The 70982-nt window shown below is 50.2% G+C and overlaps 1 protein-coding gene, 1 long non-coding RNA gene and 1 pseudogene across 2 annotated transcripts; all 3 read right to left on the minus strand.

Moving 5' to 3' along the window:
* Positions 1 to 6175: 6175 nt before the first annotated feature.
* LOC140904834 (phospholipase A2 inhibitor and Ly6/PLAUR domain-containing protein-like) lies at positions 6176 to 12705 on the minus strand (annotated as a pseudogene).
* Positions 12706 to 20987: 8282 nt separating this feature from the next.
* LOC140904826 (phospholipase A2 inhibitor and Ly6/PLAUR domain-containing protein-like) lies at positions 20988 to 44502 on the minus strand. Its single transcript, XM_073327153.2, has 6 exons — positions 44423 to 44502; positions 41952 to 42049; positions 40317 to 40433; positions 39805 to 39957; positions 39466 to 39612; positions 20988 to 21270 (listed from the first exon to the last, which is right to left on the minus strand). Exons 1-6 carry the CDS (start codon positions 44500 to 44502, stop codon positions 21110 to 21112), a joined length of 756 nt encoding a protein of 251 aa, XP_073183254.1. The 3' UTR covers positions 20988 to 21109.
* Positions 44503 to 45612: 1110 nt separating this feature from the next.
* LOC144930098 (uncharacterized) lies at positions 45613 to 48134 on the minus strand. Its single transcript, XR_013635178.1, has 2 exons — positions 48048 to 48134; positions 45613 to 45914 (listed from the first exon to the last, which is right to left on the minus strand). It is a non-coding gene; the product is annotated as an uncharacterized LOC144930098 (long non-coding RNA).
* Positions 48135 to 70982: the final 22848 nt, after the last annotated feature.

The following is a 70982-nucleotide window of genomic DNA, read 5'->3' on the forward strand; positions in this document are numbered from 1 at the left end:
CAAACCCCGGCTCCCCACCCCTCCCCAGGCAGTGCCCGTGGGCGAAATACCACCAAGAACCAAGAGGTGGCGCTGTGGGAGTTGTTACCACCAATGCCTCCTCACTGAACGTGTGGGCAGGCAGATCTTGGAGAAATGCCACCTGCTTTTTCAGCAGTTCTGCCCAGTTCCATTTAACGCTCCGGATGGGGAAAGGCATCTTGCTAGCTGGTCATTTGTATCTTACTCAACACTGCAGACAAGTCTGTTTGCTGCCTGAGTGTCTGTGGCTAGAATTCATTTTCATCTTCTGACGTGGCTATCTGGGGTGCAGCTTGTGCCTGCGAACAAACCCCACACGTCTGTGTAGGCAGAAAAACAAGAATTCAGCTGCTCTGAGGAGGGGTTTCTGCCTGGCTTTGCGGTGGACTTTTCACACACACACACACACACCCCGCCGTCACTCTCTGCTCCAGGCCTCTGCCTCTCAGAGTTACGTCAGCTCAGCCACACTCGACTTCAGCCCACTTTTCATCGCTAATCCTGCCAATTCTCTTCTTCAGAATATGATTGACGCTTGTTAAGACTCTGGATAGATGGCTGTGTGCCTCCAGCAAGTGATCCCAGGAGCATCAACTCTTTCCTCTCCAGAGAGTGGGGGCCTTAGAATTCATAATGTGAGCATAAGGCTTTTTAAGAAAGAAAGAAAGAAAGAAAGAAAGAAAGAAAGAAAGAAAGAAAGAAAGAAAGAAAGAAAGAAAGAAAGAAAGAAAGAAAGAAAGAAAGAAAGAGAAAAATTTTCCCACTTTGGTTTTTTTCGAGTTTTCATGTGGAAGCATCAATTAAACCTCAGAACGCCTTCCCCTGCCCCTTCTATGTCCCTAGATGGTAGCAAAGTGATCTTATCCCCATCTAAGAAATAGGGAAACTCAGGTAGAAAAAAGATGTGTTCAATTCAGGGTTAGAAGAAAGATAACAGCCGAGAAGTCCTCACTCCTGACACCCAGCCCACTCTAACCCACGAGACCCCACTCCTCTTTCCGAGCCACGGACAGAACCTGGGAGTCCTGATTTGCAGCCATCTCTGCTCAAACTCACTACACCCCAGCCCTCTTCCACAGCTGGGGAATGAACCCAGGAGTCCTGGCAGGAATCTCAGTGCTGGTGGGCAGGGGAACATTTCCAAGCAGGATTACAAGTGGACGGGGGTGGTGCTCCTCATCAGGATGACCCCAAGCCTGGGCGAGAGCTGGAGGAGGAATGAGAAGAAGGAAGGACAGACGGACTCAGACCCGCTGGCCAGACCCCTAGCGTTGGCTGTGGGAGTCCCAAGCTCCAATCCCTGCTCTCCCCGAGTCAGCCGGGGGACGTGGCCCCGGGTTTTCCTCTCACTGCTTTTACCCACAAATTCCATCCTGACCCCAGAATCCGCTATCGACAGCGGTACGTTCCCCAAGTAAATTCCCGACCCCCCCACCCGGCTCCCTGTGCCCGGGGACGGACGGGACTCACCTGTGGCCAGGAGAGCGGACAGCAGGCAGAGGGGCAGAGCCACCCACATGGTGCCCGGGTGTTTGCTGCAGTGAGCAGAACAGCGAAGAAGGATCTGGCTGTGGTTTTATCCGGCAGGATGGCAAATACCTGCCCCTTGGGGGATCGGCTGGGGCTGCCCCATGACATCCTGGTGGACCCGGAGATGGGAGATTTCACAGCCTTGCATGTGACACTGGCTGATCAGGTGATGCCAATGTGTACTGATGCCAATTCCCTTGTGCATTAGTGGAGATCAGTGGTTCTCAGCCAGGGGTCCGTGTACCCCAGGGGTACACACAGGTCTTCTGGGGGGAACATCAGCTCATCTTGATGTTTGCCTCATTTTACAACAGGCCAGATATAAAGCACTAGTGAAGTCAACACGAGCTAAAATTTCCGGACACAATGACTTGTTTGTGCAGCTCTATGTACTGTCCACTGAAATGTAAGTGCAATATTTATATCCCAGTGGAGTTATCTTATAATTACACGGTGGAACTGAGAAAGGAAGCTATTTGTCAGTCACGATGTGGCCGTAACACTTATGTATTTTTATAATAACATAAGAAAGGACCTGTCATAAATATAAAGGGAAGGGGAACCACCTTTCTGTCCCCAGTGCTGTAAAATCCCTCGTGGCCAGAGGCAAAACACTTTCACCTGTAAAGGGTTAAGAAGCTAAGGCAACCTTGCTGGCACCTGACCCAAAATGACCAATGAGGAGACAAGATACTTTCAAATCGGGAGTGAGGGAAACAAAGGGACTGCTTGTCTGTGTGATCTTTTGCTGGAACAGCTCAGGAATGGAGTCTCAGAACTTCTGTTAGTTAGTAAGTAATCTAGCTAGAAATGTGTTAGATTTCCTTTTGTTTAATGGCTGGTAAAATAAGCTGTGCTGGAGGGAATGAATATTCCTGGTTTGGTGTCTTTTTGTAACTTAAGGTTTTGCCAAGAGGATTCTCTATGTTTTGAATTTGATTACCCTGGAAGGTATTTACCATCCTGATTTTACAGGGGTGATTCTTTCACCTTTTCTTTCATTCAAATTCTTCTTTTAAGAACCTGTTTGCTTTTTCATTGTTCTGAAGATCCAAGGGTTTGGGTCTGTGTTCACTTGTACAAATTGGGGAGGATTCTTATCAAGCCTTCCCCAGGACTTGGGGTGATATTTTGGGGGAAGACATATCCAAGTGGGCTCTTTCCCTGGTCTTTGTGTAAGACGCTTGGTGGTGGCAGCGTACGGTTCAAGGACAAGGCAAAGTTTGTACCTTGGGGAAGTTTTTAACCTAAGCTGGTAAGAATAAGCTGAGGGGGTCTTTCCTGCGGGTCCCCACATCTGTACCCTCGAGTTCAGAGTCGGGAAGGAACCCTGACAGGGCCACACTGGGTCAGACCAAAGGTCCATCTAACCCAGTATCCTGTCTTCCGACAGTGGCCAATGCCAGGTGCCCAGAGGGAATGAACAGAACAGGTAATCAAACATCAAGTGTTCCATCCCCTGTCATCCATTCACAGCTTCTGGCAAACAGAGGCTAAGGACACCATCCCTACCCAGCCTGGCTAATAGCCATTGATGGCCCTATCCTCCATGAATTTATCTAGCTCTTTTTTGAACCCAGTTTACTTTTGGAATTTGCACATTCCTCTGGCAAGGAGTTCCACAGGTTGATGGTGCATTATGTGAAAAAACACTTCCCTTTGTTTTTTTAAACCTACTGCCTCTTAATTTCATTTGGTGGCCCCTAGTTCTTGTGTTATGAGAAGGAGTAAATAACACTTCCTTATCTACTTTCTCCACACCACTCATGATTTTCTAGACCTCTCTCCTATCCACCCTTGTCCGTCTCTTTTCCAAGCTGAAAAGTCCCACTCTTATGAATCTCTCCTCACGGAGCTGTTCCATCCCCCTAATAATTTTATGACCCTTTTCTGAATCTTTTCTGAATACAGTGGATGTATTGTTTCTTGACTTTAGCAAAGCTTTTGACACGGTCTCCCACAGTATTCTTGTCAGCAAGTTAAGGAAGTATGGGCTGGATGAATGCACTATAAGGTGGGTAGAAAGTTGGCTAGATTGTCGGGCTCAACGGGTAGTGATCTATGGCTCCATGTCTAGTTGGCAGCCGGTATCAAGTGGAGTGCCCCAGGGGTTGGTCCTGGGGCCGGTTTTGTTCAATATCTTCATAAATGATCTGGAGGATGGTGTGGATTGCACCCTCAGCAAATTTGCGGATGATACTAAACTGGGAGGAGTGGTAGATACGCTGGAGGGGAGGGATAGGATACAGAGGGACCTAGACAAATTGGAGGATTGGGCCAAAAGAAATCTGATGAGGTTCAATAAGGATAAGTGCAGGGTCCTGCACTTAGGACGGAGGAACCCAATGCACAGCTACAGACTACGGACCGAATGGCTAGGCAGCAGTTCTGCGGAAAAGGACCTAGGGGTAACAGTGGATGAGAAGCTGGATATGAGTCAGCAGTGTGCCCTTGTTGCCAAGAAGGCCAATGGCATTTTGGGATGTATAAGTAGGGGCATAGCGAGCAGATCGAGGGACGTGATCGTTCCCCTCTATTCGACATTGGTGAGGTGTCATCTGGAGTACTGTGTCCAGTTTTGGGCCCCACACTACAAGAAGGATGTGGATAAATTGGAGAGAGTCCAGCGAAGGGCAACAAAAATTATTTGGGGTCTGGAACACATGACTTATGAGGAGAGGCTGAGGGAGCTGGGATTGTTTAGCCTGCAGAAGAGAAGAATGAGGGGGAATTTGACAGCTGCTTTCAACTACCTGAAAGGGGGTTCCAAAGAGGATGGCTCTAGACTGTTCTCAATGGTAGCAGATGACAGAACGAGGAGTAATGGTCTCAAGTTGCAGTGGGGGAGGTTTAGATTGGATATTAGGAAAAACTTTTTCACTAAGAGGGTGGTGAAACACTGGAATGCGTTACCTAGGGAGGTGGTAGAATCTCCTTCCTTAGAGGTTTTTAAGGTCAGGCTTGACAAAGCCCTGGCTGGGATGATTTAACTGGGAATTGGTCCTGCTTCAAGAAGGGGGTTGGACTAGATGACCTTCTGGGGTCCCTTCCAATCCTGATATTCTATGATTCTATGATTCTATGATTTTCCAATTCCGATATCTCTTTTATACGCTGAGGTGACCACATCTCCACACAGTTTTCAAGAATGGGAGTAGCATGGATTTATATAGGGGCAATATGACATTTACTGTCTCATTATCTCTCCCTTTCTTAATGATTCCCAACATTCTGTTCTCTTTTTTGACATGCACTGCGTACTGTGAACTATCCACTGTGACTCCAAGATCTCTTTCTTGACTGGGAACAGCTAATTTAGACTCCATGTCTGGTTTTGGAAGCAAGTAGCTTTAAGTGAGGGGAAACTTGGGCTATGCAAGACACATCAGACTGCCACAATGGGTACAGCGGTCTGGAAAGGTCGAGAGCCCCTGGCCGAGATCAAAGGCATGGCGAAGGTAGAACAGTGTGTTTGGAGTTTCAATTTCATGAAAACCAATGGGCCGTGGTATGGTTTTCCCTTCCCCGTCTGCTGTTTTCGCGGAGTAACAACCATTCACCCTGAGCACAGCCCTGGGACTCACTGACCCAGCAGAGACGGTGGAGGGATGCTAAGGAGGAACTTTCGCACCAGGAAAGTGCTGAGTCCAAAGGCAGGGGCCATCGTGTGTGCTGACTGCCGCGTTCCTCCCTCCCTCATCGAAGGCAAAGCCCACGTGGGTGGGGGCCCTGCCAGCTTGTTCTCTGGGAGAAGAAGCTGTAAGGATGGATTCAGGGAAGGATCCTGCCTCGCTGGGCTGGCTGGACTCTTACAGGGACCAGAACCAGATGCAAAGCAGGGATCCCCGGAGACCGTCTGGGGGCACCTGAAAAGACTTGGGAGAATGGCAGGTTCTTCCATCACCGCCACCGTTTGGAATTACAGAATGCGACTCATCTGGGCATGAATTTTACCGCCTTTAACCCCTTGTGACCCTCATTTCCTTTCCTTAGCTCACGAACCTTTAGCGAGTTTCCTACAGACCTGGCTGCCAGGGTTGCCTTTAGTGGAGGATCTGGGGTCCCGTGGCTCTGGGGTAAGTGACCGGTCTCCTGGGGCTGGGAACAACCTGGGTGGGCTGGTTTGGGGTGTACGTGACCTTTCCTCACAAAGTCCGGCTTGTCTGAGAGTATCTGAGGGGACTGGCTGTGACTCCGGGGTCAGACGGGGGCAGCGATCCAGGAGTTCACGCTGGGTGAAATCTGCTCACAGAGCACCACCGGTTGGGGGGATCTGCCCTGTTTCCTGACACCTTCCCTGAGCCCGGCACTCCCAGTGGAGCCGCTCCAGAGAGCGGGACGAACTGAGCCCTGCAAAATCAACCTAGAAGGACATTTCTCCCCTCCAGGGCGTTCCCGCCCGCCAGGACAGCTGGGTGAGCCACGGCCTCTCCTTCCCACAGCCCTCCTTCCCCAGGGAAGATCAGAGATCATGGGGGGTACTTTCCCCACAACTCGCTTTATTCAACCAATGCACAAAAGGAACCCGCAATCTCCCCCAAAGAGAAGCAGCAGCCAGTGGCTGCTGAAGGGAGGTGCACTGCAGCCCGGCACGCAGCAGAAGGGAAGGATGCTAGTCCGGGACTCAGGGCTCCCCGATGCCTCCACCGGCCCTGGGAGCTGGGTAGCACTCGGCCCAGATCAACATCTCCACCATGCCCTGGGAGTATTTCTTCACCCCCACTCTCTTCACGCAGGCGCCAGGCGAGCCACATCCAGCCGCAATCTTTATCACGGTGATGTCACCTGTACGGGGGGAGACAGACATGATCAGAGGCTCCCACATCCCCCCCCCAACCCCCATGAGGTCTCTCACACACTCCCCTCCCAGCAGGACTGCACCCGGCTCTGCAGGCAGACTGGGGTCTAGTGCTCAGAGCAGGGGGCTGGAACAACGTGAGAACATAACAGAGGAACGGCCCCCCTGGGTCACCCCAAAGGTCCATCTAGCCCAGTATCCTCTGGCCAATGCCAGGTGCCCCAGAGGGAATGAACAGAACAGGGAACCATCCAGTGATCCATCCCCTGTCGCCCATTCCCAGCTCCTGGCAAACAGAGGCTAGGGCCACCATCACTGCCCATCCTGGCTATAGCCACAGATGGACCTGTCCTCCAGGAACTTCTCTAGTTCCTGTTTGAACCCTTCGCCTTCACAAGATTTCCCGGCAATGACTTCCACAGGTTGACTGTGCGTTGTGTGAAGCAGTGCTTCCTTTTGTTTTTTTAAACCTGCTGCCCGTTCATTTCATTTGGTGGCTCCTAGTTCATATGTTAGAAAGAGTAATAACACTTTCTTCACACCCTTCAACCTTTTACAGAACTCTTTCCTATCCCCCCTTAGCCATCTCTTTTCCAGGATTAAAAGTCCCACTCTTATTAATCTCTCCTCATATGGCAGCCGTTCCATCCCCCTCGTCATTTTGGTTGGGCTTTTCTGAAGCTTTTCCAATTCCAGTAGATCTTTTTGGAGACAGGGCGACCACATCCGCACTCAGTGTTCAAGCTGTGGGCGTCCCATGGATTTATATTGAGGCAACACGATTTTTTCTGTCCTATTCTCTGTCCCTTTCTTAATTATTCCCAGCATTCTGTTTGCTGTTTTCACAGCCGCTGCACATGGAGTGGATGATTTCAGAGAACTATCCATAGTGACTCCAAGATCTTTCTTGAGTGGTAAATTTGACCCATCATTGTGTATGTCTAATTGGGATTATGTTTGCCCATGTGCATTATTTAGCATTTATCAATATTGAATTTCCTCTGCCGTTTTGTTGCCCAGTCACCCTGTTTTGAGAGACCCTTTAGTACTTCTTCACAGTAAGCTTTGGACTTAACTATCTTGAGTAGGTTTGTATCTTCTGCAAATTTTGCCACCTCACTATTTACCCCTTTTTCCAGAACATTTCGGAATATGGTGAATAGCTAATGTACTCAATGCTTTTTTGACTCTGTCTTCAGGAACAAGGTCAGCTCCCAGACTGCTGCGCTGGGCATCACAGCATGGGGAATAGGTGGCCAGCCCTCTGTGGAGACAGAGGTGGTTCGGGACTATTTAGAAAAGCTGGACATGCACAAGTCCATGGGGCCGGATGCATTGCATCCGAGAGTGCTAAAGGAGTTGGTGGATGTGATTGCAGGGCCATTGGCATTATCTTTGAAAACTCGTGGCGAATGGGGGAAGTCCCGGATGACTGGAAAAAGGCTAATGTAGTGCCCATCTTTAAAAAAGGGAAGAAGGAGGATGCTGGGAACTACAGGCCAGTCAGCCTCACCTCAGTCCCTGGAAAAATCATGGAGCAGGTCCTCAAGGAATCAATCCTGAAGCACTTACATGAGAGAAAAGTGATCAGGAACAGTCATCATGGATTCGCCAAGGGAAGGTCATGCCTGACTAATCTAATCGCCTTCTATGATGAGATTACTGGTTCTGTGGATGAAGGGAAAGCAGTGGATGTATTGTTTCTTGACTTTAGCAAAGCTTTTGACACGGTCTCCCACAGTATTCTTGCCAGCAAGTTAAAGAAGTATGGGCTGGATGACTGCACTATAAGGTGGATAGAAAGTTGGCTAGATTGTCGGGCTCAACAGGTAGTGATCAATGGCTCCATGTCTAGTTGGCAGCCGGTATCAAGTGGAGTCCCTCAAGGGTCAGTCCTGGGGCCAGTTTTGTTCAATATCTTCATAAATGATCTGGAGGATGGTGTGGATTGCACTCTCAGCAAATTTGCGGAGGAGTGGTAGATAAATTAGGAGGAGTGGTAGATACGGTGGCAGGTAGGGTTAGGATACAGAGGGCCCTAGACAAATTGGAGGATTGGGCCAAAAGAAATCTGATGAGGTTCAATAAGGATAAGTGCAGGGTCCTGCACTTAGGACGGAAGAACCCAATGCACAGCTACAGACTAGGGACCGAATGGCTAGGCAGCAGTTCTGCGGGAAAGGACCTAGGGGTGACAGTGGACGAGAAGCTGGATATGAGTCAGCAGTGTGCCCTTGTTGCCAAGAAGGCCAATGGCATTTTGGGATTTATAAGTAGGGGCATAGCCAACAGATCGAGGGACGTGATCGTCCCCCTCTATTCGACATTGGTGAGGCCTCATCTGGAGTACTTTGTCCAGTTTTGGGCCCCACACTACAGGAAGGATGTGGATAAATTGGAGAGAGTCCAGCGAAGGACAACAAAAATGATTAGGGGTCTGGAGCACATGACTTATGAGGAGAGGCTGAGGGAGCTGGGATTGTTTAGTCTACAGAAGAGAAGAATGAGGAGGGATTTGATAGCTGCTTTCAACTACCTGAGAGGTGGTTCCAAAGAGGATGGTTCTAGACTATTCTCAGTGGTAAAAGATGACAGGACAAGTAGTAATGGTCTCAAGTTGCAGTGGGGGAGGTTTAGGTTGGATATTAGGAAAAACTTTTTCACTAGGAGGGTGCTGAAACACTGGAATGCGTTAACTAGGGAGGTGGTAGAATCTCCTTCCTTAGAAGGTTTTAAGGTCAGGCTTGAGAAAGCCCTGGCTGGGATGATTTAATTGGGGATTGGTCCTGCTTTGAGCAGGGGGTTGGACTATATGACCTCCTGAGGTCCCTTCCAACCCTGATATTCTATGATTCTATGAATAGGACTGGGCCCAGTGCAGATCCCTGGGGGACTCCCACTTTTTACCTCTCTCCGTTCTGAAAACTGACCATTTCTTCCTACCTGTTTTTCCCTATCTTTTAACAAGTTACTGAGCCATGAGAGGATTTTATCCCATGACAGCTCACGTTTCTGAAGAGCCTTTGGTGAGGGACCTTTTCAAAGGCTTTCTCAAAATCTAAGTACACTGTATCCACTGGATTCCCCTTGTTCACACGCTTGTTGACCCCCTCAGAGAATTCTAGTAGATTGGTGAGGCGTGATTTCCCTTTACCGAAACCATGTTGATCCTTCCACAACAAATTATGTTCATCTATGTGGCTGACAATTCTCTTCTTTCCTGTAGTTTCAATGAGCTTGCCCTGTACTGAAGTCAGACTTATTGGCCTGTAGTTGAAAGGATCACCTCTGGAGCCCTTTTTAAAAATTGGCGTGTCATTAGACGTCCTCCAGCCAGTTGGGACAGAAGCTGATTTAAATGCTAAGTTACAAACCACAATAAGTCGTTCTGTAATTTGACATTTGAGTTCCTTCCGATCTCTTGGGCGAAACCCATCTGGACCTGGTGACTTATTACTGTTTAATTTATCAATTTGTTGCAAAACCTCCTGTAATGACTCCTCAATCTGGGACAGTTCCTCAGATTTGTCATGAAAACAGAATGGTTCCGGTTTGGGAATCTCCCCCCCAGCCTCAGCCGTGAAGACCGATGCACAGAATTCATTTAGTTTCCCCGCAGTGGTTTTATCCTCCTTGAGTGCTCCTTTGGCATCTCGGCAAGTAGGACTCCTGGGTTCTCTCTGCAACTCTGCCAGGGGAGTGGAGTCTAGTGGGTCAGAGCAAGGGGGCCTGGGACTAAGCCAGGACACCTGGGCTCCACCTCGTGCTCTGTGTTTAGACCCCTCCCACATCTGGAGGACTTACCCAGTGTTAATATCCCAGATTCCTCAACACAATGGTCCTCGGCTCCGGTGCAGGCCAAGAGCTTGTTGTCCTGACAGTTTCCTCCCCACAGGTTGAAGCATGACGGGCACTGCCGGCCGTTGGGGACGGAGCTCACAGTTGGCACTGAGAACAGTCAGACACACACAGTCAGCCAGGGGTGGGGAGTCACTACACGCTGGGCTCGATCCCACCTCAGGGAAGGGAGTGGGGTCTAGTGGTTAGAGCAGGGGGGCTGGGAGCCAGGACTCCTGGGTTCTCTCCAGGCGGGTGTGGCCGGAGCAGGGCTCTAGGTTTGCAGCAGACACACACCTGGGATGGCCCCAGCGTTGCAGCCGTCAGTGTCACAGCAGGCGATGTTCGCCCACACGGTGACATTGTACGCGTAGGTCAGCGAGAAGGGGCCAGGCTCACAGTTCTTGGGCTCTAGGCACGATTTAGCCGTGTAGGACAAGGAGAATCCCTCTGTGGAAGAGAAACAGAGCATCACCTCTGAACTCCAAAATGGACCCCCAGCTGCTCCATCCTCCCCTTCTGTTCCATCCACCCCACGCCCAACTAATCTCATCTTCCCCCTCACCCGGATAAAATCCTGTCTTCTTTCTGATCCAGGCCCAACAGCCACCCACTGCAATTCCCCATCTCATCCCGTCCCCTGTCTATGACATTATCTTTCCAGACTGAGCAGTCCCTGCTCCTGGAGAAGAGCAGAGCCTATTGGTTAGAGTAGGGGGAGGGGCTGGGAGCCAGGAATCCTGGGTTCGACCCCTGGCTTCAGGAGGACAATGGTGTCTATACTTAGTAGAAATCTTCTTTCACTCACCCAGTCTGAACTCTGCCACGACGGTGATGCAGGTCCCTTCCGAGGGGGCACAGGGCTGCAGGGAGCCGGAGCACGATTGCTCTTTAGACTCACACACCTCGCATTGCAGAGCGCTCCCTGGAGGTTGGAAAAAATCCCTTCTCAGTACAAACCCCAGCTCCACACCCCTCCTCAGGCAGTGCCCGTGGGTGAAATACCACCAGCAACCAAGAGGTGGCGCTGTGGGAGTTGTTACCACCAATGCCTCCTCAGTGAACGTGTGGGCAGACAAATCTTGGAGAAATGCCACCTGCTTTTGCAGCAGTTCTGTCCAGTTCCATTTAACTCTCCGGATGGGGAAAGGCATCTTGCTAGCTGGTCATTTGTATCTGACTCAATGCTGCAGACAAGTCTGTTTGCTGCCTGAGTGTCTGTGGCTAGAATACATTTTCAGGTGCTGATGTGGCTATCTGGGGTGCAGCTTGTGCCTGCGAACAAACCCCACACGTCTGTGTAGACAGAAAAACAAGAATTCGGCTGCTCTGAAGAGGGGTTTCTGCCTGGCTTTGCGGTGAACCTTTCACACACACACACACACCCCGCCGTCACTCTCTGCTCCAGGCCTCTGCCTCTCAGCCACACTCGACTTTAGTCCACTTTTCATGGCTGATCCTGCTAATTCTCTTATTCAGAATACGATTGACGCTTGTTAAGCCTTTGGATAGATGGCTGTGCACCTCCAGCCAGCGATCCCAGGAGCATCAACTCTTTCCTCTCCAGAGCGTGGGGGCCTTTAATTTATGACGTGAGCGTAAGGTAGTTTTAAGAAAGAAAGAAAGAAAGAAAGAAAGAGATTTTCCCACTTTGGTTTTTTTAGAGCTTTCATGTGGAAACATCAATTAAACCTCAGAACGCCTTCCCCTGCCCCTTCTATGTCCCTAGATGGTAGCAAAGTGATATTCTCCCCATCTAAGAAATAGGGAAACTGAGGTAGAAAAAAGATGTGTTCAATTCAGGCTTAGAACCAAGAAGACAGCCGAGAAGTCCTCACTCCTGACTCCCAGCCCACTCTAACCCACGAGATCCCACACCTCTTTCAGAGCCACGGACAGAACCCGGGAGTCCTGATTTGCAGCCATCTCTGCTCAAACTCACTACACCCCAGCCCTCTTCCACAGCTGGGGAATGATCTGAGGAGTCCTGGCTCCCAGCCCCCACCCGTTGCACCCGCATTCCCCTTTCAAACCCGGGGAATGAAGCCAGGAGTCCTGGCAGGAATCTCAGCGCTGACAGGCAGGGGAACATTTCTAGGCAGGACGACATGTGGACGGGGGAGCTGCTCCTCATCGGGATGACCCCAAGCTTGGGCGAGAGCTGGAGGAGGAACGAGAAGAAGCAAGGACAGAGGGACTCAGACCCGCTGGCCAGGCCCCTAGCGTGGGCTGTGGGAGTCCCAGGCTCCAATCCCTGTTCTCCCCGATTCAGCCAGGGGAATGTGACTCCGGGTTTTCCTCTCGCTGGTTTTACCCATTAATTCCATCCTGACCCCAGAATCCACCATTGACAGCAGCACGTTCCCCAAGTGAATGCCCGACCCCACCACCCAGTTCCCTCTGCCCGGGGATGGATGGGACTCACCTGTGGCCAGGAGAGCGGACAGCAGGCAGAGGGGCAGAGCCACCCACATGGTGCCTGGATGTTAGCTGCGGTGAGCAGAACAGCAAGGAAGCATCTGGCTGTGGTTTTATCCGGCAGGTTGGCAAATACCTGCCCCCTGGGGGATCGGCTGGGGCTGCCCCATGACATCCTGGTGGACCCGGAGATGGGAGATTTCACAACCCTGCATGTGACATTGGCTGATCAGGTGATGCAATGTGTCTTGAGGCCAATTCCCTTGTGCGTTAGTGGAGATCAGTGGTTCTCAGCCAGGGGTCCGTGTACTCCAGGGGTACACATAGGTCTTCCATGGGGTACATCAGCTTATCTTGATGTTTGCCTCATTTTACAACAGGCCAGATATAAAGCACTAGTGAAGTCAGTACGAGCTAAAATTTCCTGACACAATGACTTGTTTGTGCAGCTCTATGTACTATCCACTGAACTGTAAGAACAATATTTATATCCCAGTGGAGTTATCTTATAATTACACGGTGGAATTGAGAAAGGAAGTTATTTGTCAGTCACAATGTGGCTGTGACACTTATGTATTTTTAGAATAACATAAGAAAGGACCTGTCATAAATATAAAGGGAAGGGGAACCACCTTTCTGTCCCCGGAGCTATAAAATCCCCATGCCCCGTGGAAAAACACTTTCACCTGTTGTCATAAATAGAAAGGGAAGGGTAAACTCCTTTATAATCCCTCCTCTCCAGAGGAAAAATCCTCTCACCTGTAAAGGGTTAAGAAGCTAAAGGTAACCTCGCTGGCACCTGACCAAAATGACCAATGAGGAGATAAGATACTTTCAAAAGCTGGGAGGAGGGAGAAAAACAAAGGGTCTTTGTCTGTCTGTGTGATGCTTTTGCCGGGGACAGAACAGAAATGGACTCTTAGAACTTAGTAAGTAATCTAGCTAGTTATGTGTTAGGTTATGATTTCTTTAAATGGCTGAGAAAATAGCTGTGCTGAATAGAATGGATATTCCTGTCTGTGTGTCTTTTTGTAACTTAAGGTTTTGCCTAGAGGGATTCTCTCTGTTTTGAATTTAATTCCCCTGTAAGGTATTTGCCATCCTGATTTTACAGAGGTGATTCTTTTCTACTTCTATTAAAAGTTTTCTTGTAAGGAAACTCAATGCTTTTTCATTGTTCTAAGATCCAAGGGTTTGGGTCTGTGGTCACCTATTCAAATTGTTGAGGATTTGTACCAAACCTTCCCCAGGAAGTGGGGTGCAAGGGTTGGGAGGATTTGGGAGGGAAAGACGTGACCAAACTACGTTTCCCAGTAAACCCAGTTAAAGTTTGGTGGTGGCAGTAGAAATCTAGGGGCAAAGGACAAAATTAATTTGTACCTTGGGGAAGTTTTAACCTAAGCTGGTGAAAGTAAGCTTAGGAGGTTTTCATGCAGGTCCCCACATCTGTACCCTAGAGTTCGGAGTGGGGAAGCAACCTTGACATGGTGGCGGGGGGGGGGGGGGGGGTTAGGATTTTGATTTTTTTTTAGAAGGAGCACAGATTTGAACACGAAATTTTTTTTCCTTTGGGGCTGCTGATAAGCAGGTTACCAAGTAGTTGGAGGTTTTTTGCTTTGATTTGGGGCCAGAGCAGAGACAAAGGGAATTGTCTTTTTCTGTAGGCTGACAATCACTATCAGAGAATAGGTATCCTATTCCAGTACAGCAAAATTTTACAGCCAAGTTTTGTTTGTTTATTTCCAAACCTCGGGTGTAAAGTTAGTTAAAAACAGAGAGGGTAGGATGACAGAATCCACGGCTCAAGAAACGCTGGAATTTCAGGCTGAGGAAAAACAAAAGGAACATGAAAGACAGATAGAACTCATGCGGCTGGAGAAGGAGGTACAGGAGGCTGCCCACAGGAGGGTAATGGAGGCAAGGAAGTATGTGGAGGAGGAGAAGGAAAAAGAGAGGAAGCATGTGGAGGAGAAGAAGGAAAAAGAGGAAGCATGAACTGGAGATGGAGAAGGTAAAGACTAGGCAGAATATACCAACAAACCCTAGCAATCCTTCTCCAGGTACCACTTCCCATCCCAGAAAGTTCCCCACCTACAAGGCAGGCGATGATACCGAGGCTTTCTTAGAAAACTTCAAAAGGGCCTGGCTTGGGTACAGCATCTCTACAGACCAATACATGGTAGAGCTGAGGCCGCAGCTCAGTGGACCCTGAGCTGAGGTGGTGGCAGAAATGCCTAAAGAACACATGAACAAGTACGAACTGTTTAAATCCAAGGCGAGAGTTAGAATGGGGATAACACCCAAGCATTCTCGTCGGAGGTTCAGAGCCCTAAGGTGGAAACCAGACATGTTATTTACCCAACATGCCTACCACATTGTGAAACACTGGGATGCCTGGATATCAGGAGCAAGTGTTGAATCTCCAGCAAATTTGCCCTTCCTAATGCAAATGGAACAATTATTAGAGGGTGTTCCTGAGGAAATAGAAAGATACATCCTAGATGGGAAGCCCAAAACTGTAATCGAGGCAGGAGAGATTGGAGACAGATGGGTGGAGATGGTAGAGAAGAAAAAAACTGGTCGCAGTTGGAGCGGAGACCAGAAGGAACAACCCCAGACCACACCCTATTTCCGGGGGCTGCCCAAGGCCCCACCTACCTCCCAAAGAACCCTCCAAACACTTTATCGTCCCACCACCCCGTTCTCCAGCAACCCACCTCACCCCAGTGACCCGTCAGCTGGACGATGTTTTAAATGTAACGATCTGGGGCATGTAAAGGCCAACTGCCCCAAGAACCCCAACAGATTACAGTTCATTGCACCGGAATCACACCAAAGATCCGCAGGCCCAGATACCTCCCAGATACCCTTGGAGTGGAGGAAAACTGTGAGTGTGGGCGGGAAGAAGGTCACCGCGTGGAGGGACACCGGAGCACAAGTGTCAGCTATCCATGCTTCCTTAGTGGACCCCAATTTAATCAACCCAGAGATCCAAGTGACGATTCAACCCTTCAAGTCCAACTCTTTCAATTTGCCTACAGCCAAGTTGCCTGTCCAGTACAAGGGCTGGTCAGGAACGTGGACTATTGCAGTCGATGATGATTATCCCATCCCCATGCTGTTGGGGGAAGACTTGGCCAATCATATGAAGCGGGCCAAGAGGGTGGGAATGGTCACCCGCAGCCAGGCTAAACAAGCCGTGAGGCCTAGCTCTGTTCAGGAAACTTCTATCAGGACCCGGTCAGAGGTGATGGACCCGGACCCCAGGCCAATGTCTGCAACAGCAGTAGTGGATCCAGTCCCAGAGACCCAGACAGAACCAGTCCCAGAACTGGAACCAGAAGAACAACCAGCACCAGACCCATTGCCAGCACTGAATCCAGTACTTGCAACCTCAACACCAGAGGGCCCCACCGAACCTGAACCGGCAGCAGCCCTTAACCCTACATAAGAGGCTCAGCAGGAGCCTGAACCTCAACATAGTGTCCCAGCGGAGAGCGGTTCACAGTCAACGGAAACAGCCCCATCCCCTACATCGCTTCCAGAGGGACCAAGCATAGGTCCACAATCTAATGAGGAACTGATGTCTCCAGCATCAAGGGAACAGTTCCAGATCGAACAGGAAGCGGATGAAAGCCTCCAGAGAGCTTGGATGGCAGAATGAAGTAACCCACCGCCTCTCAGCTCTTCTAATCGATCCAGGTTTGTTGTAGAAAGAGAACTTTTATACAAGGAAACTCTTTCTGGTGGACACCAGGAAGTCTGACATCCTCAGAGACAGTTGGTAGTTCCAACTAAATACCGGGCCAAGCTCTTGAGCTTAGCCCACGATCACCATAGTGGCCATGCTGGGGTGAACAGGACCAAAGACCGTTTTGGGGGGTCATTCCACTGGGAGGGAATGGGCAAGGATGTTTCTACCTATGTCCGGTCTTGTGAAGGATGCCAAAGAGTGGGAAAACCCCAAGACCAGGTCAAAGCCCCTCTCCAACCACTCACCATCATTGAAGTTCCATTTCAGTGAGTAGCTGTGGATATTCTGGGTCCTTTTCTGAAAAAGACACCCAGAGGGAAGCAGTACAGACTGACTTTCATGGATTTGGCCACCCGATGGCTGGAAGCAGTAGCTGTAAGCAACCCCAGGGCTAAAAGTGTGTGCCAGGCACTAGCAGACATTTTTGCCAGGGTAGGTTGGCCCTCCGACATCCTCACAGGTGCAGGGACTAATTTACTGGCAGGAACTATGGAAAACCTCTGGGAAGCTCATGGGGTAAATCACTTGGTTGCCACTCCTTACCACCATCAAACAAACAGCATGGTGGAGAAGTTTAATGGGACTTTGGGGGCCATGATCCGTAAATTCGTAAATGGGCACTCCAATGATTGGGACCTAGTGTTGCAGCAATTGCTCTTTGCCTACAGAGCTGTACCACATCCCAGTTTAGGGTTTTCCCGATTTGAACTTGTATATGGCCATGAGGTTAAGGAGCCATTACAGTTGGTGAAGCAGCAATGGGAGGGATTTACACCTTCTCCAGGAACTAACATTCTGGACCTTGTAACCAACCTACAAAACACCCTCCGAACCTCTTTAGCCCTTGCTAAAGAAAACTTACAGGATGCTCCAAAAGAGCAAAAAGCCTGGTATGATAAACATGTCAGAGAGCGTTCCTTCAAAGTAGGGGACCAGGTCATGGTCTTAAAGGCACTCCAAGCCCATAAAATGGAAGCATCGTGGAAAGGGCCATTCACGGTCCAGGAGCGCCTGGGAGCTGTTAATTTTCGCATAGCATTCTCCACCTCCAACCGGAAGCCTAAGGTGTACCATATTAATTCTCTAAAGCCCTTTTATTCCAGAGAATTAAAGCTTTGTCAGTTTACAGCCCAGGGAGGAGAGGACGCTGAGTGGCCTGAAGATGTCTACTATGAAGGGAAAAGTGCTGGTGGTGTGGAAGAGGTGAACCTCTCCATGACCCTTGGGCGTATGCAGCGACAGCAGATCCAGGAGCTGTGCACAAGCTATGCGCCGATATTCTCATCCACCCCAGGACAGACTGAACGGGCATACCACTCCATTGACACAGGTAATGCTCACCCAATTAAAGTCCAACCTTACCGGGAGTCTCCTCAAGCTAAAACTGCTATAGACCGGGAGACCCAGGATATGTTACAGAGTGCATGGGCATCTCCAGTGGTTCTAGTTCCCAAACCAGATGGGAAGATACGTTTTTGCGTGGACTACCATAAGCTAAATGCTGTAACTCGCCCAGACAACTATCCAATGCCACGCACAGATGAACTATTAGAGAAACTGGGGCGGGCCCAATTCATCTCTACCTTGGACTTAACCAAGGGATACTGGCAGGTACCGCTAGATGAATCCGCCAAGGAAAGGTCAGCCTTCATCGCACATCTCGGGCTGTATGAATTTAATGTCCTCCCTGTCGGGCTGTGGAATGCACCCGCCACCTTCCAAAGACTTGTAGATGGTCTCCCAGCGGGATTAGGAGAATATGCAGTCGCCTACCTTGACGATGAGGCAGTATTTTCAGATTCCTGGGCAGAACACCTGGAACATCTACAAAAAGTCCTTGAGCGCATAAGGGAGGCAGGACTAACTGTTAAGGTTAAGAAGTGTCAAAAAGGCCTAAACAGAGTGACTTACCTTGGACACCAGGTGGGTCAAGGAACTGTCAGCCCCCTACAGATCAAAGCGAATACTATCCAAAAGTGGCCTGTCCCAAAGACAAAGAAACAGGTTCAATCCTGCTTAGGCTTGGCCGGTTATTACAGACGATTTGTACCGCAATACAGCCAAATCACCACCCCACTGAGAGACCTAACCAAAAAGAAACAGCCAAATGCCGTTCAGTGGACCAAAAAGTGTCAGGAGGCCTTTAACCAGCTTAAAGCGACACTCATGTCTGACCCTGTACTAAGGGCCCCAGACTTTGACAAACCCTTCCTAGTAACCAGAGATGCGTCCGAGCGTGGTGTGGGAGCAGTTTTAATGCAGAAAGGACCGGATCAAGAATTCCACCCTGTAGTGTTTCTCAGCAAAAAACTGTCTGAGAGGGAAAGCAACTGGTCAGTCAGAGAAAAAGAATGTTTCGCCATTGTCTACGTCCTGGCAAAGCTACGCCCATACATTTGGGGACGGCGTTTCCACCTGCAAACCGACCATGCTGCACTACAGTGGCTTCATACCGCTACGGGAAATAACAAAACACTTCTTCGGTGGAGTTTAGCTCTCCAAGATTTTGATTTCGACATCCAACACATCTCAGGAGCTTCTCACAAAGTGGCTGATGCACTCTCCCGTGAAAGTTTCCCACAATCAACTGGTTAAAACCGTCCTTGAGATGTGGAAAAGATTGTTAGTCTTTATGTACTTGGTAGTATATTTAGAGGTGCATGTGTCTTATTAACTCTGTTTTTCCTAGAGCTCCAGGAAGAAATCCTAGCCACCATTTCACCCTAGCTGAGATTTGGGGGACGTGTCATAAATATAAAGGGAAGGGTAAACCCCTTTAAAATCCCTCCTGGCCAGAGGAAAAATCCTCTCACCTGTAAAGGGTTAAGAAGCTAACGGTAACCTCGCTGGCATCTGACCAAAACGACCAATGAGGAGACAAGATACTTTCAAAAGCTGGGAGGAGGGAGAAAAACAAAGGGTCTGTGTCTGTCTGTATGCTGCTTTTGCCGGGGATAGAAAAGGAATGGAGTCTTCGTACTTTTAGTAAGTAATCTAGCTAGGTATATGTTAGATTATGATTTCTTTAATTGGCTGACAAAAGAACTGTGATGAATAGAATGACTATTCCCGTCTGTGTGTCTTTTTTGTAACTTAAGGTTTTGCCTAGAGGGAATCTCTATGTTTTGAATGTAATTACTCTGTAAGGTATCTACCATCCTGATTTTACAGAGGTGATTCCTTTACTTCTATTAAAAGTCTTCTTGTAAGAAAACTTAAAGCTTTTTCATCTTTCTAAGATCCAAGGGTTTGGGTCTGTGGTCACCTATGCAAACTGGTGAGGATTTTTACCAAACCTTCCCCAGGAAGTGGGGTGCAAGGGTTGGGAGGCTTTTGGGGAAAGACGTGTCCAAACTACATTTCCCAGTAAACACAGATAAAGTTTGGTGGTGGCAGTAGAAATCCAAGGGAAAGGGTAAAATTAATTTGTACCTTGGGGAAGTTTTAACCTAAGCTGGTGAAGGTAAGCTTAGGAGGTTTTCATGCAGGTCCCCACATCTGTACCCTAGAGTTCAGAGTGGAGAAGGAACCTTGAGAATGGCGTAGGGATGCTAACGAAGAACTTTAGCACCAGAAAAGTGCTGACCCCAAAGGCAGGGGCCATCGCGTGTGCTGACCACCGCGTTCCTCCCTCCCCCAATCGAAGGCACAGCCCACGTGGGTGGGGGCCCTGCCACCTTGTTCTCTGGGAGAAGAAGCTGTATGGATGGATTGAGGAAACCCTGCCTCTCTGGGCTGGCTGGACCGTTACACGGACCGGAACCGAATGCAAAGCTGGGATCCCTGGGGACCGTCTGGGGACACCTGAAAAGACGGGGGCAGCGATCCAGGAGTTCACAGAGGTTTAGATTGGATATTAGGAAAAAATTTTTCACTAAGAGGGTGGTGAAACACTGGAATGCGTTACCTAGGGAGGTGGTAGAATCTCCTTCCTTAGAGGTTTTTAAGGTCAGGCTTGACAAAGCCCTGGCTGGGATGATTTAACTGGGAATTGGTCCTGCTTTGAGCAGGGGGTTGGACTAGATGACCTTCTGGGGTCCCTTCCAACCCTGATATTCTATGATTCTATGATTCTATGAGAGCACCACCGGTTGGGGGGATCTGCCCTGTTTCCTGACACCTTCCCTGAGCCCGGCACACCCAGTGGAGCCGCTCCAGAGAGAGCGGGACGAACTGAGCCCTGCAAAATCAACCTAGAAGGACATTTCTCCCCTCCAGGGCGTTCCCACCCGCCTGGACAGCTGGGTGAGCCACGGCCTCTCCTTCCCACAGCCCTCCTTCCCCAGGGGAGCTCAGCCAGCCGGTGCCCTTCCACAGGCCACGGGCCTTGCCTTTGGGGAGGGGGTCTAGGTAGGACTCCTGGGTTCCATTCCCTGGCCCTGCAAGGGGAGAGGGGTCCAGTGGTTAGAGCAGGGGGCTTGGGAGCCAGGACTCCTGGGCTCTATCCCTGGCTTTCAGAAGGGAGTATGGTCTGGTGGGTTACAGGGTGGGGTACTGGGAGTCAGGACTCCCGGGTTCTCTTCCTGCCAGCATCACTTGTGCACAGACAGGGGTTGCGGGGGGGGGAGCCGGTACGGGACGGTCAGGGGACAAGGAGCTAGGGGGGTACTTTCCCCACAACTCGCTTTATTCAGCCAATGCACAAAAGGAATCCGCAATCTCCCCCAAAGAGAAGCAGCAGCCCGTGGCTGCTGAAGGGAGGTGCACTGCAGCCCGGCACGGAGCAGAAGGGGAGGATGCCAGGCCGGGGCTCAGGGCTCCCCGATGCCTCCACCGGCCCTGGGAGCTGGGTAGCACTTGGCCTGGCTCAGGATCTCCGGCACGCCCTGGGCGTATTTCTTCACCAACGCTCTCTTCACGCAGGCGCCAGGGGAGCCACATCCAGCCGCAGTCATCCTCAGTTTGATGTCACCTGGACAGGGGAGAGACGTGATCGGGGGCTCCCAATTCTCCCCCCCGACCCTCATGAGGTCTCTCACACACTCCCCTCCCAGTAGGACTGCACCCGGCTCTGCAGGCAGACTGGGGTCTAGTGCTCAGAGCAGGGGGCCTGGAACAACGTGAGAACATAACAGAGGAACGGCCCTCCTGGGCCACCCCAAAGATCCATCTAGCCCAGTATCCTCTGGCCAATGCCAGGTGCCCCAGAGGGAATGAACAGAGCAGGGAATCATCCAGTGATCCATCCCCTGTCGCCCATTCCCAGCTCCTGGCAAACAGAGGCTAGGGCCACCATCCCTGCCCATCCTGGCTAATAGCCACAGATGGACCTGTCCTCCAGGAACTTCTCTAGTTCCTGTTTGAACCCTGTTATAGTCTGCACCTTCACAACTTCCCCCGGCAATGAGTTCCACAGGTTTCTTGTGCGTTGTGTGAAGCAGTACTTCCTTTGGTTTGTTTTATACCTGCTGCCTGTGGTGACCCCTCGTTCTTATGTTAGGAGGAGTAAATAACACTCCTTCTCTACTTCCTCCACACGCTTCAACCTCGATCGTATGCCCCCTTAGCCGTTTCATTTCATGGTGAAGTTACTGAGACATGAGAGGATTTTATCGCATGACAGCTCACTTTGTTTAAGAGCCTTTGGTGAGGCATGCTTTCTGAAAATCTAAGTACACTATATCCACGGGATGCCCCTTGTCCACACGCTTGTTGACCCCCTCAGAGAATTCTTGTACATTGGTGAAGCGTGATTTCCCTTTACCAAAACCATGTTGACCCTTCCCCAACAAATTATGTTCATCTATGTGGCTGACAGTTCTCTTTTTTCCTATAGTTTCAATGAGTTTGCCCAGTACCGAAGTCAGACTTATTGGCCTGAAGTTGCCGGGATCACCTCTGGAGCCCTTTTTAGAAAATTGGAGTGTCATTAGCCGTCCTCCAGCCAGTTGAGACAGAAGCTGATTTAAATGGTAGGTTACAAACCACAGTTCGTTGTTCTGTAATTTGACGTTTGAGTTCCTTCCGAACTCTTGGGCGAATCCCATCTGGTCCTGGTGACTTATTACTGTTTAATTTATCAATTTGTTGCAAAAACTCCTGTAATGACTCCTCAATCTGGGACAGTTCCTCAGATTTGTCACCAAAACGGAATGGCTCAGGTATGGGAATCTCCCTCCCAGCCTCAGCCGTGAAGACCGATGCACAGAATACATTTACTTTCTCTGCAGTGGCCTTATCCTCCTTGGGTGCTCCTTTGGCATCTCAGCAAGTAGGACTCCAGGGTTCTCTCTGCAACTCTGCCAGGGGAGTGGAGTCTAGTGGGTCAGAGCAAGGGGGGCTGGGACTGAGCCAGGACACTTGGGCTCCACCTTGTACCCTGTGTTCAGACCCCGCCCCCATCTGGAGAACTTATCCAGTGTTAATATCCCAGATTCCTCAACATAATGGTCCTCGGCGCCGGTGCAGACCAAGAGCTCCTTCTCCTTCTCCTGCCAGCCATCTGCCCCCATTTTGAAGAATGACGGGCACTGCCGGCCGTTGGGGACAGAGCTCACAGTTGGCACTGAGAAGAGTCAGACACACACAGTCAGCCAGGGGTGGGGATTCACCACACGCTGGGCTCGATCCCAGCTACGGGAAGGGAGTGGGGTCTAGTAGTTAGAGCAGGGGGGCTGGGAGCCAGGACTCCTGGGTACTCTCCAGGCAGGTATGGCCAGAGCACGGCTCTAGGTTTGCAGCAGACACACACCTGGGATGGCCCCGGCGTTGCAGCCGTCGGTGTCACAGCAGGCGATGTTCACCCGCACGGTGACATTGTGTGCGTAGGTCAGCGAGAAGGGGCCGGGCTCACAGTTCTTGGGCTCCAGGCACGATTTACCCATGTAGGAGAAGGAGTTTCTCTCTGTGGAAGGGAAACAGAGCATCACCTCTGAGCTCCCCAATGGACCCCCAGCTGCTCCATCCTCCCCTTTTGTTCCATCCACCCCACCCCCAACTAATCTCATCTTCCCCCCCTCCATCCCCGATAAAATCCTCTCTTCTGTCTGATCCTGGGCCCACAGTCACCCACTGCAATTCCCTTCTCATCCCATCCCCTGTCTATGACATTACCTTTCCAGACGGAGCAGTCCCTGCTCCTGGAGAGGAGCACAGTCTATTGTTTAGAGTAGGGGCAGGGGCTGGGAGCCAGGACTCCTGGGTTCGACTCCTGGCTTCAGGAGGACAATGGTGTCTACACTTAGTAGGAATCTTCTTTCACTCACCCAGCCTGAACTCAGCCACGACAGTGACGCAGGTCCCTTCCGAGGGGGCGCAGGGCTGCAGGGGGCCGGAGCATGATTGCTCTTCGGACGCACACACCTCGCATTGCAGGGTGCTCCCTGGAGGTTGGAAAAATCCCTTCTCAGTACAAACCATGGCTCCCCACCCCTCCCCAGGCAGTGCCTGTGGGCGAAATACCACCACCAACCAACTGTGGGAGTTGTTACCATCAATGCCTCCTCACTGAACGTGTGGGCAGGCAGATCTTGGAGAAATGCCACCTGCTTTTGCAGTAGTTCTGCCCAGTTCCATTTAACTCTCCGGATGGGGAAAGGCATCTTGCTAGCTGGTCATTTGTATCTTACTCAAAACCACAGACAAGTCTGTTTCCTGCCTGAGTGTCTGTGGCTAGAATACATTTTCAGCTGCTGACGTGGCTATCTGGGGTGCAGGTTGTGCCTGCGAACAAACCCCACACGTCTGTGCAAACAGAAAAAAAAGAATTTGGCTGCTCTGAAGAGGTTTCTGCCTGTGAACCTTTGCGGTGAACCTTTCACACACACACACATTCACACACACACACCCTGCTGTCACTCTCTGCTCCAGGCCTCTGCCTGGGATTGTTTAGTCTGCAGAAGAGAAGAATTAAGGGGGATTTGATAGCTGCTTTCAACTTCCTGAGAGGTGGTTCCAGAGTGGATGGTTCTAGACTATTCTCAGTGGTGGAAGAGGACAGGACAAGGAGTAATGGTCTCAAGTTGCAGTGGGGGAGGTTTAGGTTGGATATTAGGAAAAACTTTTTCACTAGGAGGGTGGTGAAACACTGGAATGTGTTATCTAGGGAGGTGGTAGAATCTCCTTCCTCAGAAGTTTTTAAGGTCGGGCTTGAGAAAGCCCTGGCTGGGATGATTTAATTGGGGATTGGTCCTGCTTTGAGCAGGGGGTTGGACTAGATGACCTCCTGAGGTCCCTTCCAACCCTGATATTCTATGATTCTATTATTCTAATTACCCTGTAAAGTATCTACCATCCTGATTTTCCAGAGGTGATTCCTTTACTTCTATTAAAGGTCTTCTTGTAAGGAAACTGAATGCTTTTTCATCGTTCTAAGATCCAAGGGTGTGGGTCTGTGGTCACCTATGCAATTGGTGAGGATTTTTACCAAACCTTCCCCAGGAAGTGGGGTGCAAAGGTTGGGAGGATTTTGGGGGGAAAGACATGTCCAAACTACGTTTCCCAGTAAACCCAGTTAAAGTTTGGTGGTGGCAGTGGAAATCCAGGGGCAAAGGATAAAATTAATTTGTACCTTGGGGAAGTTTTAACCTAAGCTGGTGAAAGTAAGCTTAGGAGGTTTTCATGCATGTCCCCACATCTGTACCCTAGAGTTCAGAGTGGGGAAGGAAACTTGACATACTGCATTCCAGCCGAGTTATTTTGTAATGGTGGAAATGAGAAAGGAAGCAATTTGTCAGCAGCAGTGTGGCCGTGACATTGTCCATTTTTATGGATGGTTTTGTGAGCAAGTCGTTTTTAGGTGAGGGGAAACTTGGGGTACCCAAGACACATCAGACTGCTGCAAGGGGTACAGCTGTCTGGAAAGGTCGAGTGTCACTGGCCTAGATCAAAGGCATGGCAAAGGTAGAACACTGTGTTTGGAGTTTCGATTTCATGAAAACCAATGGACCATCGTATGGATTTCCTTTCCCTGTCTCCTGTTTAATGGAATAACAACCATTCACCCTGAGCACAGCCCTGGGACTCACTGACCCAGCAAAGACGCCCGGCGATGCTAATGAAGAACTTTAGCACCAGAAAAGTGTCCACTCCAAAGCCGGGGACCATCCTGTCCTGTCAACTCTCTTCTTCCGAATTTGATTGGCCAAGTTCACCCTTGCCACTGATGCCTTCACACCTCCATCATGCATGCAAAAACTCTGGACTGGCTGAAGAGATCCCATGATCGTTAACTCTTTCCTGTCTAGAGCTTGGGAGAGTTACAGTTCAGTCAGTGAACATAAGTTTTTAATTGAAGGAGGAGAGAAAGAAAACCAATTCATGCACTTTGGTTTTTTCCAGAGCTTTCCTCTGGAAACATCACTTCAACCTCCAAATGCCTTCCCCCGCTTTTGCCAGGGTCCCAGGTGGGAGGAAGGGAACATTATCCCCAATCTTATAAACAGGGAAACTGAGGCAGAAAGAGGCGGTGTCAGACTCAGAGCCACGAATACAGCCAAGGAGTCAGATTTCAGAGTAGCAGCCGTGTTAGTCTGTATCCCCAGAAAGGACGGGAGTACTTGTGGCACCTTAGAGACGAACCAATTTATATGACTTTGTTAGTCTCTAAGTTACCACAAGTACTCCTGTTCTTTTAAGCAAGGAGTCCTAATTGCTGCTGGCTTCCAGCCTATTCTAGACCCACCCCCTCCCTGACCTGGGGATAGAACCCAGGAGTCCTGGCTCCCAGAAATCAGACCATGTGAGTCAGTGCGATGGTGCAACAGTGTCCCCTCCTGGCCAAGCAGGGCGCGGTCCCGGCTCACCCAGCTCAGCGCGGCCCTCACGCTAGTCCCTGTGCCCAGGAATCTGCAAAACCCTCTCTGCTGCTCAGCCCTTTTCTCCCTGCACTCCTTGGGCCAGCGTGGGGTACATACACCCCAGAAGAGACCCCCCCACTCCCTCCCAGAGCCTGGGAATGATCCCAGGAGTCCTGGCAGGAATCTCAGTGCAGGGGGCAGGGGAACATTTCCAAGCAGGATGACAAGGGTGGGGGACGGTTTTCCTGGCTCCTGAGAATTGTCTGTGATTTCCAAACGTTTCCTGCTCCTCATCGGTGCCCGGCTCCATGTGCCTAGGGGCGGATGGGACTCCCCTGTGACCAGCTGAGCAGACAGCAGGCAGAGGGGTTGGGGCGCCCACATGGTGGCCGGGCATTTTCTGCAGTGACCAGAGCAGGCAGGCAGGCAGGTTCAGAGAAGCAGAGAACCATAGAAGATCAGGGTTGGAAGAGAGCTCAGGAGGTCATCTAGTCCAAACCCTGCTCAAAGCAGGACCAACCCCAACTAATTCATCCCAGCCAGAGCTGTGTCAAGCTGGGCCTTAAACACTTCAAAGGATGGAGATTCCACCCCCTCAGAAACGACTCAGAAGAACGCAGACCGCAACAAACATCGATATGATGCTAGAGTGCGTTCCCAGGAACTCCAGCCGGGGGACAGAGTCCTGCTGCGAAATTTGGGTATTGCCGGCAAACACAAGATAGCTGACGGATGAAAGGCAATACCTTACCTGGTGATGGAAAAGCTGGGAGATCTGCCAGTCTACAAGATCAAACCTGAAGACGGTCCAGGGCAAATAAAGACAGTGCATAGAAACCTTTTGCTCCCTGTGGGGGAATTGGTAAGCACCCCTTATGAGATGGGCCATGACAGGGCAGTCGGCCAGAACAGAAGAGCTAGACCAAAGCTGCCATCCAACACAGACAGCGGGACCCGGGCAGCTAACTTACCCCTATTCTGCACATCTGAGAGTGAGTCTGAGGAGGAAGACACAACCCTGGTGTATCCTGGGATGGAGACAAGATTTCAGTCTCGATCAGCTGAACGAAATGAAAGTTCTCCCTCTTCCGCCCTAAACCCCATAGCGGAATTATTTAGGCCCATTTCCGACACCCCTGTGCCGCTGATGACACACACAGGTTATTGGACAGTGGACACACAGGTAGAGGATGTCCTGGGCACCTTGGACCCTCCAGCGTTAGAACTAGGAGTGCAGGGGCCTATGCCAGTAGCCAAGGGACCCTCAAAGGAAGCCTCTCCATCCATCACTCAAGAGGATGTTCCCCCTACCTCGGCAACAGAGATTCTCAATAGACGAGACAAGGTGATAAGACCAGTAAAATGGTTAACTTATGATGCACCTGGGGTGACTAGTGAGGAGCCAATACATTTAGCACACAGGATTGTGGAAGCTCAAGTGGGCTTCCTGAGGCCCTTTGGAGGAAACCAATGAGTTGGTATAAAGGGAGTGTGATTTGTCGGGACGACAAATTCTCGGCTGGGGGGAGGATGTAAGCAGAGCCAGGATGAGCTCCACCCTGACATCTGGTGGTGAGGTGTGGCAAGTTGTGGAAAAGAACTTCAGGGGCCGATCTCATTTGCATAGGCACATCCACCCCGCCTAGAATGAGGCCATAGCTGCCCAAATGGTCACTTTGGCTGTTGTGGGATCCCCAGTGTCTCTGTTATTGGGGCAGGAAGAATAACTTGCTATTACCCTGATTATGGGAACTGTGCTTGGAACTGTACTTGGCCATTTGTTATGATGGAGGGACTCACCATCAACAAAGTAGCAGTCGCTAGGGAAGGGACATGGGTGCCAAAACTCTGTGACTGGAGAGAGGCTTGAGACAGGTATTAGTACCTGGTGGTGTGGGCCCCTTTGTGAGGGCCTGAAACACCAGTTGCACCTCTGTCTGTCTCTCTCCACTGTGGAATGTCAGAGCTAATTTTGGGTCTATTAAGAGTCTTGCTACAGGTACTGTGCTGAATTCACTTTGGCCTTATGGTGCACCAGCACTAAGGCTCCCACTACTTTGAGCTGGAATCACTGAGCGCTGTGTCAAGTAGTGGGGAGCCGGAAGATCTAGAGTGCAGCGGTGCTGATCGTGGACAGGCTGGCGGAGCCGTTTGTGAGACAGCGAGGCGAGCTGTGCGGAGCGGAGCTGTTCGTGAGACGGCGAGCTGTGCAGAGCGGAGCCGTTCGTGGCGGAGCGGAGCCGGTCGTGGTGGAGTGGAGCGGAGCCCTGTGGGGCAGTCAGCTTCAGGTCACGTAAGGTGCCCCTTACCTCTTTCCCCCACACACAGGCACATTTTTAGCCAGACTGGGGAGTAACACTCTGCAGATGAACTTTTGAACTCTGGGGCTGGACTTTTTGGACTTTGGGTGATTTGTGGATTGCTGGACTCAAGACGTTTGGGTTCTGGGACTCAAGAACCCGAGGGAAAGGATGTGGCCCAATTTGCTGGGGTGGGTCTTTGCTCATGGTTTGGTTAATGAACACTAGTTGTGGTGTTTTCCCAATTTAATGCTGATGTCGTTTACCTCATGTTATTAAAGATTCTCTGCTACACCGAGACTCTGTGCTTGCAAGAGGGGAAGTATCGCCTCTTTGAGGTGTCCAGGGGGTGTGTAAGATTTTCCCAGGTCACTATGTGGGGGCTCGAGCCAGTTTTCCATTTGCTTTGATGAGAGGGAACCACTGTGTACTGAACCCGGCCCTTGCTGCTATCAACTTGGCCTGGCAGAAGGGTTACATACGCATCATCACCTTTGGAACTGTGCGCTAGGAACGTGTAGTCCCGGAACTCTTTGCCAATAAAGGTCTTAACAAATATTGAAAGACATTCGTCACCCTTAAATTCCCAGGATTTTTCTGGCTTTAGGGACATCGCAAAAATGTAATTGGGCACATGCAACCCAGTCTCCTGCGTACATTGAAAATCATAAAAAATATACTTTTCTGAGGATTCGGGCTTCCTAAGGCTGTCCATAAAACAGAGGTGACTGTCTATATCTCCAACGACCAAACCCTGACCCTGCTTACAGCGCCTCCCTTTACACCGGTGCCGCTTGTCCACGTACGACGGACACTGATCACACAAAGTTTTAGACAGGCATTCAACTGGTTTTTTTTGATGCACAGTTGACATGTCTGTCTAAACACTCTTTGGGCCGACAAAACAGTCTACAGCTAGGACACCTCAGGAGCACCCCCACGCCAGAACCCCATAGTAATGTTCATCATGCAACAGGATGAAATAAGTCTTAGGGTAAAACCCCAGCCACCTTTCACTGCATACAGCACCACCTCCTAAATGCTGTTCAAACTTTGCTACGTCACTGAGCAGAACCTTCTCTGGATCTGACCACCCCAGTTTCTCATGCAACTTTCTAGCCTCTGCTAACAATTCCGCATCCGTAGGTTTATGACCGGCCATGACGGACAAGAGCCCACCCGCAAAACATAGAAATTGGTACCAGTGTAAGTCAGCTCTACTAAACATTGTCTCTTTTTTGGAATAATTTGACTACTAAGGATAGAATTTAAAACTCTTCGAGCGCCCCCACCCCTATTTTTTACAACTGTCACAATGAGGCGCAATGTCCCATCGACATGCAATTCTCTATCGCTCTGTAGCAGCTTTGAGGTCTGGTTTAAGAAATCCTCAGCGGACAGCTCATCCCTACTTCTTCTGACTGAAAACAAAGGGTCAGTTCAATGACGGCTCTCTAAACATAACTGTACATAATCATCAGGGCCTACCCTACCATTAATGTCATCGAGAACTAGCTGTATCCCTCTGTGTATGGCTTCAACAACCTCTTCAGCTTCAGCTGAATTTATTTCCTCAAGATTGACAAAACAAAACTCCTCACAATACACTGACCCCCCAAATCTAGGTAATTCACGTTGCCAACTTCTCACTCTCTCCATATAGATCTCTGCATTTTCAGGGTTACTTGGGGGTTCCTCTACAGAACCATCAGTGGCATCTTCTACATCCCATACTAATTGAGAGTCAGACTCTGAGACGCCTCTGTGAGGGTCATTGGGAGTAGATGGGGCCCCCGTCTAGAGAGCCCTCTGGGGAATTTTCTAAACCAGAGTCTGATTTCGCCTCCCCATTTTCAGACATGCCAGTTGATGCCCCCTACCGGAGGCTCTCATCTTTTTGGGTTTTTTTCCTCATTACCTCTTTAGCCCTTTTTAAAATTTTTACAGCGACCCTGGCCTGGAACTTTTTGGCAGCCATCTGTTTATCCCCCAAGCGCTGTCCGCCCTTTTGTTTACACATGAGCTGACGTGCACCCTTCAGGGTACCCCTTTCCACACCTAGTCATGCCTGATCAGAGCCACCCTTTCCAGACCCCCTTTCTTTTAGGCCCCCTGAGGATTCAGCATCCATCAGTTTTCTGAACAAAGCATCGTATTTTTTCCAAATCTTTTGAGAATGCTGTTGTTTTAGACCCCCCGAGGATACAGCGTCCATCAGTTTTCTGAATGAAGCATCAAACTCTTCCAAAATACGAGAATATGGGGGATCTGTGACAAGCTTATGGTTTTGGGAGAATGGCTTATCAATCCTTGGTTTTTTGTTCACAACCCCGAGAGCGCCTGCTCCGGGTTTGGAATGTGTGTGTTTCTGGGCACATTCAGAGCCCCTAGCGTGCGTGCTCTGGGTTTGTGAACGTGGGCGTTTTCGCTCACAGTTTTCTCAGGGCTCGGTGTGGCGGTGGCCGCTGAGGAACTGGAGTTGTGTTTGCATGGGTGTTTTTTACCAGAGTGTTTGTTTTGTCCTTGGCTTTGACGTAAATGAGGTTTGGACTGGCCTGATGCTTCATCTGCTCTCTTGTGCTGTTTTGCCTTGTTAAAGGTCTCAAAGCAGATTCCTGGTTCTTTGGTGGTTCTCGGGGTTGTGTCCTGGTAGCTCCCACTACAGCCTTGTCAGAAGGGCTGCACCTGACTGATTGGGACGGGGGGAAAAATGCATTTTGTACAAAAACGTAACTTTGCCAGCTTTCTCACCCACACCTATGTATTTACTTAAAATACAAAACCTCATAAATTAACCAGACTGTCAAGGTTCCTCCCCCACTCTGAACTCTAGGGTACAGATGTGGGGACCTGCATGAAAAACCTCCTAAGCTTATCCTTACCAGCTTAGGTCAAAACTTCCCCAAGGTACAAAATATTCCACCCGTTGTCCTTGGACTGGCCGCTACCACCACCAAACTAATACTGGTTACTGGGGAAGAGCTGTTTGGACGCGTCCTTCCCCCCAAAATACTTCCCAAAACCCTGCACCCCACTTCCTGGACAAGGTTTGGTAAAAAGCCTCACCAATTTGCCTAGGTGACTACAGACCCAGACCCTTGGATCTTAAGAACAATGAACAATCCTCCCAACACTTGCACCCCCCCTTTCCTGGGAAATGTTGGATAAAAAGCCTCACCAATTTGCATAGGTGACCACAGACCCAAACCCTTGGATCTGAGAACAATGAAAAAGCATTCAGTTTTTTACAAGAAGACTTTTAATAAAAAATAGAAGTAAATAGAAATAAAGAAATCCCCCCTGTAAAATCAGGATGGTAGATATCTTACAGGGTAATTAGATTCAAAAACATAGAGAACCCCTCTAGGCAAAACCTTAAGTTACAAAAAAGATACACAGACAGAAATAGTTATTCTATTCAGCACAATTCTTTTCTCAGCCATTTAAAGAAATCATAATCTAACACATACCTAGCTAGATTACTTACTAAAAGTTCTAAGGCTCCATTCCTGGTCTATCCCTGGCAGAAACCAGCATACAGACAGACACAGACCCTTTGTTTCTCTCCCTCCTCCCAGCTTTTGAAAGTATCTTGTCTCCTCATTGGTCATTTTGGTCAGGTGCCAGCGAGGTTACCTTTAGCTTCTTAACCCTTTACAGGTGAGAGGAGCTTTCCCCTGGCCAGGAGGGATTTCAAAGGGGTTTACCCTTCCCTTTATATTTATGACACAGACTAATAAGCAAAATATATTTACCCAGCTTCATCCATCCATCCGTCACTGATACTGATGAATTTTTCTTTTCAGTTGTCTCTTTCCTTTTTCTTTTGAGGTTGTTTACCCCCTCACGTTTTGACCGTACTGTAAAGCAAACAACATTCTAATAAGACACATGAAACTATCTAGTAAACTTTAAAATCAAAAAATATTCATTAGGGTGTTTTTTCTATTTAAAAAAGTCATAGCTTTAAAACAAAATAATCCATTTCAGGGTGTACAAGCAACACAGGTTTTGAGTTTATTTCTACCGCTTTAAAAACAACCCCCACAAATATATATATATATATAATACATTTTAAAATACATCTCATTTTGCAAAGTAAAAACCCTGTTAATTGGAAACACACCATCACCATCACTTTGTAGACATATACTTTTTAAAAACCACCTATGTTTTACACATACACACACACACAGAGCAGTTTAAAACCCTGTTTGCAACAAAATACTTTTCAATAAAACCACATGCTTTTAAAGAGACCCCTGGTTGTTCTGTCCCCCGCCCCAGCCATGTGTGCTTGGAGCCTTTGGGTTAAAAAACAAGCCAAAATGTTAGTTAGTATTAGCCCCCAAATCCCTATTCATCCTATGTAATACCTGAAGTTATTAAGCAAAACTACAGTTAAAATGTTCTTTTTTTACCTTGGCCTGGTGATGAACTGCAACTTAAAGTTACTGGCTCCATGCTAAACAGATCACACTGCAATAAAGATAGGCACCATTATTTACTAAGACAGCATGGCCAAAGCATGGCATTATCTAATAAATATATATTTTTTTCAGAGTTAAAAACAGGGAACATACCTCCTCTTGCAGTCCAGCAGCAATTCAAGAGAGTTTCTGTTGAAAGAGAAAGTCTCCAAGCTATCTGAGGTTTTTAGACCATCCTAACTCTTTTGTTTCAAAATAGTTAGCAGGTTGATTGGATCACCCCTCCCTAGCATTCCCTTTTGTGATCTGGGGGGAATAAGTTTTCTGCACAATTGGCCTGCTTTTCTTTTTTAAGTTCAAATACATATTTTTCCCCCACCCCTGTAGGGCCTTCTTACAATAACCGTTTCAAGTGAGAGACCCTTTGCAGATATCAATGAATGTCTTGGGGCTTGTGTTTTTTCTTGTTGTTGTTTTTTTTAAACATGTGTCTTTCATGCTTAAAGTTGGGTGGGGTGGGGGTGCTTTCTAGAAAAAGTGCCCCATGGCCTTCACCCCACTCCTGGGTCATATTTAAACTGGCCTATAGCGTTCTGCCAACTCCAGGGGTTATATTTAAACTGTCCAATAGCATCTGCGAACTCCTGAGGTTTTATTTCATTTCATATTAATCAGAACTCACCATCCTCACCCACCCACCTCCCTGACGATGGGTGCACCCCCCCCGCATCAAAATTAACCCTATGGCCACAAGGGTGAGTAATCACAGTCACTCTGGCTATTCAGTGAGGGGGGTGGTTAAACCCATTCAGTTCAACAGGATAAATCAGCTCTATTGTCCTCAACCACATGTCTGAACCATCCCTGTTTGTTTTATTGTAAACACGTTTTTAGGATATTTTTTCCCCTTCCACAACATACATTTCAGCTTTTTTTTTTTTTTTTTTTTGCTGTCAGTGGGTCTTTCTCTTACACAAAAGACACAAGAGCGAGGTGCTCACAAACAATTTTTTATTTAAAAGACATACAGCTCCTTTAAAACAAACCACAATACTCCATTAAAAAAAAAAAGAAAGAAAGAAAGAAAGAAAACCTTTAAACTCCCTTAAGGGCCAGAGCCGTTTTAACAGAAATACAGAGAGTCACAAAGCCCTTTTCAATAGATTTTATTTTGAATTTACAGCTACCAAGTTTTATATCGCATGTTTGGCCCCTCGCCATTTTCTAACTTAATCCTTATAGATTTCTTACAAATAGCCATTTTCTTAAGCAGGGTTCTGTAACTTTTTGTGCGGACCAGCTGGTCAATATAACTGTCTAAGCAGGCATCTTCCGGTTTGGCCATTTTCTTTAAAACACAGCCAGGGTCTCCACTGAATTGCACAGCATTTATCAAGGTCACCCCTTGCGCTAAATGTTCTTGGGTTAGACACAGACAGTGCGTAGCATAACCTATGGCAATCACAGTGGTTAATAAGCTTTCCAAACCCAGCTCAGCACACAGGCCCCGGAGCTGGCAGTTTATATCCACTGAAGTCCAAGTCACACAGTCATGGTGCCGCTGGCCTGGCACATCTATGACACAGCCCTCAAAATCTTCAAAAAGCTTTTCCCTGAGACAGTGATTAAGAACAGCATAAACAGCAACGCGTACAATAGTCCGCATGACTTTTTTACGCTCACGACGTGACACTGGCTCAGTCAGTTCCATGCCAAGCCTCCTCCTAAACTCCTCCTAGCCGTCATCCTCGGAGTCCTCTTCAACATTTTGTATCGGCGTTGAGCAAAAACAAGGGGGGCCCAGTTCATCCTTGCCGCTTGGTGCAACGCTGTCCAGGGTCTCCGGGTCCTCTAGAACGGCATCATCGAGCTGTCGAGAGATTTTTTTCAAAAAAGGAACAGCGTAAGCACCCCACTGCTTGGTTTTTGATTTACACAATCCCTGGTTCCTAGCCCCCCATTACACACCCCCACCCCGACCGTCACCTCTTAAACATTCATTTACCTGAGCCACATCCTTTGCAGTCACCTTGTCTGCCCGTAACTCCCCCAAGCCATGATCACCTTCCACCTCTCGGGGGGTGGACAACAAGAGGCCATCACGCTCATCACGGTGCCTCACAAGCAGCCGGGTTTCGGGGTCCCGTGTGTGCATCAACGGTTGGGCCAAAGGGCTCCCCTCAGTTGCCCCCGTCTCCTCCTTGGAACTCTTGCTGATGTAACGCTTTCTCTGCGGTTTGTCGAAGGCCCTTGGGGCTAAAACAAAGTCCGAAGTTCCCACAGGGGTGGTGAAGGAGTCCATGTTTCCACGATTTCTAAAACACGAGCTCTTGGTAAAAGACAGCCTCTTCTGCCCGACGCTGGGACTTATGGGGTGATGGTGCTGCGTTCTGATTGGCAGAGGGGGTCATATGCCCCTCTTCTGGGCGGTTCACCCCATCCCAGAACCTGCCCTATTTTGGTCAAATCTGCTCTCGGGGCGGCCTGATTGGCAGACGTTGGTGGGAGGAGGAGTTGTTAGAGGGGTCACACTAATCATTTCCAGATGGGTCACCCTGCCCCCGGAACTCATCCTGATTGGTCAGATCTCCTCTTGGTCCTATAGGGACAAAACCCCTCCTGATTGGTAGAGGGTGGGAGGAGGAGTTGTTAGAGGGGTCACAAGACCCACTTCCGGGGAGGACATACTGCCCTGAAACTCGCCCTGATTGGTCAAATCTCCTATTGGGGGAAGTCCTACTGGGGCAAAACCTCTCCTGGTTGGTAGAGGGCAGTGGGAGAACTTGTTAGAGGGGTCACATGACATACCTTGCTTCCGGTCTTGTGGCAGCCTTGACCCCGGAAGTAATACCCCATTGGGGTGGGACTTCCGGTGGGAGCCAGAGGTCAAGGGCTAAGTGGTCAAGGGGCGGAGTTAGGGTTTGATTGACTGTAGGGCCATTATACTACTAACCTCACTGGCACCTGACCAAAATGACCAATGAGGAGATAAGATACTTTCAAAAGCTGGGAGGAGGGAGAAAAACAAAGGGTCTGTGTCTGTCTGTGTGATGCTTTTGCTGGGGACAGAACAGGAATGGACTCTTAGAACTTAGTAACAGGTTTCAGAGTAACAGCCGTGTTAGTCTGTATTCGCAAAAAGAAAAGGAGGATTTGTGGCACCTTAGAGACTAACCAATTTATTTGAGCATAAGCTTTCGTGAGCTACAGCTCACTTCATCGGATGCATACTGTGGAAACTGCAGCAGATATTATATACACACAGAGATCATGAAACAACACCTCCTCCCACCCCACTGTCCTGCTGGTAATAGCTTATCTAAAGTGATCATCAAGTTGGGCCATTTCCAGCACAAATCCAGCACAGTGATCCATCCCCTGTCGCCCATTCCCAGCTTCTGGCAAACAGAGGCTAGGGCCACCATCCCTGCCCTATAGCCACAGATGGACCTGTCCTCCAGGAACTTCTCTCGTTCCTGTTTGAACCCTGTTATAGTCTTCGCCTTCACAACATCCCCCGGCAATGAGTTCCACAGGTTGACTGTGCGTTGTGTGAAGCAGTACTTCCTTTTGTTTGTTAAAAACGTGCTGCCTGTGGTGACCCCTCGTTCTTATGTTAGGAGGAGTAAATAACACTTCCTTATTTCCTTCCTCCACACCCTTCAACCTTCTCTAGACCTCGATCATATCCCCCTTAGCCGTCTCTTTTCCAGGCTCAATAGTACCACTCTTATTAATCTCTCCTCATATGGCAGCCGTTCCATCCCCCTCATCATTTTCGTTGGGCTTTTCTGAAGCTTTTCCAATTCCCTTATCTCTCTTCTGAGACGGGGCGACCACATCCGCATTCAGTGTTCTACTTGTGGGCATCCCATGGATTTATATTGAGGCAACACGCTCTTTTCTGTCCTATTCTCTGTCCCTTTATGAATGATTCCCAGCATTCTGTTCACTTCTTTCACGGCTGCTACAAATCATAGAATCATAGAATCATAGAATATCAGGGTTGGAAGGGACCCCAGAAGGTCATCTAGTCCAACCCCCTGCTCAAAGCAGGACCAATTCCCAGTTAAATCATCCCAGCCAGGGCTTTGTCAAGCCTGACCTTAAAAACCTCTAAGGAAGGAGATTCTACCACCTCCCTAGGTAACGCATTCCAGTGTTTCACCACCCTCTTAGTGAAAAAGTTTTTCCTAATATCCAATCTAAACCTCCCCCACTGCAACTTGAGACCATTACTCCTCGTTCTGTCATCTGCTACCATTGAGAACAGTCTAGAGCCATCCTCTTTGGAACCCCCTTTCAGGTAGTTGAAAGCAGCTATCAAATCCCCCCTCATTCTTCTCTTCTGCAGGCTAAACAATCCCAGCTCCCTCAGCCTCTCCTCATAACTCATGTGTTCCAGTCCCCTAATCATTTTTGTTGCCCTTCGCTGGACTCTCTCCAATTTATCCACATCCTTCTTGAAGTGTGGGGCCCAAAACTGGACACAGTACTCCAGATGAGGCCTCACCAATGTCGAATAGAGGGGAACGATCACGTCCCTCGATCTGCTCGCTATGCCCCTACTTATACATCCCAAAATGCCATTGGCCTTCTTGGCAACAAGGGCACACTGCTGACTCATATCCAGCTTCTCGTCCACTGTCACCCCTAGGTCCTTTTCCGCAGAACTGCTGCCTAGCCATTCGGTCCCTAGTCTGTAGCTGTGCATTGGGTTCTTCCGTCCTAAGTGCAGGACCCTGCACTTATCCTTATTGAACCTCATCAGATTCCTTTTGGCCCAATCTTCCAATTGGTCTAGGTCCTTCTGTATCCTATCCCTCCCCTCCAGCGTATCTACCACTCCTCCCAGTTTAGTATCATCCGCAAATTTGCTGAGAGTGCAATCCACACCATCCTCCAGATCATTTATGAAGATATTGAATAAAACCGGCCCCAGGACCGACCCCTGGGGTACTCCACTTGATACCGGCTGCCAACTAGACATGGAGCCATTGATCACTACCCGTTGAGCCCGACAATTTAGCCAGCTTTCTACCCACCTTATGGTGCATTCATCCAGCCCATACTTCCTTAACTTGCTGACAAGAATACTATGGGAGACCGTGTCAAAAGCTTTGCTAAAGTCAAGAAACAATACATCCACTGCTTTCCCTTCATCCACAGAACCAGTAATCTCATCATAAAAGGCAATTAGATTAGTCAGGCATGACCTTCCCTTGGTGAATCCATGCTGGCTGTTCCTGATCACTTTCCTCTCATGCAAGTGCTTCAGGATTGATTCTTTGAGGACCTGCTCCATGATTTTTCCAGGGACTGAGGTGAGGCTGACTGGCCTGTAGTTCCCAGGATCTTCCTTCTTCCCTTTTTTAAAGATTGGCACTACATTAGCCCATGGATGTGGAGTGGATGATTTCAGAGAACTCTCCACAATGACTCCAAGATCTTTCTTGAGTGGTAAAATTTGACCCATCATTGTATATGTCTACTTGGGATAACGTTTGCCCATGTGCATTACTTTGCATTCATCAACATTGAATTTCATCTGCCGTTTTGTTGCCCAGGCACCCTGTTCTGAGAGACCCTTTAGTACCTCTTCACAGTCTGCTTTGGACTTCACTATCTTGAGTAGCTTTGTATCTTCTGCAAATTTTCCCACCTCACTATTTACCCTTTTTTCCAGAACATTTCGGAATATGGTGAATAGGACTGGGCCCAGTGCAGATCCCTGGGGGACTCCCACTATTTACCTCTCTCCCTTCTGAAAACTGACCATTTCTTCCTACCCTTTTTTCCCTATCTTCTAACCAGTTACTGAGCCATGAGAGGATTTTATCCCATGACAGCTCACTTTGCTTAAGAGCCTTTGGTGAGGGACGCTTTCTGAAAATCTAAGTACACTATATCCACGGGATCCCCCTTGTCCACACGCTTGTTGACCCCCTCAGAGAATTCTAGTACATTGGTGAGGCGTGATTTCCCTTTACCGAAACCATGTTGACCCTTCCCCAGCAAATTATGTTCATCTATGTGGCTGTCAGTTCTCTTCTTTCCTATAGTTTCAATGAGTTTGCCCAGTACCGAAGTCAGACTTATTGGCCTGTTGTAGCTGGGATCACCTCTGCAGCCCATTTTAGAAATTGGCGTCTCATTAGCCATCCTTCAGCCATTTGGGACAGAAGCTGATTTAAATGGTAGGTTACAAACCACAGTTAGTAGTTCTGTAATTTGACGTTTGAGTTCCTTCCGAACTCTTGGGCAAATCCCATCTGGTCCTGGTGACTTATTACTGTTTAATTTATCAATTTCTTGCAAAAACTCCTGTAATGACTCCTCAATCTGGGACAGTTCCTCAGATTTGTCACCAAAACAGAATGGCTCCGGTTTGGGAATCTCCCTCCCAGCCTCAGCCGTGAAGACTGATGCAGAGAATTCATTTACTTTCTCCGCAGTGGCCTTATCCTCCTTGGGTGCTCCTTTGGCATCTCAGCAAGTAGGACTCCAGGGTTCTCTCTGCAACTCTGCCAGGGGAGTGGAGTCTAGTGGGTCAGAGCAAGGGGGGCTGGGACTGAGCCAGGACACCTGGGCTCCACCTCGTACTCTGTGTTCAGACCCCGCCCGCATCTGGAGGACTTACCCAGTGTTAACACCCCATAATCCTCAACACAATGGTCCTCGGCGCCGGTGCAGGCCAAGAGCTCCTTCTTCTTCTGCCAGTGATCTGCCCCCGATTTGAAGAATGACAGGCACTGCCGGCCGTTGGGGACGGAGCTCACAGTTGGCACTGAGAACAGTCAGACACACACAGTCAGCCAGGGGTGGGGAGTCACCACACCCTGGGCTCAATCCCAGCTCAGGGAAGCGAGTGGGGTCTAGTGGTTAGGGATGGGGGCTTTGGGCTGGCACCCAGGACTCCTGGGTTCTCTCCAGGCAGGTGTGGCCAGAGCAGGGCTCTAGGCTTGCAGCAGACACACACCTGGGATGGCCCCGGCGTTGCAGCCGTCGGTGTCACAGCAGGCGATGTTCGCCCGCACAGTGACATTGTGCGGGTAGGTCAGCGAGAAGGGGCCGGGCTCACAGTTCTTGGGCTCCAGGCACGACTTACCCGTGTAAGAGAAGGAGTTTCCCTCTGTGGAAGGGAAACAGAGCATCACCTCTGAGCTCCCCAATGGACCCCCAGCTACTCCATCCTCCCCTTTTGTTCCATCCACCCCACCCCCAACTAATCTCATCTTCCCTCCGACCCCCGATAAAATCCTCTCTTCTGTCTGATCCAGGCCCCACAGCCACCCACTGCAATTCCCCATCTCATCCCATCCCCCGTCTATGACATTACCTTTCCAGACTGGGCAGTCCCTGCTCCTGGAGAGGAGCAGAGTCTATTGGTTAGAGTAGGGGGAGGGGCTGGGAGCCAGGACTCCTGGGTTCCACCCCTGGCTTCAGGAGGACAATGGTGTCTACACTTAGTAGGAATCTTCTTTCACTCACCCAGCCTGATCTCTGCCATGACAGTGATGCAGGTCCCTTCCGAGGGGGCGCAGGGCTGCAGGGGGCCGGAGCACGATTGCTCTCTGGACGCACACACCTCGCATTGCAGAGCGCTCCCTGGAGGTTGGGAAAATCCCTTCTCAGTACAAACCCCGGCTCCCCACCCCTCCCCAGGCAGTGCCCGTGGGCGAAATACCACCAAGAACCAAGAGGTGGCGCTGTGGGAGTTGTTACCACCAATGCCTCCTCACTGAACGTGTGGGCAGGCAGATCTTGGAGAAATGCCACCTGCTTTTTCAGCAGTTCTGCCCAGTTCCATTTAACGCTCCGGATGGGGAAAGGCATCTTGCTAGCTGGTCATTTGTATCTTACTCAACACTGCAGACAAGTCTGTTTGCTGCCTGAGTGTCTGTGGCTAGAATTCATTTTCATCTTCTGACGTGGCTATCTGGGGTGCAGCTTGTGCCTGCGAACAAACCCCACACGTCTGTGTAGGCAGAAAAACAAGAATTCAGCTGCTCTGAGGAGGGGTTTCTGCCTGGCTTTGCGGTGAACTTTTCACACACACACACACACACCCCGCCGTCACTCTCTGCTCCAGGCCTCTGCCTCTCAGAGTTACGTCAGCTCAGCCACACTCGACTTCAGCCCACTTTTCATCGCTAATCCTGCCAATTCTCTTCTTCAGAATATGATTGACGCTTGTTAAGACTCTGGATAGATGGCTGTGTGCCTCCAGCAAGTGATCCCAGGAGCATCAACTCTTTCCTCTCCAGAGAGTGGGGGCCTTAGAATTCATAATGTGAGCATAAGGCTTTTTAAGAAAGAAAGAAAGAAAGAAAGAAAGAGAGAAAGAAAGAGAGAAAGAAAGAGAGAAAGAAAGAGAGAAAGAAAGAGAGAAAGAAAGAGAGAAAGAAAAATTTTCCCACTTTGGTTTTTTTCGAGTTTTCATGTGGAAGCATCAATTAAACCTCAGAACGCCTTCCCCTGCCCCTTCTATGTCCCTAGATGGTAGCAAAGTGATCTTATCCCCATCTAAGAAATAGGGAAACTCAGGTAGAAAAAAGATGTGTTCAATTCAGGGTTAGAAGAAAGATAACAGCCGAGAAGTCCTCACTCCTGACACCCAGCCCACTCTAACCCACGAGACCCCACTCCTCTTTCCGAGCCACGGACAGAACCTGGGAGTCCTGATTTGCAGCCATCTCTGCTCAAACTCACTACACCCCAGCCCTCTTCCACAGCTGGGGAATGAACCCAGGAGTCCTGGCAGGAATCTCAGTGCTGGTGGGCAGGGGAACATTTCCAAGCAGGATTACAAGTGGACGGGGGTGGTGCTCCTCATCAGGATGACCCCAAGCCTGGGCGAGAGCTGGAGGAGGAATGAGAAGAAGGAAGGACAGACGGACTCAGACCCGCTGGCCAGACCCCTAGCGTTGGCTGTGGGAGTCCCAAGCTCCAATCCCTGCTCTCCCCGAGTCAGCCGGGGGACGTGGCCCCGGGTTTTCCTCTCACTGCTTTTACCCACAAATTCCATCCTGACCCCAGAATCCGCTATCGACAGCGGCACGTTCCCCAAGTAAATTCCCGACCCCCCCACCCGGCTCCCTGTGCCCGGGGACGGACGGGACTCACCTGTGGCCAGGAGAGCGGACAGCAGGCAGAGGGGCAGAGCCACCCACATGGTGCCCGGGTGTTTGCTGCAGTGAGCAGAACAGCGAAGAAGGATATGGCTGTGGTTTTATCCGGCAGGATGGCAAATACCTGCCCCTTGGGGGATCAGCTGGGGCTGCCCCATGACATCCTGGTGGACCCGGAGATGGGAGATTTCACAGCCTTGCATGTGACACTGGCTGATCAGGTGATGCCAATGTGTACTGATGCCAATTCCCTTGTGCATTAGTGGAGATCAGTGGTTCTCAGCCAGGGGTCCGTGTACTCCAGGGGTACACACAGGTCTTCCGGGGGGTACATCAGCTTATCTTGATGTTTGCCTCATTTTACAACAGGCCAGATATAAAGCACTAGTGAAGTCAACGCGAGCTAAAATTTCCTGACACAATGACTTGTTTGTGCAGCTCTATGTACTGTCCACTGAAATGTAAGTGCAATATTTATATCCCAGTGGAGTTATTTTATAATTACACAGTGGAACTGAGAAAGGAAGCTATTTGTCAGTCACGATGTGGCCGTGACACTTATGTATTTTTAGAATAACATAAGAAAGGACCTGTCATAAATATAAAGGGAAGGGGAACCACCTTTCTGTCCCCGGTGCTGTAAAATCCCTCGTGGCCAGAGGCAAAACACTTTCACCTGTAAAGGGTTAAGAAGCTAAGGCAACCTTGCTGGCACCTGACCCAAAATGACCAATGAGGAGACAAGATACTTTCAAATCGGGAGTGAGGGAAACAAAGGGACTGCTTGTCTCTGTGATCTTTTGCTTGGAACAGCTCAGGAATGGAGTCTCAGAACTTCTGTTAGTTAGTAAGTAATCTAGCTAGAAATGTGTTAGATTTCCTTTTGTTCAATGGCTGGTAAAATAAGCTGTGCTGGAGGGAATGAATATTCCTGGTTTGGTGTCTTTTTGTAACTTAAGGTTTTGCCAAGAGGATTCTCTATGTTTTGAATTTGATTACCCTGGAAGGTATTTACCATCCTGATTTTACAGGGGTGATTCTTTCACCTTTTCTTTCATTCAAATTCTTCTTTTAAGAACCTGTTTGCTTTTTCATTGTTCTGAAGATCCAAGGGTTTGGGTCTGTGTTCACTTGTACAAATTGGGGAGGATTCTTATCAAGCCTTCCCCAGGAAAGGGGGTGTAGGACTTGGGGTGATATTTTGGGGGAAGACGTCTCCAAGTGGGCTCTTTCCCTGGTCTTTGTGTAAGACGCTTGGTGGTGGCAGCGTACGGTTCAAGGACAAGGCAAAGTTTGTACCTTGGGGAAGTTTTTAACCTAAGCTGGTAAGAATAAGCTGAGGGGGTCTTTCCTGCGGGTCCCCACATCTGTACCCTCGAGTTCAGAGTGGGGAAGGAACCCTGACAGGGCCACACTGGGTCAGACCAAAGGTCCATCTAACCCAGTATCCTGTCTTCCGACAGTGGCCAATGCCAGCTGCCCAGAGGGAATGAACAGAACAGGTAATCAAACATCAAGTGTTCCATCCCCTGTCATCCATTCCCAGCTTCTGGCAAACAGAGGCTAAGGACACCATCCCTACCCAGCCTGGCTAATAGCCATTGATCGCCCTATCCTCCATGAATTTATCTAGCTCTTTTTTGAACCCAGTTTACTTTTGGACTTCGCACATTCCTCTGGCAAGGAGTTCCACAGGTTGATGGTGCATTATGTGAAAAACACTTCCCTTTGTTTTTTTAAACCTACCGCCTCTTAATTTCATTTGCTGGCCCCTAGTTCTTATGTTATGAGAAGGAGTAAATAACACTTCCTTATCTACTTTCTCCACACCACTCATGATTTTCTAGACCTCTCTCCTATCCCCCCTTGTCCGTCTCTTTTCCAAGCTGAAAAGTCCCACTCTTATGAATCTCTCCTCACGGAAGCTGTTCCATCCCCCTAATAATTTTATGACCCTTTCCTGAATCTTTTCCAATTCCGATATCTCTTTTATACGCTGGGGTGACCACATCTCCACACAGTTTTCAAGAATGGGAGTAGCATGGATTTATATAGGGGCAATATGACATTTATTGTCTCATTATCTCTCCCTTTCTTAATGATTCCCAACATTCTGTTCTCTTTTTTGACATGCACTGCGTACTGTGAACTATCCACTGTGACTCCAAGATCTCTTTCTTGACTGGGAACAGCTAATTTAGACTCCATGTCTGGTTTTGGAAGCAAGTAGCTTTAAGTGAGGGGAAACTTGGGCTATGCAAGACACATCAGACTGCCACAAGGGGTACAGCGGTCTGGAAAGGTCGAGAGCCCCTGGCCTAGATCAAAGGCATGGCGAAGGTAGACCAGTGTGTTTGGAGTTTCGATTTCATGAAAACCAGTGGGCCGTGGTATGGTTTTCCCTTCCCCGTCTGCTGTTTTAGCGGAGTAACAACCATTCACCCTGAGCACAGCCCTGGGACTCACTGACCCAGCAGAGACGGTGGAGGGATGCTAATCAGGAACTTTAGCACCAGGAAAGTGCTGAGTCCAAAGGCAGGGGCCATCGTGTGTGCTGACCAACGCGTTCCTCCCTCCCCGCATCGAAGGCAAAGCCCACGTGGGTGGGGGCCCTGCCAGCTTGTTCTCTGGGAGAAGAAGCTGTAAGGATGGATTCAGGGAAGGATCCTGCCTCGCTGGGCTGGCTGGACTCTTACAGGGACCGGAACCGGATGCAAAGCGGGGATCCCTGGAGACGGATTGGGGGCACCTGAAAAGACTTGGGAGAATGGCAGGTTCTTCCATCACTGCCACCGTTTGGAATTACAGACTGCGACTCACCCGGGCATGAATTTTACCTGCTTTAACCCCTTGTGACCCTCATTCCCTTTCCTTAGCTCACGACCCTTTAGCGAGTTTCCTACAGACCTGGCTGCCAGCGTTGCCTTTGGTGGAGGATCTGGGGTCCCGTGGCTCTGGGGTAAGTGACCGGTCTCCTGGGGCTGGGAACAACCTGGCTGGGCTGGTTTGGGGTGTACGTGACCTTTCCTCACAAAGTCCGGCTTGTCTGAGAGTCTCTGAGGGGACTAGCTGTGACTCCGGGGTCAGACGGGGGCAGCAATCCAGGAGTTCACACTGGGTGAAATCTGCTCACAGAGCACCACCGGTTGGGGGGATCTGCCCTGTTTCCTGACACCTTCTCTGAGCCCGGCACTCCCAGTGGAGCCGCTCCAGAGAGCGGGACGAACTGAGCCCTGCAAAATCAACCTAGAAGGACATTTCTCCCCTCCAGGGCGTTCCCGCCCGCCTGGACAGCTGGGTGAGCCACGGCCTCTCCTTCCCACAGCCCTCCTTCCCCTGGGGAGCTCAGCCAGCCGGTGCCTTTCCCCGGCAATGGGCCTTGCCTTCCGGGAGGGGGTCCAGACAGGACTCCTGGGTTCCATTCCCTGGCCCTGCAAGGGGAGAGGGGTCCAATGGTTAGAGCAGGGGGCTTGGGAGCCAGGACTCCTGGGCTCTATCCCTGCCTTTCAGAAGGGAGTGGGGTCTGGTGGGTTACAGGGTGTGGTACTGGGAGTCAGGACTCCCGGGTTCTCTTCCTGCCAGCATCACTCGTGCACAGATAGGGGCGGGAGGCGCCCGGTAGGGGGCGGTCAGGGGACAAGGAGCAAGGGGGGTGCTTTCCCCAGAACTCGCTTTATTCAGCCAATGCACAAAAGGAACCCGCAATCCCCCCAAAGAGAACCACCAGCCGGAGGCTGCTGAAGGGAGGTGCACTGCAGCCCGGCACGCAGCAGAAGGGGAGGATGCCAGGCCGGGGCTCAGGGCTCCCTGATGCCTCCACCGGCCCTGGGAGCTGCGTAGCACTTGGCCTGGCTCAGGATCTCCGGCACGCCCTGGGCGTATTTCTTCACCAACGCTCTCTTCACGCAGGCGCCAGGGGAGCCACATCCACCCGCAATCATCCTCAGTTTGATGTGACCTGGACAGGGGGAGAGACGTGATCGGGGGTTCCCAATTCCCCCCACCCCCGCGACCCTCATGAGGTCTCTCACACACTCCCCTCCCAGCAGGACTGCACCCGGCTCTGCAGGCAGACTGGGGTCTAGTGCTCAGAGCAGGGAGCCTGGAACAACATGAGAACAGAAGAGGAATGGCCCTCCTGGGTCACCCCAAAGGTCCATCTAGCCCAGTATCCTCTGGCCAATGCCAGGTGCCCCAGAGGGAATGAACAGAACAGGGAATCATCCAGTGATCCATACCCTGTCGCCCATTCCCAGCTTCTGGCAAACAGAGGCTAGGGCCACCTTCCCTGCCCATCCCGGCTAATAGCCGCAGATGGACCTGTCCTCCAACAACTTCTCTAGTTCCTGTTTGAACCCTGTTATAGTCTGCGCCTTCACAACTTTCCCCGGCAATAAGTTCCACAGGTTTCTAGTGCATTGTGTGAAGCAGTACTTCCTTTGGTTTATTTTATACCTGCTGCCTGTGGTGACCCCTCGTTCTTATTTTAGGAGGAGTAAATAACACTTCCTTATTTCCTTCCTCCACACCCTTCAACCTTCTTTAGACCTCGATCATATCCCCCCTTAGCCGTCTCTTTTCCAGGCTCAATAGTACCACTCTTATTAATCTCTCCTCATATGGCAGCCAATCCATCCCCCTCATCATTTTGGTTGGCATTTTCTGAAGCCTTTCCAATTCCAATAGATCTTTTTTGAGACAGGGCGACCACATCCGTCCGCAGTGTTCAAGCTGTGGGCGTCCCATGGATTTATATTGAGGCAACACGATCTTTGGGGTTAGATCTCTGTCCTATTCTCTGTCCCTTTATGAATGACTCCCAGCATTCTGTTTGCTTTTTTGACGGCCACTGCACATGGAGTGGATGATTTCAGAGAACTCTCCACAGTGACTCCAAGATCTTTCTTGAGTGGTAAATTTGACCCATTATTGTGTATGTCTACTTGGGATTACGTTTGCCCATGTGCATTACTTTGCATTTATCAACACTGAATTTCCTCTGCCATTTTGTTGCCCAGTCACCCAGTTCTGAGAGACCCTTTAGTACCTCTTCACAGTCTGCTTTGGACTTCACTATCTTGAGTAGCTTTGTATCTTCTGCAAATTTTGCCACCTCACTATTTACCCCTTTTTCCAGAACATTTCGGAATATGGTGAAAAGCACTGGGCCCAGTGCAGATCCCTGAGGGACTCCCACTATTTACCTCTCTCCATTCTGAAAACTGACCATTTCTTTCTACCCTTTTTTCCCTATCTTTTAACCAGTTACTGAGCCATGAGAGGATTTTATCCCATGACAGCTCACTTTGCTTAAGAGCCTTTGGTGAGGGACGCTTTCTGAAAATCTAAGTACACTATATCCATGGGATCCCCCTTGTCCACACTCTTGTTGACCCCCTCAGAGAATTCTAGTACACTGGTGAGGCGTGATTTCCCTTTACCGAAACCATGTTGATCCTTCCACAACAAATTATGTTCATCTATGTGGCTGACAGTTCTCTTCTTTCCTCTAGTTTCAATGACTTTGCCCTGTACTGAAGTCAAACTTATTGGCCTGTAGTTGCCGGGATCACCTCTGGAGCCCTTTTTCGAAACAGGTGTGTCATTAGCCATCCTCCAGCCAGTTGAGACAGAAGCTGATTTAAATGGTAGGTTACAAACCACAGTTAGTAGTTCTGTAATTTGACGTTTGAGTTCCTTCTGAACTCTTGGGTGAAACCCATCTGGTCCTGGTGACTTATTACTGTTTAATTTATCAATTTCTTGCAAAAACTCCTGTAATGACTCCTCAATCTGGGACAGTTCCTCAGATTTGTCACCAAAGCAGAATGGCTCCGGTTTGGGAATCTCCCTCCCAGCCTCAGCCGTGAAGACTGATGCAGAGAATTCATTTACTTTCTCCGCAGTGGCCTTATCCTCCTTGGGTGCTCCTTTGGCATCTCGGCAAGTAGGACTCCTGGGTTCTCTCTGCAACTCTGCCAGGGGACTGGAGTCTAGTGGGTCAGAGCAAGGGGGGCTGGGACTGAGCCAGGACACCTGGGCTCCACCTCGTACTCTGTGTTCAGACCCCGCCCGCATCTGGAGGACTTACCCAGTCTTAATTTCCCAGATTCCACAACACAATGGTCCTCGGCGCCGGTGCAGGCCAAGACATCCTTCTCGTTCCAGTTATATGGCCCCACTCTGAGGAACGACTGGCACTGCTGGCCGTTGGGGACGGAGCTCACAGTTGGCACTGAGAACAGTCAGACACACACAGTCAGCCAAGGGTGGGGAGTCACCACACATTGGGCTCAATCCCAGCTCGGGGAAGGGAGTGGGGTCTAGTGGTTAGGAATGGGGGCTTTGGGCTGGGAGCCAGGACTCCTGGGTACTCTCCAGGCAGGTATGGCCGGAGCAGGGCTCTAGGTTTGCAGCAGACACACACCTGGGATGGCCCCGGCGTTGCAGCCGTCGGTGTCACAGCAGGCGATGTTCGCCCGCACGGTGACATTGTGTGGGTAGGTCAGCGAGAAGGGGCCGGGCTCACAGTTCTTGGGCTCCAGGCACGATTTACCCGTGTAGGAGAAGGAGGATCCCTCTGTGGAAGGGAAACAGAGCATCACCTCTCAGCTCCCCAGTGGACCCCCAGCTTCTTCATCCTCCCATTTTGTTCCATCCACCCCACCCCCAACTAATCTCATCTCCCCTCCGACCGCCGATAAAATCCTCTCTCCTTCTGATCCAGGCCCCACAGTCACCCACTGCAATTCCCATCTCATCCCATCCCCCGTCTATGACATTATCATTCCAGACGGAGCAGTCCCTGCTCCTGGAGAGGAGCGGAGACTATTGGTTAGAGTAGGGGCAGGGGCTGGGAGCCAGGATTCCTGGGTTCGACCCCTGGCTTCAGGAGGACAATGGTGTCTACACTTAGTAGGAATCTTCTTTCACTCACCCAGCCTCATCTCTGCCACGACAGTGACGCAGGTCGCTTCCGAGGGGGCGCAGGGCTGCAGGGGGCCGGAGCACAATTGCTCTCTGGACGCACACACCTCGCATTGCAGAGCGCTCCCTGGAGGTTGGAAAAATCCCTTCTCAGTACAAACCCCAGCTCCCCACTCCTCCCCAGGCAGTGCCTGTGGACGAAATACCACCAGCAACCAAGAGGTGGCGCTGTGGGAGTTGTTACCACCAATGCCTCCTCACTGAACGTGTGGGCAGGCAGATCTTGGAGAAATGCCACCTGCTTTTGCAGCAGTTCTGCCCAGTTCCATTTAACTCTCTGGATGGGGAAAGGCATCTTGCTAGCTGGTCATTTGTATCTTACTCAAAACCACAGACAAGTCTGTTTGCTGCCTGAGTGTCTGTGGCTACAATACATTTTCACCTGCTGACGTGGCTATCTGGGGTGCAGCTTGTGCCTGCGAACAAACCCCACACGTCTGTGTAGACAGAAAAACAAGAATTCGGCTGTTCTGAAGAGGGGTTTCTGCCTGGCTTTGTGGTGAACCTTTCTCACACACACACACACCCCGCCGTCACTCTCTGCTCCAGGCCTCTGCCTCTCAGAGTTACATCAGCTCAGCCACACTAGACTTCAGCCCACTTTTCATCGCTGATCCTGCCAATTCTCTTCTTCAGAATACAATTCACGCTTGTTAAGCCTTTGGATTGATGGCTGTTCGTCTCCAGCCAGCGATCCCAGGAGCATGAACTCTTTCCTCTCCAGAGCATGGGGGCCTTTAAATTCATTACGTGAGCATAAGGTAGTTTTAAGAAAGAAAGAAAGGAAGATTTTCCCACTTTGGTTTTTTTAGAGCTTTCATGTGGAAACATCAATTAAACCTCAGAACACCTTCCCCGCCCCTTCTATGCCCCTAGATGGTTGCAAAGTTATATTATCCCTATCAAAGAAATATGGAAACTGAGGTAGAAAAAAGATGTGTTCAATTCAGGGTTAAAACCAAGAAGACAGCTGAGAAGTCCTCACTCCTGACTCCCAGCCCACTCTAACCCACGAGATCCCACTCCTCTTTCAGAGCCACGGACAGAGCCCGGGAGTCCTGATTTGTAGCCATCTCTGCTCAAACTCACAACACCCCAGCCCGCTTCGACAGCTGGGGAATGAGCCCAGAAGTCCTGGCTCCCAGCTCCCCCCCTTTGCACCCCCATTCCCCTTTCAAACCCAGGGAATGAAGCCAGGAGTCCTGGCAGGAATCTCAGCACTGACAGGCAGGGGAACATTTCTAGGCAGGACGACATGTGAACGGGGGTGCTGCTCCTCATCGGGATGACCCCAAGCTCGGGCGAGAGATGGAGGAGGAACGAGAAGAAGGAAGGACAGACGGACTCAGACCCGCTGGCCAGGCCCTAGCGTGGGCTGTGGGCGTCCCAGGCTCCAATCCCTGCTCTCCCCGAGTCAGCCGGGGGACGTGGCACCGGGTTTTCCTCTTGCTGGTTTTACCCACAAATTCCATCCTGACCCCAGAATCCGCCATCCACAGCGGCACGTTCCCCAAGTGAATTCCCGACCCCACCACCCGGCTCCCTGTGCCCGGGGACGGACGGGACTCACCTGTGGCCAGGAGAGCGGACAGCAGGCAGAGGGGCAGAGCCACCCACATGGTGCCTGGATGTTAGCTGCAGTGAGCAGAACAGCAAGGAAGCATCTGGCTGTGGTTTTATCCGGCAGGTTGGCAAATACCTGCCCCCTGGGGGATCGGCTGGGGCTGCCCCATGACATCCTGGTGGACCCGGAGATGGGAGATTTCACAACCCTGCATGTGACTTTGGCTGATCAGGTGATGCAATGTGTCTTGAGGCCAATTCCCTTGTGCGTTAGTGGAGATCAGTGGTTCTCAGCCAGGGGTCCGTGTACTCCAGGGTACACACAGGTCTTCAGGGGGTACATCAGCTTATCTTGATGTTTGCCTCGTTTTACAACAGGCCAGATATAAAGCACTAGTGAAGTCAGTACGAGCTAAAATTTCCTGACACAATGACTTGTTTGTGCAGCTCTATGTACTATCCACTGAACTGTAAGAACAATATTTATATCCCAGTGGAGTTATCTTATCATTACCCGGGGAAACTGAGAAAGGAAGCTATTTGTCAGTCACAATGTGGCCGTAACACTTAGGTAATAACATAAGAAAGGACGTGTCATAAATATAAAGGGAAGGGGAACCACTTTTCTGTCCCCGGTGCTATAAAATCCCCCATGGCCAGTGGCAAAACACTTTCACCTGTTGTCATAAATAGAAAGGGAAGGGTAAACTCCTTTATAATCCCTCCTCTCCAGAGGAAAAATCCTCTCACCTGTAAAGGGTTAAGAAGCTAAAGGTAACCTCGCTGGCACCTGACCAAAATGACCAATGAGGAGATAAGATGCTTTCAAAAGCTGGGAGGAGGGAGAAAAACAAAGGGTCTGTGTCTGTCTGTGTGATGCTTTTGCCGGGGACAGAACAGGAATGGACTCTTAGAATTTAGTGAGTAATCTAGCTAGTTATGTGTTAGATTATGATTTCTTTAAATGGCTGAGAAAATAGCTGTGCTGAACAGAATGGATATTCCTGTCTGTGTGTCTTTTTGTAACTTAAGGTTTTGCCTAGAGGGATTCTCTCTGTTTTGAATCTAATTCCCCTGTAAGGTATTTGCCATCCTGATTTTACAGAGGTGATTCTTTTCTACTTCTATTAAAAGTCTTCTTTTTAAGGATACTCAATGCTTTTTCATTGTTCTAAGATGCAAGGGTTTGGGTCTGTGGTCACCTATGCAAATTGGTGAGGATTTTTACCAAACCTTCCCCAGGAAGTCGCGTGCAAGGGTTGGGAGGTTTGGGAGGGAAAGACGTGTCCAAACTACGTTTCCCAGTAAACCCAGTTAAAGTTTGGTTGTAGCAGTAGAAATCTAGGGGCAAAGGACGAAATTAATTTGTACCTTGGGGAAGTTTTAACCTAAGCTGATGAAAGTAAGCTGAGGAGGTTTTCATGCAGGTCCCCACATCGGTACCCTAGAGTTCAGAGTGGGGAAGGAACCTTGACAGGTGTGTAGGGGAACGGATGGACAGGCGTGAAGGCAGATGGATGGATGGACAGACAGCCTCGTAGGGGAATGGATGGATGGGTGTGTGGGGGGAAGGGTGGACGTGAAGGAGGATGGACGGACGGAAGGATGGGTGTTGTCAGGGAGTCCCCGGGCGATGCTCTGGACCTGCTCCCTACGAAGCCAGGCAGGACTCTGGGGAAGTCTCCTCTCTGTGAGCAGCCTGTCTGCAGGACACACAGCTCGCCCGGCTTCCACCTTCCTGGGTCTGACCTCGGAGCATTCAGCCTCCTCTGCCATTCCATGCGCTTCTCACAGTGAGTCTGCCCAGGCGGGGTCCTGGGGAAGCCAGAGGGTCCTGTCCCCCAACTCCACAGTCAGACGGGACTCTCAGCCAGCCAGTAAAACAGAGGTTTATTAGACAACAGGAACACGGTCTAAAACAGAGCTTGTGGGTGCAGAGAACAGGACCCCTCAGCCGGGTCCATTTTGGGGGGCAGTGAGCCAGACAACCCCATCTGCACTTCACTCCACTCCCCAGCCAGCCCCAAACTGAAACTCCCTCCAGCCCCACCTCCTCTGGGCTTTCCCCTTTCCCGGGCCAGGAGGTCCCCTGATTCCTTTGTTCTCCAACCCTTTAGCTCTCACCTTGCAGGGGGGAAGGGCCCAGGCCATCAGTGGCCAGGAAACAGGGTGTCGGCCATTCTCTGTGTCCAGACCCCTGCACACACCTGCCCTCTCGGGCTCTGCAAGGATCATACATCCTTATCCCACCTAGATACTTAAGAACTGCCTAGGGGAAACTGAGGCACCCCCACACTATTCAGAGGAAACATTAAGAACGCTTCCACTTCCTCACAGGTGTGTCGGGGATGGATGGAGGGGCGGCCCTGCACAGCCTTGCAAAGCACAGAGGGAAACTGAGGCACTCCATGGCATCGTAGAAATAGGAGCTCAATTCCCACTTTGTCGCATCCCTCTGTGCCCCAAACTGCTGCAGACACCAGCCGGTGCACCCTGCCCCTGCCAGCACCGATCCCAGGCACTGGCTTTAACAGGGGGAGTGAGATCAACCCAGCCAAGGCCACCTCCACGAACCCGAGGCCTTCGGGGACCGGACGAGAAAAGGGGGACGCTGGCACCAGAAATTAAAATGGAAATCCTGCTTTATTTCCCTCCTCACCAGATCCTGTTACCAGTGTAGGAGAAATTCTGTGAGTAACTGTCGTGCTCAGCCCCAGCCCTGCCCCGCTGGTCACAGCACCTGCCTCGGTGTCTAGGAGGCAAACGCACTGGTCAAGGGTGGGTGGCGCTGACTTTCCACCATCGTTCTCCGCACCGACCGTTTGCTGGCTGTGGGCGGGACACGCGCGCCAAGGGCTTAGCACACCTGGGCTCCAGGTCCCCCTCTGCCAGCCACCCTGTGTGACCTGGGACACACCACTTAGGCCCAGAGCTTCAAAGAGTTAGGTCCTGCTGAGGATCTGTGCCTCACTTTCCCCCATCTGTTCAATGCGGGTGACTGCCCTGCCCCATCCCACAAGGTGGCTGTGAGGATAATACATTAAAGATGACGCAGGGTTCAGATACCATGATGATGCGTGCCAGACAAGTATTTAGCGAGACATGCTGGCGAGGGTGGTTAACAAGCTCCTTAGGGATGTGGTGGATGCAGCATCCATCGGCATCCCCCAGGCCAGGCTGGCTGCCCTCCTGGAAGATGCTTTCATCAAATACACGTGATCGGGCACAATGTAGGGAGGACTTCTCCAGCCTGGGCTGTGCGGCAGGTCAGAGTAGATGCTGGGAATGGGCCCTTCTGGCTTGGGACGCCAGGAAAAGGGGCGAGGTGGCTCCCAGGAATCACCAGCCCTCGGGCACTGGTTTCATCTGTAAATAATTTTTGTGACTGTTTTGCTTCTAACCAGAAGCGAAGGAAAATGCAGGCTATTCCTTCTCCTGTGTATCCTCCGCCACGCCCAGGAATATCTCCCTCTTCTTCGGGAACGGGGTCTTTGTGAAGATTCAATCCCGGACCTGCTGTACGAACAGCTGCAATACCCGGTTCTCTCCTGTCTGTACGTCTCTGCATCCCTCCCTGCTTCTTCCCAGTGGCCCAGGCTCCGACTGAGTGTCAAACTGGTTTGGAAAAGGTTCTTTTCTGGAGAAGGGTGGGGTCCCGTGTAGCACCTGGTGCCATAGGAGGGACCCTGATCTCAGGGGAGGGAGGCGTGCAGTGCCTGGCACAATGGGGGCCCCCAGTAGCAGGCTGGGGGGGATCTATGCAGTGCCCAGTGCAATCAGGGCCCCTGCTCTGGGGAGTCTGTGCAGCTCTTGGCACAAGGAGGTCCCTGATCTCAGTTATTGCAGTGCTAGAAATAAGTGGTAACAAAGTAGAGAAGGCACCTGTCCTCAGCCCTGCCCGTCAACCCCCACCGACCCTCTCTTTGGGGGTCTTGCAGGGCCGATCATCAACACCGTCTAGACGGGAGGCCGGTGCCCGATCTGCATTGCCCCTGGTCGGAGCAGCTGTTCCAGCACGGAGACCCTGCAGTGCGAGGGCCGTGCCAGCCAGTGCATTTCCATCAGCGGGCAGATCTGGGAAGGTGAGCGCCTGTCCCGGATTCTTTCCAGCCCTGGCTCTCAGGGCCCATAGGCACTAGGACAAAGGGAGACCCGGGCCGGGATTTCCAGTGGGCCAGGCCCCCGCAGCCTCCCGGCAGTTCCCGCTTTACCTGGCTATGCCCTTGGCCCAGCTCTAGGCAAAGCTCAGCCCCAGGCTCCCTATGGGGCCAGAGCCTCTTGTCACACCCTGTGGCTTTGCAAGCGAGTTCGGAGCCACGCTCCCCTGTTTCAAAGCCAGCCGGCTTCCCCCTCTCCCTGTGGACATGGCTCTGACCCGTGTTTAAACCCAAACCCCGCTCCGTCCACACACAGAGCCCCCTGCCCCCACCTGCCCTGCCCAGCCAGGGCAGCTCAGCCAGGGGAGCCTGCACCCCTACCCGCAGTGCAGCGGTGGCAGATTAGCCAATGGGCCGTCAGGGCCTGTGCCCAGCAGCCTCAGCCCATTGGGGGCCCCCTGGAAAATGGGCACCCCTGCACCCCAAGCCCGGTGCCTGGCAGAAGTGCCAGGTGGCGGGGGAAGCCCCAGCGCCCGGATCCCAGCTGCGGCTGTGGCCCGGGGACTGGAAGAGCTCTCACCCCCAGTTGGCGGCGGGACAGATCTTTCCTGGTCTTGGGGCCGTGAGCGGGGGGGCTGCAAGGGGGTGGGTGGACTGGGACAGGACTGTGGGGGGAACCGGGGCAGGGCCACTGGGGAAGGAGCAGAACAGGGGTGGGACTGCAGACAGAAGGGGCGGGCGGGCCCCAGGGCCTGCACAGCCCAGCCTTCCCAGCTCCTCACTGGCCACCATCAGCCTGAAGTAGCAACCACCACCGATGGAAGAAAAAGAGACGTCCACCATGCAGCGTGCGGCCAGCTGCTCCCCAGGGCCGGGCAGCTGAGCTCTCACCGCTGTGACCTGCCCTGGGGTCCCGGTTGCTGTCCTGTGGATGCCGTCCCTCCCCTCGACCTCCAACCTAGACCTCCCCAACTGCAACTGGAGACCATTGCTCCTCGTTCTGTCATCTGCCACCACTGAGAACTGCCGAGCTCCATCCTCTTTGGAACCCCCCTCAGGTAGTTGAAGGCTGCTATCAAATTCCCCCTCACTCTTCTCTTCTGCAGACGAAAGAAGCCCAGTTCCCTCAGCCTCCCCTCCTAAGTCACGTGCTCCAGCCCCCTAATCATTTTCGTTGTCCTCCACTGGACTCTCTCCAATTTGTCCACATCCCTTCTGTAGTGGGGGGCCCAAAACTGGACCCAGTACTCCAGATGTGGCCTCACCAGTGCCGAATAGAGGGGAACAATCTCTTCCCTCCATCTGCTGGCAACGCTCCTACTGATGCAGCTCAAAATGCCGTTGGCCTTCTTGGCAACAAGGCCACCCTGCTGACTCATTGCCAGCTTCTCATCCACTGTAATCCCCAGGTCCTTCTCTGCGGAAAGGTTGGCAAATACCTACCCCTAAGGGATGGGCTGGGGCTGCCCCGTGACATCCTGGTGGGACCGGAGATGGGAGATTTCACAACCCTGCATGTGACACTGGCTGATCAGGTGATGCCAATGTGTCTTGAAGCCAATTTCCTTGTGTATTCGTGGAGACCAGTGGTTCTCAGCCAGGGGTCCGTGTACCCCAGGGGTACACACAGGTCTTCCACGGTGATACATCAGCTTATCTTGATGTTTGCCTCATTTTACTACAGGCCAGATAAAAAGCACTAGTGAAGTCAGTACGAGCTAAAATTTCCTGACACAATGACTTGTTTGTGCAGCTCTATGTACTATCCACTGAACTGTAAGAACAATATTTATATCCCAGTGGAGTTATCTTATAATTACACAGTGGAAATGAGAAAGGCAGCTATTTGTCAGTCACAGTGTGGCCGTGACACTTTTATATATTTTTAAAATAACATAAGAACGGACTTGTCATAAATATAAAGGGAAGGGGAACCACCTTTCTGTCCCTGAAGCTCTAAAATCCCTCATGGCCAGTGGCAAAACACTTTCACCTGTTGTCATAAATAGAAAGGGAAGTGTAAACCCCTTTATAATCCCTCCTGTCCAGAGGAAAAATCCTCTCACCTGTAAAGGGTTAAGAAGCTAAAGGTAACCTCGCTGGCACCTGACCAAAATGACCAATGAGGAGATGAGATGCTTTCAAAAGCTGGGAGGAGGGAGAAAAACAAAGGGTCTCTGTTTGTCTGATGCTTTTGCCGGGGACAGAACAGGAATGGACTCTTAGAAGTTAGTAAGTAATCTAGCTAGGTATGTGCTAGATTATGATTTCTTTAAATGGCTGAGAAAATAGCTGTGCTGAATAGAATGGATATTCCTGTCTGTGTGTCTTTTTGTAACTTAAGGTTTTGCCTAGAGGGATTCTCTCTGTTTTGAATCTAATTCCCCTGTAAGGTATTTGCCATCCCGATTTTACAGAGGTGATTCTTTTCTACTTCTATTAAAAGTCTTCTTGTAAGGAAACTCAATGCTTTTTCTTTGTTCTAAGATCCAAGGGTTTGGGTCTGTGGTCACCTATGCAAATTGGTGAGGATTTGTACCAAACCTTCCCCAGGAAGTGGGGTGCAAGAGTTGGGAGGATTTTGGGGGGAAAGACGTTTCCAAACTACGTTTTCTCAGGAACCCAGATAAAGTTTGGTGGTGGCAGTGGAAATCCAAGGGAAAGGGTAAAATAGCTTGTACCTTGGGGAAGTTTTAACCTAAGCTGGTAAAAGTAAGCTTAGGAGGTTTTCATGCAGGTCCCCACATCTGTACCCTAGAGTTCAGAGTGGGGAAGGAACCTTGACAATGCCGTAGGGATGCTAACGAAGAACTTTAGCACCAGAAAAGTGCTGACCCCAAAGGCAGGGGCATCGCGTGTGCAGACCACCGCGTTCCTCCCTCCCCCCATCGAAGGCAAAGCCCACGTGGGTGGGGGCCCTGCCACCTTCTTCTCTGGGAGAAGAAGCTGTAAGGATGGATTGAGGTAACCCTGCCTCGCTGGGCTGGCTGGACGCTTACAGGGACCGGAACCGGATGCAAAGCGGGGATCCCTGGAGACGGTCTGGGGGCACCTGAAAAGACTTTGGAAAATGGCAGTTTCTTCCTTCACCGCCACCGTTTGGAATTACAGACTGCGACTCACCCGGGCATGAATTTTACCTGCTTTAACCCCTTGTGACCCTCATTCCCTTTCCTTAGCTCACGAATCTTTAGCGAGATTCCTACAGACCTGGCTGCCAGCGTTGCCTTTGGTGGAGGAACTGGGGTCCCGTGGCCCTGGGGTAAGAGACTGGTCTCCTGGGGCAGGGGACAACCTGGGTGGGCTAGTTTGGGGTGGAAGTGAACTTTCCTCACAAAATCCGGCTTCTCTGAGAGTAACTGAGGGGACTGGCTGTGACTCCGGGGGCAGCGATCCAGGAGTTCACGCTGGGTGAAATCTGCTCACAGAGCACCACCGGTTGGGGGGATCTGCCCTGTTTCCTGACACCATCCCTGAGCCCGGCACTCCCAGTGGAGCCGCTCCAGAGAGCGGGACGAACTGAGCCCTGCAAAATCAACCTAGAAGGACATTTCTCCCCTCCAGGGCTTTCCCGCCCGCCTGGACAGCTGGGTGAGCCACGGCCTCTCCTTCCCACAGCCCTCCTTCCCCAGGGGAGCTCAGCCAGCCGGTGCCTTTCCCCCAGCCATGGGCCTTGCCTTGGGGGAGGGGGCCTAGGCAGGACTCCTGGGTTCCATTCCCTGGCCCTGCAAGGGGAGAGGGGTCCAGTGGTTAGAGCAGGGGGCTTGGGAGCCAGGACTCCTGGGCTCTATCCCTGGCTTTCAGAAGGGAGTGGGGTCTGGTGGGTTACAGGGTGGGGTACTGGGAGTCAGGACTCCCGGGTTCTCTTCCTGTCAACATCACTTGTGCACAGATCGGGGTGGGGCCCGGTAGGGGGCGCTCAGGGGACAAGGAGCAAGGGGGGTGCTTTCCTCACAACTTGCTTCATTCAGCCAATGCACAAAATTAACCCGCAATCTCCCCCAAAGAGAAGGAGCAGCCGGTGGCTGCTGAAGGGAGGTTCACTGCAGCCCAGCACACAGCACAAGGGAAGGACGCCAGGCCGGGGCTCAGGGCTCCCTGATGCCTCCACCGGCCCTGGGAGCTGGGGAGCAGTCAGCCTGGCTCAGCACCTCCACCACGCCCTGAGCGTATTTCTTCACCCCCACTCTCTTCACGCAGGTGCCAGGGGAGCCACATCCAGCCACAATCTTCGTCACGGTGATGCCACCTGGACGGGGGGAGAGAGACGTAATCAGGGGCTCCCACAACCCCCCTCCCCCGTCCCCCATGTGGTTTCTCACACACTCCCCTCCCAGCAGGACTGCACCCGGCTCTGCAGGCAGAATGGGGTCTAGTGCTCAGAGCAGGGGGCTGGAACAACGTGAGAACATAACAGAGGAACGGCCCCCCTGGGTCACACCAAAGGTCCATCTAGCCCAGTATCCTCTGGCCAATGCCAGGTGCCCCAGAGGGAAGGAACAGAACAGGGAATCATCCAGTGATCCATCCCCTGTCGCCCATTCCCAGCTCCTGGCAAACAGAGGCTAGGGCCACCTTCTCTGCCCATCCTGGCTATAGCCACAGATGGACCTGTCCTCCAGGAACTTCTCTAGTTCCTGTTTGAACCCTGTTATCATCTTCACCTTCACAACATCCCCCGGCAATGAGTTCCACAGATTGACTGTGCACTGTGTGAAGCAGTACTTCCTTTGGTTTGTTTTAAACGTGCAGCCTGTGGTGACCCCTCGTTCTTATATTAGGAGGAGTAAATAACACTTTCTTATTTCCTTCCTCCACACCCTTCAGCCTTCTCTAGACCTAAGTCATATCCCCCTTAGCCGTCTCTTTTCCAGGTTGAAAAGTCCCACTCTTATTAATCTCTCTTCATATGGCAGCCGTTCCATCCCCCTCATCATTTTGGTTGGGCTTTTCTGAAGATTTTTCCAATTCCAATATCTCTTTTCTGAGAGGGGCGACCACATCCACACACAGTGTTCAAGTTGTGGGCGTCCCATGGATTTATATTGAGGCAACATGCTATTCTCATGGGTGACTTTAATTTTCCTGATATCTGCTGGGAGAGCAATACAGCGGTGCATAGACAATCCAGGAAGTTTTTGGAAAGCGTAGGGGACAATTTCCTGGCGCAAGTGCTAGAGGAGCCAACTAGGGGGGGCGCTTTTCTTGACCTGCTCCTCACAAACCGGGTAGAATTAGTGGGGGAAGCAAAAGTGGATGGGAATCTGGGAGGCAGTGAACATGAGTTGGTTGAGTTCAGGATCCTGATGCAGGGAAGAAAGGTAAGCAGCAGGATACGGACCCTGGACTTCAGGAAAGCAGACTTCGACTCCCTCAGGGAACGGATGGCCAGGATCCCCTGGGGGACGAACTTGAATGGGAAAGGAGTCCAGGAGAGCTGGCTGTATTTCAAGGAATCCCTGTTGAGGTTACAGGGACAAATCATCCCAATGAGTCGAAAGAATAGTAAATATGGCAGGCAACCAGCTTGGCTTAATGGTGAAATCCTAGCGGATCTTAAACATAAAAAAGAAGCTCACAAGAAGTGGAAGGTTGGACATATGACCAGGGAAGAGTATAAAAATATTGCTCGGGCATGTAGGAATGAAATCAGGAGGGCCAAATCGCACCTGGAGCTGCAGCTAGCCAGAGATGTCAAGAGTAACAAGAAGGGTTTCTTCAGGTATGTTGGCAACAAGAAGAAAGCCAAGGAATGTGTGGGCCCCTTACTGAATGAGGGAGGCAACCTAGTGACAGAGGATGTGGAAAAAGCTAATGTACTCAATGCTTTTTTTGCCTCTGTTTTCACTAACAAGGTCAGCTCCCAGACTGCTGCGCTGGGCATCACAAAATGGGGAAGAGATTGCCATCCCTCTGTAGAGATAGAGGTGGTTAGGGACTATTCAGAAAAGCTGGCCTTCTACAAGTCCATGGGGCCGGACGAGTTGCATCCGAGAGTGCTGAAGGAATTGGCGGCTGTGATTGCAGAGCCATTGGCCATTATCTTTGAAAACTCGTGGCGAACGGGGGAAGTCCCGGATGACTGGAAAAAGGCTAATGTAGTGCCCATCTTTAAAAAAGGGAAGAAGGAGGATCCTGGGAACTACAGGCCAGTCAGCCTCACCTCAGTCCCTGGAAAAATCATGGAGCAGGTCCTCAAAGAATCAATCCTGAAGCACTTGCATGAGAGGAAAGTGATCAGGAACAGCCAGCATGGATTCACCAAGGGAAGGTCATGCCTGACTAATCTAATCGCCTTTTATGATGAGATTACTGGTTCTGTGGATGAAGGGAAAGCAGTGGATGTATTGTTTCTTGACTTTAGCAAAACTTTTGACACGGTCTCCCACAGTATTCTTGTCAGCAAGTTAAGGAAGTATGGGCTGGATGAATGCACTACAAGGTAGGTAGAAAGCTGGCTAGATTGTCGGGCTCAACGGGTAGTGATCAATGGCTCCACATCTACTTGGCAGCCGGTATCAAGTGGAGTACCCCAAAGGTCGGTCCTGGGGCCAGTTTTGTTCAATATCTTCATAAATGATCTGGAGGATGGTGTGGATTGCACTCTCAGCAAATTTGCGGATGATACTAAACTGGGAGGAGTGGTAGATACGCTGGAGGGGAGGGATAGGATACAGAAGGACCTAGACAAATTGGAGGATTGGGCCAAAAGAAATCTGATGAGGTTCAATAAGGATAAGTGCAGGGTCCTGCACTTAGGACGGAAGAACCCAATACACAGCTACAGACTAGGGACCGAATGGCTAGGCAGCAGTTCTGCGGAAAAGGACCTAGGGGTTACAGTGGATGAGATGCTGGAGATGAGTCAGCAGTGTGCCCTTGTTGCCAAGAAGGCCAATGGCATTTCGGGATGTATAAGTAGGGGCATAGGGAGCAGATCGAGGGACATGATCGTTCCCCTCTATTCGACATTGGTGAGGCCTCATCTGGAGTACTGTGTCCAGTTTTGGGCCCCACACTTCAAGAAGGATGTGGATAAATTGGAGAGAGTCCAGCGAAGGGCAACAAAAATGATTAGGGGACTGGAACACATGAGTTATGAGGAGAGGCTGAGGGAGCTGGGATTGTTTAGTCTGCAGAAGAGAAGAATGAGGGGGGATTTGATAGCTGCTTTCAACTACCTGAAAGGGGGTTCCAAAGAGGATGGCTCTAGACTGTTCTCAATGGTAGCAGATGACAGAACGAGGAGTAATGGTCTCAAGTTGCAGTGGGGGAGGTTTAGATTGGATATTAGGAAAAACTTTTTCACTAAGAGGGTGGTGAAACACTGGAATGCGTTACCTAGGGAGGTGGTAGAATCTCCTTCCTTAGAGGTTTTTAAGGTCAGGCTTGACAAAGCCCTGGCTGGGATGATTTCACTGGGAATTGGTCCTGCTTCGAGCAGGGGGTTGGACTAGATGACCTTCTGGGGTCCCTTCCAACCCTGATATTCTATGATCACCTCTGAGCTCCCCAATGGACCCCCAGGTGCTCCATCCTCCCCTTTTGTTCCATCCACCCCACCCCCAACTAATCTCATCTCCCCACCCCTGATAAAATCCTCTCTTCTGTCTGATCCAGGCCCCACAGCCACCCAATGCAAATCCCCATCTCATCCCATCCCTCGTCTATGACATTACCTTTCCAGACTGAGCAGTCCCTGCTCCTGGAGAGGAGCGGAGACTATTGGTTAGAGTAGGGGGAGGGGCTGGGAGCCAGGACTCCTGGGTTCGACCCCTGGCTTCAGGTGGACAATGGTGTCTACACTAAGTAGAAATCTTCTTTCACTCACCCAGCCTCATCTCTGCCACGACGGTGACGCAGGTCCCTTCCGAGGGGGCGCAGGGCTGCAGGGGGCCGGAGCACGATTGCTCTCTGGACGCACACACCTCGCATTGCAGAGCGCTCCCTGGAGGTTGGAAAAATCCCTTCTCAGTACAAACCGCGGCTCCCCAACCCTCCCCAGGCAGTGCCTGTGGGCGAAATACCACCACCAACCAACTGTGGGAGTTGTTACAACCAATGCCTCCTCACTGAACGTGTGGGTAAGCAGATCTTGGAGAAATTCCACCTGCTTTTGCAGCAGTTCTGCCCAGTTCCATTTAACTCTCCGGATGGGGAAAGGCATCTTGCTAGCTGGTCATTTGTATCTTACTCAAAACCGCAGACAAGTCTGTTTTCTGCCTGAGTGTCTGTGGCTAGAATACATTTTCAGCTGCTGACGTGGCTATCTGGGGTGCAGCTTGTGCCTGCGAACAAACCCCACACGTCTGTGTAGACAGAAAAACAAGACTTCGGCTGCTCCGAAGAGGATTTTCTGCCTGGCTTTGCAGTGAACCTTTCACACACACACACACACACCCCGCCGTCACTCTCTGCTCCAGGCCTCTGCCTCTCAGAGTTACGTCAGCTCAGCCACACTCGACTTCAGCCCACTTTTCATCGCTGATCCTGCCAATTCTCTTCTTCAGAATACGATTAATGCTTGTTAAGCCTTTGGATTGATAGCTGTTCGTCTCCAGCCAGCGATCCCAGGAGCATCAACTCTTTCCTCTCCAGAGCGTGGGGGCCTTTAATTCATTACGTGAGCGTAAGGTAGTTTTAAGAAAGAAAGAAAGAAAGAAAGAAAGAAAGAAAGAAAGAAAGAAAGAAAGAAAGAAAGAAAGAAAGAAAGAAAGAAAGAAAGAAAGAAAGAGATTTTTCCACTTTGGTTTTTTTAGAGCTTTCATGTGGAAACATCAATTAAACCTCAGAACACCTTCCCCTGCCCTTCTATGTCCCTAGATGGTTGCAAAGTTATATTATCCCTATCAAAGAAATATGGAAACTGAGGTAGAAAAAAGATGTGTTCAATTCAGGGTTAGAACCAAGAAGACAGCTGAGAACTCCTCACTCCTGACTCCCAGCCCACTCTAACCCACGAGATCCCACTCCTCTTTCACAGCCACGGACAGAACTCGGGAGTACTGATTTGCAGCCATCTCTGCTCAAACTCACTACACCCCAGCCCGCTTCTACAGCTGGGGAATGAGCCCAGAAGTCCTGGCTCCCAGCCCCCACCTGTTGCACCCCCATTCCCTTTCAAACCCGGGGAATGAAGCCAGGAGTCCTGGCACGAATCTCAGCGCTGACAGGCAGGGGAACAGCGAGGAAGCATCTGGCTGTGGTTTTATCCGGCAGGATGGCAAATACCTGCCCCCTGGGCGATCGGCTGGGGCTGCCCCATGACAACCTGGTGGACCCGGAGATGGGAGATTTCACAGCCCTGCATGTGACTTTGGCTGATCAGGTGATGCGATGTGTCTTGAGGCCAATTCCCTTGTGCGTTAGTGGAGATCTGTGGTTCTCAGCCAGGGGTCCTTGTACTCCAGGGGTACACACAGGTCTTCCAGGGGGTACATCAGCTTATCTTGATGTTTGCCTCATTTTACAACAGGCCAGATATAAAGCACTAGTGAAGTCAGTACGAGCTAAAATTTCCTGACACAATGACTTGTTTGTGCAGCTCTATGTACTATCCACTGAACTGTAAGAGCAATATTTATATCCCAGTGGAGTTATTTTATAATTACATGGTGGAACTGAGAAAGGAAGCTATTTGTCAGTCACAATGTGGCCGTAACACTTTTATGTATTTTTAGAATAACATAAGAAAGGAGCTGTCATAAATATAAAGGGAAGAGGATCCACCTTTCTGTCCCCGGTGCTATAAAATCCCCCTTGCCCCGTGGCAAAACACTTTCACCTGTTGTCATAAATAGAAAGGGAAGGGTAAACTCCTTTATAATCCCTCCTCTCCAGAGGAAAAAATCCTCTCACCTGTGAAGGGTTAAGAAGCTAAAGGTAACCTCGCTGGCACCTGACCAAAATGACCAATGAGGAGATAAGATACTTTCAAAGGCTGGGAGGAAAGAGAAAAAACAAAGGGTCTGTGTCTGTCTGTGTGATGCTTTTGCTGGGGACAGAACAGGAATGGACTCTTAGAACTTAGTAAGTAATCTAGCTAGGTATGTGTTAGATTATGATTTCTTTAAATGGCTGAGAAAATAGCTGTGCTGAATAGAATAGATATTCCTGTCTGTGTGTCTTTTTGTAACTTAAGGTTTTGCCTAGAGGGATTCTCTCTGTTTTGAATCTAATTCCCCTGTAAAGTATTTGCCATCCTAATTTTACAGAGGTGATTCTTTTCTACTTCTATTAAAAGTCTTCTTGTAAGGAAACTCAATGCTTTTTCATTGTTCTAAGATCCTAGGGTTTGGGTCTGTGGTCACCTATGCAAATTGGTGAGGATTTTTACCAAACCTTCCCCAGGAAGTGGGGTGCAAGGATTGGGAGGATTTGGGGGGAAAGACGTGTCCAAACTATGTTTCCCAGTAAACCCAGCTAAAGTTTGGTGGTGGCAGAAGAAATCTAGGGGCAAAGGACAAAATTAATTTGTACCTTGGGGAAAGTAAGCTTAGGAGATTTTCATGCAGGTCCCCACATCTGTACCCTAGAGTTCAGAGTGGGGAAGCAACCTTGACATGGTGGAAGAGTGGTGGGATTAACCTGAAATCATTTTGAGATCAATTTGAGATTTTTTTGAACCAGAAAAACGGATTTTAAAAAGGAATTTTTTTTTCCTTTGGGGCTGCTGGAAAGGAGGTCCAACTGAAAGCAACTAGTTTTTTCTCCGCTTTGGGGCCAGAGCAGAGACAAAAGGGGATTATCTTTGTGAATTGCAGGTTTTCTTTGCCTGGAGGCAGAGTAGTTAATCTCCTGCAGAGAAATTCACAGTCTTCGAAAACCTGAGGTTTTTTTTCCCCTAAAACTAAATGGGGTGGGGGGTGTTCTTCCCGTTTTCCTGGAGACAAAAGTGGCAGGGGGGTTTTTTTTAGGATTTTGACTTTTTTTTCGAAGGAGCACAGATTTGAACACAACTTTTTTTTTTCCTTTGGGGCTGCTGATAAGCAGGTTTCCAAGTAGTTGGAGGTTTTTTGCTTTGATTTGGGGCCAGAGCAGAGACAAAGGGAATTGTCTTTTTCTGTAGGCTGACAATCACTATCAGAGAATAGGTATCCTATTCCAGCACAGCAAAATTTTACAGCCAAGTTTTGTTTGTTTGTTTGTTTATTTCCAAACCTCGGGTGTAAAGTTAGTTAAAAACAGAGAGGTTCGGATGACAGAATCCACGGCTCAAGAAACGCTGGAATTAGCCAGATTTCAGGCTGAGGAAAAACAAAAGGAACATGAAAGACAGATAGAACTCATGCGGCTGGAGAAGGAGGCCAGAGCAGAGACAAAGGGAATTGTCTTTTTCTGTAGGCTGCCCACAGGAGGGAAATGGAGGCAAGGAAGCATGTGGAGGAGGAGAAGGAAAAAGAGAGGCAGCATGTGGAGGAGGAGAAGGAAAAAGAGAGGAAGCATGAACTGGAGATGGAGAAGGTAAAGACTCAGCAGAATATACCAACAAACCCTAGCAATCCTTCTCCAGGTAGCACTTCCCATCCCAGAAAGTTCCCCACCTACAAGGCAGGCGATGATACCGAGGCCTTCTTGGAAAACTTCAAAAGGGCCTGCCTTGGGTACAGCATCTCTGCAGACCAAGACATGGTAGAGCTGAGGCCGCAGCTCAGTGGACAATTAGCTGAGGTGGCGGCTGAAATGCCTAAAGAACACATGAACAAGTATGAACTGCTTAAATCCAAGGAGAGAGTCAGAATGGGAATAACACCCGAGCATTCTCGTCGGAGGTTCAGAGCCCTAAGCTGGAAACCAGACGTGTCATTTACCCGACATGCCTACCACATTGTGAAACACTGGGATGCCTGGATATCAGGAGCAAGTGTTGAATCTCCAGTAAATTTGCCCTTCCTAATGCAAATGGAAAAATTCTTAGAGGGTGTTCCTGAGGAAATAGAAAAATACATCCTAGATGGGAAGCCCAAAACTGTAATCGAGGCAGGAGAGACTGAAGACAGATGGGTAGAGGTGGCAGAGAAGAAGAAAACTGGTCACACTTGGAACGGAGACCAGAAGGGACAACCCCAGACCACACCCTATTTCCGGGAGCCACCCAAGACCCCACCTACCTCCCAAAGAACCCTCCAAACACCTTATCGTCCCACCACCCCGTTCTCCAGCAACCCACCTCACCCCAGTGACCCTTCAGCTGGACGATGTTTTAAATGTAACGAGCAGGGGCATGTAAAGGCCAACTGCCCCAAGAACCCCAACAGATTACAGTTCATTGCACCGGAATCACACCAAAGATCCGCAGGCCCAGATACCTCCCAGATACCCTTGGAGTGGAGGGAAACTGTGAGTGTGGGCGGGAAGAAGGTCACCACGTGGAGGGACACCGGAGCACAAGTGTCAGCTATCCATGCTTCCTTAGTGGACCCCAATTTAATCAACCCAGAGATCCAAGTGACTATTCAACCCTTCAAGTCCCACTCTTTCCATTTGCCTACAGCCAAATTGCCTGTCCAGTACCAGGGCTGGTCAGGAACTTGGACTTTTGCAGTCGATGATGATTATCCCATCCCCATGCTGTTGGGGGAAGACTTGGTCAATCATGTGAAGCGGGCCAAGAGGGTGGGAATGGTCACCCGCAGCCAGGCTAAACAAGCTGTGAGGCCTAGCTCTGTTCCGGAAACTTCTCTCAGGACCCGGTCAGAGGTGATGGACCTGGACCCCAGGCCAATGTCTACAACAGCACTAGTGGATCCAGTCCCAGAGACCCAGACGGAACCAGTCCCAGAACCGGAACCAGAGGAACAACCAGCACCAGACCCATTGCCAGCACTGAATCCAGTACTTGCAACCTCAGCACCAGAGGGCCCCACCGAACCTGAACCAGCAGCAGCCCATAACCCTACACAAGAGGCTCAGCCAGAGCCTGAACCCCAACATAGTGTCCCAGCGGAGAGCGGTTCACAGTCAACGGATATAGCCCCCCCCCTACATTGCTTCCAGAAGGACCAAGCATAGGTCCACAATCCAATGAGGAACTGATGTCTTCAGAATCAAGGGAACAGTTCCAGACTGAACAGGAAGAGGATGAAAGCCTCCAGAGAGTTTGGACGGCGGCACGGAGCAACCCACCGCCTCTCAGCTCTTCTATTCGATCCAGGTTTGTTATAGAAAGATGATTTTTATACAAAGAAACTCTTTCTGGTGGACACCAGGAAGACTGGCATCCTCAGAGACAGTTGGTAGTTCCAACTAAATACCGGGCCAAGCTCTTGAGCTTAGCCCACGATCACCCTAGTGGCCAGGCTGGGCTGAACAGGACCAAAGACCGTTTTTGGGGGGCATTCCACTGGGAGGGAATGGGCAAGGATGTTTCTACCTATGTCCGGTCTTGTGAAGGATGCCAAAGAGTGGGAAAACCCCAAGACCAGGTGAAAGCCCTTCTCCAACCACTCCCCATCATTGAAGTTCCATTTCAGTGAGTAGCTGTGGATATTCTGGGTCCTTTTCTGAAAAAGACACCCAGAGGGAAGCAGTACAGACTGACTTTCATGGATTTTGCCACCCGATGGCCGGAAGCAGGAGCTCTAAGCAACCCCAGGGCTAAAAGTGTGTGCCAGGCACTAGCAGACATTTTTGCCAGGGTAGGTTGGCCCTCCGACATCCTCACAGGTGCAGGGACTAATTTCCTGGCAGGAACTATGGAAAACCTCTTGGAAGCTCATGGGGTAAATCATTTGGTTGCCACTCCTTACCACCATCAAACAAACGACATGGTGGAGAAGTTTAATGGGACTTTGGGGGCCATGATCTGTAAATTCGTAAATGAGCACTCCAACGATCGGGACCTAGTGTTGCAGCAGTTGCTCTTTGCCTACAGAGCTGTACCACATCCCAGTTTAGGGTTTTCCCCATTTGAACTTGTATATGGCCGTGAGGTTAAGGGGCCATTACAGTTGGTGAAGCAGCAATGGGAGGGACTTACACCTTCCCCAGGAACTAGCATTCTGGACTTTGTAACGAACCTACAAAACACCCTCCGAACCTCTTTAGCCCTTGCTAAAGAAAACTTACAGGATGCTCAAAAAGAGCAAAAAGCCTGGTATGATAAACATGTCAGTGAGCGTTCCTTCAAAGTAGGGGACCAGGTCATGGTCTTAAAGGCGCTCCAGGCCCATAAAATGGAAGCATCGTGGGAAGGGCCATTCATGGTCCAGGAGCTCCTGGGAGCTGTTAATTACCTCATAGCATTCCCCACCTCCAACCAAAAGCCTAAGGTGTACCATATTAATTCTTTAAAGCCCTTTTTTTCCAGAGTATTAAAGGTTTGTCAGTTTCCAGCCCAGGGAGGAGACGACGCTGAGTGGCCTGAAGGTGTCTATTACGAAGGGAAAACTGTTGGTGGTGTGGAAGAGGTGAACCTCTCCATGACCCTTGGGCGTATGCAGTGATAGCAGACCAAGGAGCTGTGCACAAGCTATGCGCCGATGTTCTCATCCACCACAGGACTGACTGAACGGGCATACCACTCCATTGACACAGGTAATGCTCACCCAATTAAAGTCCAACCTTACCGGGTGTGTCCTCAAGCTAAAACTGCTATAGACCGGGAGATCCAGGATATGTTACAGAGTGCAAGGGCATCTCCAGAGGTTCTAGTTCCCAAACCAGATGGGAAGATACGTTTTTGTGTGGACTACCATAAGCTGAATGCTGTAACTCACCCAGAAAACTATCCAATGCCACGCACAGATGAACTATTAGAGAAACTAGGGCGGGCCCAATTCATCTCTACCTTGGACTTAACCAAGGGGTACTGGCAGGTACCGCTAGATGCATCCACCAAGGAAAGTTCAGCCTTCATCACACATCTCGGGCTGTATGAATTTAACGTCCTCCCTTTCGGGCTGCGGAATGCACCCGCCACTTTCCAAAGACTTGTAGATGGTCTCCTTGCGGGATTAGGAGAATATGCAGTCGCCTACCTTGACGATGTGGCCATATTTTCAGATTCCTGGGCAGAACACCTGGAACATCTACAAAAAGTCCTTGAGCGCATAAGGGAGGCAGGACTAACTGTTAAGGTTAAGAAGTGTCAAATAGGCCTAAACAGTGTGACTTACCTTGGACACCAGGTGGGTCAAGGAATTGTCAGCGCCCTACAAGACAAAGTGGATGCGATCCTAAAATGGCCTGTCCCAAAGTCAAAGAAACAGGTTCAATCCTTCTTAGGCTTGGCTGGTTATTACAGACGATTTGTACCAAATCACCGCCCCACTGAGAGACCTAACCAAAAAGAAACCGCCAAATGCTGTTCAGTGGACCAAAAAGTGTCAGGAGGCCTTTAACCAGCTTAAAGCGACACTCATGTCTGACCCTGTACTAAGGGCCCCAGACTTTGACAAACCGTTCCTCGTAACCACAGATGCGTCCGAGCGTGGTGTGGGAGCAGTTTTAATACAGAAAGGACCTGATCAAGAATTCCACCCTGTAGTGTTTCTCAGCAAAAAACTGTCTGAGAGGGAAAACAACTGGTCAGTCAGTGAAAAAGAATGTTTCGCCATTGTCTACGTCCTGGAAAAGCTACGCCCATACGTTTGGGGACGGCGTTTCCACCTGCAAACCGACCATGCTGCACTACAGTGGCTTCATACTGCTACGGGAAATAACAAAACACTTCTTCGGTGGAGTTTAGCTCTCCAAGATTTTGATTTCGACATCCAACACATCTCAGGAGCTTCTGACAAAGTGGCCAATCTCTCCTGGCCAGAGGAAAATTCCTCTCGCCTGTAAAGGGTTAAGAAGCTAACGGTAACCTCGCTGGCACCTGACCAAAACGACCAATGAGGAGACAAGATACTTTCAAAAGCTGGGAGGAGGGAGAAAAACAAAGAGTCTGGGTCTGTCTATATGCTGCTTTTGCCGGGGATAGAAAAGGAATGGAGTCGTCGTACTTTTTGTAAGTAATCTAGCTAGGTATATGTATATATATAGATTACGATTTCTTTAATTGGCTGAGAAAAGAATTGTGATTAATATAATGACTATTCCTGTCTGTGTGTCTTTTTTGGAACTTAAGGTTTTGCCTAGAGGGAATCTCTATGTTTTGAATGTAATTACTCTGTAAGGTATCTACCATCCTGATTCTACAGAGGTGATTCCTTTACTTCTATTAAAAGTCTTCTTGTAAGAAAACTGAATGCTTTTTCATCGTTCTAAGATCCAAGGGTTTGGGTCTGTGATCACCTATACAAATTGGTGAGGATTTTTACCAAACCTTCCCCAGGAAGTGGGGTGCAAGTGTTTGGAAGATTTGGGGGGAAAGATGTGTCCAAGCTACGTTCCCCAGTAAACACAGATAAAGTTTGGTGGCGGCAGTGGAAATC

The sequence above is a fragment of the Lepidochelys kempii genome, unplaced genomic scaffold (genome assembly GCF_965140285.1).
Source record: "Lepidochelys kempii isolate rLepKem1 unplaced genomic scaffold, rLepKem1.hap1 scaffold_96, whole genome shotgun sequence".
Taxonomy (NCBI): domain Eukaryota; kingdom Metazoa; phylum Chordata; order Testudines; family Cheloniidae; genus Lepidochelys; species Lepidochelys kempii.

Coding starts and splice junctions, on each gene's coding strand:
- LOC140904826 (XM_073327153.2), bottom strand. CDS start 44,502: ATGGCCCCTGCCTTTGGACTCAGCACTTTCCTGGTGCTAAAGTTCCTG. Junction 42,050..44,422: donor CCACCGTCTCTGCTGGGTCA/GTGAGTCCCAGG, acceptor ATAAAACCACAG/CCATATCCTTCTTCGCTGTT. Junction 40,434..41,951: donor GTCCGCTCTCCTGGCCACAG/GTGAGTCCCGTC, acceptor CCCAACCTCCAG/GGAGCGCTCTGCAATGCGAG.